General features: G+C 43.8%; 1 protein-coding gene across 1 annotated transcript; it reads left to right on the top strand.

Annotated features, from left to right (window-relative positions):
• The first annotated feature begins 17,218 nt into the window (after window positions 1-17,218).
• LOC142213431 (uncharacterized) lies at window positions 17,219-39,268 on the top strand. The gene is made up of 7 exons (XM_075281748.1): window positions 17,219-17,264; window positions 17,738-18,049; window positions 33,289-33,561; window positions 33,917-34,031; window positions 34,837-34,927; window positions 36,394-36,477; window positions 38,818-39,268. The coding sequence occupies exons 1-7, from the start codon at window positions 17,219-17,221 to the stop codon at window positions 38,875-38,877; spliced, it is 981 nt and encodes a 326-aa protein (XP_075137849.1). The 3' UTR covers window positions 38,878-39,268.
• Window positions 39,269-72,089: the final 32,821 nt, after the last annotated feature.

Genomic DNA, 72,089 nt, shown 5'->3' with positions numbered 1-72,089 from the left:
AAGGATGGATGGAAGGAAGGCAGGGATAAAGGAAGGAAGGAAGGAAGGAAGGAAGGAAGGATGGAAGGAAGGAAGGCAGGGATAAAGGAAGGAAGGAAGGAAGGGATGAAGGAAGGAAGGCAAGGATGAAGGAAAGAAGGCAGGGATGAAGGAAGGTAGGGATGAAGGAAGGAAGGGATGAAGGAAGGAAGGAAGGGATGAAGGAAGGAAGGAAAGAAGGGATGAAGGAAGGAAAGCAGGGATGAAGGAAGGAAGGATGGAAGGAAGGAAGGAAGGAAGGGATGAAGGAAGGAAGGAAAGCAGGGATAAAGGAAGGAAGGAAGGAAGGAAGGGATGAAGGAAGGAAGGCAGGGATGAAGGAAGGAAGGAAGGCAAGGATGAAGGAAAGAAGGCAGGGATGAAGGAAGGTAGGGATGAAGGAAGGAAGGGATGAAAGAAGGAAGGAAAGAAGGGATGAAGGAAGGAAAGAAGGGATGAAGGAAGGAAGGATGGAAGGAAGGAAGGATGGAAGGAAGGAAGGAAGGAAGGAAGGAAGGATGGAAGGAAGGGATGAAGGAAGGAAGGAAGGCAGGGATGAAGGAAGGAAGGATGGAAGGAAGGCAGGGATGAAGGAAGGAAGGACGGCAGGGATAAAGGAAGGAAGGATGGAAGGAAGGCAGGGATGAAGGAAGGAAGGCAGGGATGAAGGAAGGAAGTAATGAAGGCAGGGATGAAGGAAGGAAGGGATGAAGGAAGGAAGGAAAGAAAGGATGAAAGAAGGAAAGAAAGGATGAATGAAGGAAGGAAGGGATGAAGGAAGGAAGGCAGGGATGAAGGAAGGAAGGAAGGGATGAAGGAAGGAAGGAAAGAAAGGATGAAGGAAGAAAGGAAGGAAGGAAGGGATGAAGGAAGGAAGGAATGGATGAAGGGTTGAATTCAAGGAAGAAAGGTTGAGTGGAAGCTTAAATGTGAGGAAAGATTGAATCAAAGGAGGGGCGAAATATAGAAGTGAAGAAGGGTCGATGGCAAAAAGAGGGTGAAAGGAATTAAAAAATGAGGAAGCAATGAAAGCAAGGAAGGAAACATGAGAAGAAGCCAAAAAATTGAGCAAAGAGAGGGTGAGAGGAAGCCGAAATGTGAGACAGAATACAAAGATGGGAGGATGAGAGAAAATAAAGTGAGGAGAGATTGATAGTAAGGAAGGAATGGTGAGGAGAACGAAAGTTAAAAATGATTTTAAGTCAAGGAAGGAAGCATGAGAGGAGGCAAAACATCAAGAAAGGAAGGAAGGAAGGAATGGAGAGAGGAAGCAGAAAAGTAAGGAATAATTGGAAACAAGGAGGGAAGGGTGAAAGGAAAGCAAAAAGGTAAAAAAAGATTTAGGGCAAGGAGAAATGGGTGAGAGAAATAAGAACAGTGAGGAAGGAACAAATGGGGGGGGCAACAAAGTGGGATTGAAGGCAAGGAAAGAATGTTGAGGCAATACAAAATAATACGAAGGAGTGAATGGAAGGAAGGGTAGTAGGAAGAAAGAAGTGAAGAAGGAATAAAGACAAAGAAGCAATGGCAAGAGTAAGCAAAAAAGTGATAAGGAAGGAAGGGAAGAGAGAGCAAGCAAAAGAGCAAGGAAGGAATGAAGAGTGAGTGGGAAAAAAAAAACAAGGAAGGAGGAAAGAAAAAAATAAAGGGAGCCGTCAGAAAGACAAGAATCAAGGCAGAAGTCAGGGAGAAATAAATCTAAGGAGAGGAAAATATTGCTAGATAAGAAAGAAGAAAGGAGAAATAAGGGAAAGCAGGAAGAATGGAAAAAGATGGAACAAAGGGAAGTAACGAGAGAGACGATAGATCATAGACAGACATGGAAGGACGTTCCTACCTTTCTGGTGATGTGTAGCCTCAACTTCTATGTTTCACAGCAAAGTTATTGAAGAAGGACATAACAATTACAGTGAATGTGAGTGGAGACAACAGCTGCCGTCTGACCTGTAATGTGAACAAGCCAGATGTGACAACTTTCTGGAGTGACCAGAGGAGTGAGAATAACACAGTGGTCAGAAATCACACACTGGAACTGCACAATACTCATCTAAACAGCAGCTACAAGTGCATCGCCGAGAGCCCTGTAACCAGAATCTCCACATCCATCAAGCCTTGGACTGTTTGTCACAAAGGTAATGCCAAGATGTCATTTTCAGTACGTTGCTATGTGATACTTGGATACTTGAGATATATATACACTAACATTTTTAAAAGAAATTCCATGTCACAATCTTTATTTTTTAAAAGTACTATACCCTGCAAGTTTTACTCTAGCCACTAAGCCTAATAATAGGTTGACAATTGCAAATTTTTGATAGTTTTTCATTATTATTATTATTAATAATAATAATAATAAATGAAAACTATTATTATTATTAATAATAATAATAATAATAATAATAATAATAATAATAATATTTTATTTATTTAGTACCAACATACTCTGCGGCACTTTAGAAATCATAGGGTTTATATTTTTTTTCCATATCATTTGCAGCAATCACCTCATTTATAGACAGGATAGACAGGATTATGATAAAAGATGACACCAACAGTGACGCATCATTTTATCCACTACTAACAATAGATGATGTCACAACTTATCTGCTTCTCCTTCCTGCACAGAACATATCTAGAAAACTGTCCCATAGACCTCAGTGAGTTAGCTTCAGGCTATTGCTGTCTATGCTGTAAAACATATCACGAAATGCTGTTCACAGACCAGAGGAGAAGCTCAGGCAAGATGGCTGCCCCCATAATCTGGGTGGATGGCTGATTTAGGCCATTTGGTTCAGGTTACTGACAGTCATTGTAAGTAGTTCACTGATAGAGAGTACGGTGGTAAACTCTGTGAAGCGGAGGGAAGAGATGCAGATAGAGCCTCAGTGAGTAGGTTGGAATGTCAGCAAGGTCTCTACTAGAGATGTGCAAACCTCTGAAGATCGGTTTTGTTAAGCATGAACCACACCTTAAAATGGCTTAAAACATAGTGTAGAACACAGTCATGGCTCCTAGGAACCTATCTATAAAACATAGTGTAGAACACTCTTAGGGCTCCTAGGAACCTATCTATAAAACATAGTGTAGAACACTGTCAGGGCTCCTAGGAACCTATCTATAAAACATAGTGTAGAACACTGTCAGGACTCCTAGGAACCTATCTATAAAACATAGTGTAGAACACTGTCAGGACTACTAGGAACCTATCTATAAAACATAGTGTAGAACACTGTCAGGGTTCCTAGGAACCTATCTATAAAACATAGTGTAGAATACTGTCAGGACTCCTAGGAACCTATCTATAAAACATAGTATAGAATAGTCTCAGGGCTCCTAGGAACCTATCTATAAAACATAGTGTAGAACACTGCCAGGGCTCCTAGGAACCTATCTATAAAACATAGTGTAGAACACTCTTAGGGCTCCTAGGAACCTATCTAGAAAACATAGTGTAGAATACTATTAGGACTCCTAGGAACCTATCTATAAAACATAGTGTAGAACACTGTCAGGACTCCTAGGAACCTATCTGTCACGGAGCAAAGGTATACGTCTTCCTCCGGAGGATATCTTGAATCAACACGGACGCAAGAGGTCGGGAGACAACAGCAATTTATTGTAATCCACAAAGTTAGTAGCCGGCGGCGGTCACATCAACCGTAATAACAATAAGTCCACAGAAGTCACAATCCAATGATAGCTTTGGCTCCTTGGTCCTGTAACTAAATCCTGGCTCTCTACAGAGCTGTGCACAGGCCGGCTAACACATACTAACTGCTAGCTACAACTATATACTAAGACTGTTACTTCCTCTATCTGTGGGTGGGAAGGGCTGAGTTACAGATCCTTCCCCCCTCACCTATACCAAGGAGAGCAGACTCCCTGTCTCCTGTGGACAATGCACCGTCCAACATCTTCTTGGAGACAAGGATCAGATTATCTCCACCCATTGTCCTCACTAGTTAGAGGTATTTGCATACAATGTGCTAACACACTAGACCCTAATCAGCCAACTACACATTGATGTATACAACAGGTTAGAGAATACATTCCACATGAAATATATATTACACATTGCCTATAGTATAGACTCTAACCATCCCGTGACAACCCCTCCCCCTCTCAAAACATGTGCATGACACAATTGGCCTACACAGGTAAATTGGGGAATGCACATCAGTCTCTATAGCTCATATGTCCTCCTGCCGGGATAACCCATCCACGTTCTGGTGTTGGTTCCCTCGGCGGTACTGAATGGTAAAGTTGTAGAGTTGAAGGGCTGGCATCTGGCAGAAAATCCGGTGGATCCATGTTGGCTTCTCCCTGAGCTTGGCTTCGGGTCACTGCTCCCACAAAGTGGCACTGTAGATTTCCAACATCGTTGCCTAACAGAACATCGGCCGGCAGCCCGCTCATCACACCAATTGTGCATCGTTTTGGTCCATAACCATAGTCGAGTTCCACGGTAGCTTTAGGAATACGTTTCCGAGTACCTCCTGCCAACTCGATAGAAATGCCAGGGCCCTCCTCTAGGGCCTCGGGTCGAACCACTCGGGGGTCCGCTACCATTAGGAAAGCTCCCGAGTCCCGGAATCCAACAACTGTTCGGCCATCCAGGAGGACCTCCTGCAAGTGCTTCCGCTGAAGGTTTGCGGGATGTGTGGCGGAAGGCTGAATCCCATAGACCCCTGGAGGTGGAACAGATGGGTCATTCATGGAGTCATCTGGAAATGGGGCCAAACTTTCTGTCCTAGGGGTGGTTCCCAGGTAGTGAATAGGCCGGGATGCCACGGTGGCCCGTGCCCCCATGTTAACAGGGCAAATAGCTTGCAAATGTCCAGGCCGCCCGCACCCAAAACATCTGCGCTCTAGCATTCTTCCAGTAGGTCGTTGTCTAGGGACAGGGTTGTTCATAGCTGGAGGCCGATGGGCTGGGGCAGGGGTAGAGGGGGAATTGTAATCCTGAGGCCGGGCACGAAAGGTGGGTGGCTGGATGAAGGGTGTCTGGCGGACTGTGGTAGTTTTCCGCTCCTCTGCAAACAACCTCTTCCACTGCGGCTTGATGGTCAGGCCCTCATCTGCAAGGGAAGCAGCTTGCTCCACTGTGGCTGGGTTCCGTTCCAGCACCCACTCACGGATCTCAGCGGGGCACTGGGAAAAGAACTGTTCCTTAAGTATGACTTGGAGGATCTTATCGACTGTGACAGCCTCCTCTCCTTCTAGCCAGCGCTTGCATGCTTGCTTCAACTTGTGGGCGAACATGTGGAAGGAGCTTCCCCCATTGTAAGACAAAGAGCGGAACTGAACTCGGTAGGTCTCTGGAGTGACTGCATAATACTTCTGCATCGCTCTTTTAATGGCCTCATAGTCCCGCTGATCACTAGGGTCCATGGCTCTGAGAGCTTCCGCAGCCCCATCTCGTAGGTGCCCCACCAGATACCGGACCCAATCCTTCTCTGGGACTTCCATCAGGTGGCACTGGTGTTCGAAGTCCTGAAAATATCCATCAACATCCCCAGCCGCTTCATCAAAGGTCTTGAAGTGTTTATGGGAGACATATGGTGGTTCTCTCATTGTTGGGCTGGGGGTCGACGTTTGATTATAATTCCGCGTAGTTATCTCAGCCATTCGCATTTCATGCGCCATTCTTTCCTTTTCATGCGCCATTCTCTGTTCCTCCTTCTCCGTTTCCTGAGCCCTCTGTAATGCTCTACTCCTTTGCTCTGCAGTTGCTTCTAGCCCCAGCACTGCCAATTCCTCCTCATACAAAACAACCCATCTGCTCTTTTGGGTCTGTACCTGCCACTCCCGTATCTCTCCAGTCTCCTGGGGGCAGCCCTCCTCATGGTCGCTTTGCAGGGTCATCTCCTCCAGTGCCTCGATCAGTTGATCTTTCGTTCTTCCCTGGTAACTCAGGTTTAGTTCCCGGGCCCTTACTTGTAGACTTGCCATAGTCCAGTTCCTGTATTCTGAGGTTGTGGCTCCATTAATCGCTGAGCTGCTGTAGTCCATCTCGCTGTCCGCTGTTGATCCCACCGCTGCCAACCAGTTGTCATGGAGCAAAGGTATACGTCTTCCTCCGGAGGATATCTTGAATCAACACGGACGCAAGAGGTCGGGAGACAACAGCAATTTATTGTAATCCACAAAGTTAGTAGCCGGCGGCGGTCACATCAACCGTAATAACAATAAGTCCACAGAAGTCACAATCCAATGATAGCTTTGGCTCCTTGGTCCTGTAACTAAATCCTGGCTCTCTACAGAGCTGTGCACAGGCCGGCTAACACATACTAACTGCTAGCTACAACTATATACTAAGACTGTTACTTCCTCTATCTGTGGGTGGGAAGGGCTGAGTCACAGATCCTTCCCCCCTCACCTATACCAAGGAGAGCAGACTCCCTGTCTCCTGTGGACAATGCACCGTCCAACATCTTCTTGGAGACACTGATCAGATTATCTCCACCCATTGTCCTCACTAGTTAGAGGTATTTGCATACAATGTGCTAACACACTAGACCCGAATCAGCCAACTACACACTGATGTATACAACAGGTTAGAGAATACATTCCACATGAAATATATATTACACATTGCCTATAGTATAGACTCTAACCATCCCGTGACACTATCTATAAAACATAGTGTAGAATACTCTTAGGGCTCCTAGGAACCTATCTATAATACATAGTGTATAACACTGTCAGGGCTCCTAGGAACCTATCTATAAAACATAGTGTAGAACACTGTCAGGGCTCCTAGGAACCTATCTATAAAACATAGTGTAGAATACTGTCAGGGCTCCTAGGAACCTATCTATAAAACATAGTGTAGAACACTGTCAGGGCTCCTAGGAACCTATCTATAAAACATAGTGTAGGACACTGTCAGGGCTCCTAGGAACCTATCTATAAAACATAGTGTAGAATACTGTCAGGACTCCTAGGAACCTATCTATAAAACATAGTGTAGAATACTGTTAGAGCTCCTAGGAACCTATCTATAAAACATAGTGTAGAACACTGTCAGGGCTCCTAGGAACCTATCTATAAAACATAGTGTAGAATACTGTCAGGGCTCCTAGGAACCTATCTATAAAACATAGGGTAGAATACTGTCAGGGCTCCTAGGAACCGATCTATAAAACATAGTGTAGAACACTGTCAGGGCTCCTAGGAACCTATCTATAAAACATAGTGTAGAATACTCTTAGGGCTCCTAGGAACCTATATACAAAACATAGTGTAGAACACTGTCAGGGCTCCTACGAACCAATCTATAAAATAAAGTGTAGAATACTCTTAGGGCTCCTAGGAACCTATCTATAAAACATAGTGCAGAATACTATTAGAACTCCTAGTAACCTATCTATAAAACATAGTGTAGAATACTCTAAGGGATCCTAGGAACCTATCTATAATACATAGTCTCAGGGCTCCTAGGAACCTATCAATATAGCATAGTCTCAGGGCTCCTAGGAACCTATCAATATAGCATACTGTCAGGGCTTCTAGGAACCTATCCATTCAATTTCTAGTCAAAAACAACCGTAATGATGTCAAAGTAAATGTGATATGTATGTCTATGGAAAAATGAAGGGTAAGCAGAGGATAAAAATTCCCAGTTTAACCATACCCTGACATTCCAAAAGTTACCCTTTTTTTTTGGGAAAAGCTGCTTTCCTGTGTTTTTTCTCCTATTCTTTAATATTGCTTGCTAATGTATAAGCTTTTCAGAACTGAATGCTCTGTATGATGCAGTGCGATGAATCACAGACCCTTCACTATATTCACCATTACTGCAATATCTCATGGTCAAGCCTATAGCATCATATATAGAGTATATGACATCAGCACTCTAGGTTGTCTACCTGCCACTGTCTATTGTCTTCTGTATTTTCTGATCAATACATGCAACAATGACCATTTTACATTGTCCAAGATGAATTGCATTTGATCAATTTGGAATATTTGGGTTGAACTCAATTCATGAAAAAAAGGTTTGCTCATCTAGTCCATACTGCAGAATTTGACCCAAGTCCTAATCAGTAAGTGGGACATGCAATGCTAAAAGAAACTTAAAAAAACTCAACAGCTACATCTAAGACCCAACAGGCCTCAGCTACATGCAAAGTTGCATCTGAGCAAACCATAAGATCTTCGGAAAAATTTCCTTTAGACAGATGATACCAAAGAGAACATGTTTGACCAAAACACAGAGCGCCATGTTTGATGAAAATGTAATCCAGAATATCAGTGTTAATACCCTATACCCACTGCCAAGCAAGATGGCGGAGGGGTGATTATTTGGGCTTTCTTTGCAGTCTCAGTTCCTGGACACTGTGCAGTTATTAAGTCAACCATGAACTTCTCTGTATACCAAAGTATTGTAGAGTCAAATGTGAGGCCATCTATCCATCTTACATTTGGCCAAAAGTGGGTCATGTAACTGGCCATTGAACAAAGCACACCGGCAAATCCAGAACAAAATAGGTGGGAAAGAAAAGAATCAAGGTGTTGTAATGTCCCAGTCACAGACTAGACCTCAACTCGTTGATTTGAGGTGGCTGGACCTTACGAAAGCAGTGCGGAAGTACCAAAAACTGAAGCAACGTAAGAGAGAGTGGGCCAAAATTCCTCCAGAACATGGGAGACTGATAAGGTTATACAAAAAACATTATTTCAAGATACTACAATCTACTGATGCACGGGGATCACTTGGTTTATTGTCTATCTGAGACTTCTAATGACCACATGGTTTTTCATGATGTCCAGTGGATGCTCTTTCAGGTCATCTTGCCATGTTTCCCTGTCTTTTTAGCATTGAGACCTTTGCTATCAAGTCTTTACATCTGGTATTAAACATACTAAGACTACAAATTATATCAACAACTTAAAATAAAATTCTTGATGATTTATCGTAGAAACCGCCTTCAACCAAGCTCATCGGGAGGGATCACCTTCGATCTGGTCTTCAATACTTGTTATAGTGATGGTCATGCTGGGGCTGGTGCCGTGTTTATGACAGCAAAGAGTCAAAACTCAGGTAATAAGTCATAATATTTAGTTTTTAGGTCTGGGGGGGTCATAACTTACAATTTCACAGAGGATTAATCACCAATAGGGTTGAGCCAATCTTGACTTTTCAGGATCGATTTTGAAATCTAATTTCTGATCATTTTTCATTCGAACCCGATCTCGATCCCAATTCTGAGCACAATGCAAGTCAATGAGATTTTTTTTATTAATCGGAGATCGGATTTTAAAAACAATCCTATTCACTATACAGCATGGAATCTAACAATTGAATGCTTTAATTGTTAGAATCCAGGCTGTGTAGTGATTTTTCTTATCACTAAGTAGCCAGAAGATTTTTATTTTTATTTTTTTAATCCTCTGGCTACTTAGTCTCCCCTGGTGTCCACTTACCTGCACAGATCGCTGGTCCGGTCCCCACTGTTCTCGGTCCTCTTCGCCTCGCTGCCCCCTCCTCCCAGGTTAGTGTTACAGACCTAGGAAGAAGGCGGGGCTTGTGGCTTAGGAGAGTGTGGGTGGGTACAGGGCGGGGAGATGTGACATATCCCCTCCAAGTACCCGCCCACACTCTCCTAATCCACAAGCCCCACCTTCTTCCTAGGTCTGTACCACTAACCTGGGAGACGGGGGCAGCGAGGCGAAGAGGACCAAGAACAGCAGGGACTGGACCAGCGATCTGTGCAGGTAAGTAGCTACTAGAGATGTTATCTAGTCTCCCATTAGAATGAATGGACGCAGCCGGCGTGAAGGGGGTTAAGGCTGTGTGCCGGCTGCATCCATTCATTCCTATGGGACCTAGATAACATTGTTAGCTTTTCCCACAATACTTGGCCAGAAGCAAAGCATTGTGGGAAATAATCACCAATCTCGATCCCACCTAAAAAGATCGTGTTCGGAATTCCAATTGCGATCGTGAAATTTACTCGATCGCCGATCGGAATCCGATCTTTTCTGAACACGATCGCTCAACCTTAATCACCAACTAAATTACTGGCAGGTAGCCCTGTACTATACAGTGCATTCAGCTAGAAGTCACTGGCTCAATGCTCCATATGGTGCCCGGGTGCCCATTCTACAGCTCTGTTTCCATTGAAGTTAATGGGAGCTGGGGTACAGTAACCCTCTGCTTCTGGCTCTGTGCACTATATAGTACAGGGACTGGATGTAGCCCTGAACTACTTGTCTATACAGGGGATGACTGCTGACCTCTCATCAATCCCATACTTAGGTAGGCCATAAATATAAAATACCTGGACAACCCCTTTTAACCAAGATGGTTTTTAAGAAGGAGATTCACTTGCATGTCCAGCTTTAGAGCTGATAATCAAAGATTAGGGCAGGTTTTATTTCTAGATGTGTATTGGTTGTGCTGCTGGTTTATTGCTGTAGATATAAATGCATGACACCACCCATAGACCTCTCAGCCCTGATATTATGTTATGTTGGGATATTACGGCGCTGTAGTTTTGACTATTATTGGCTTTTATATTCTTCTTCAGGTTTTTCAAGAAAGACAATGAAGGACACGTCGGCCACTTCCAGCTCTGCTATGTATACAGTATCCACTTAAAGATATATATATATATATATATATATATATATATATATATATATATATATATATATATACACAGTATACATATAGTATGCTAAGAGCCTAAAACTATACAAACTATGATAAATAAAAGTCTATATTTCCAAAATTCTTGTGTTGTCACCTTTGCCTTCACCTCTCATGGTTAACACCCGCAGCCTGTTTCCTCCTCCTTGACACTTACTGGTGCAGGATATTACATATTAGTCATATACACAAAGGTGCAAGAAACAAAGCAGCCAAACCAGTATAATCTTCCCAATGGCTGTGCAGTAAAAGTCAATTAATGACATGAATTATTGAATAGAGATGAGCGAATTTTTGAGCAAAAATTCGATTCAGCCAATTTGCTGAATTTTCAGAAACGATTCGATTTGAATTAATTAGAGGTGAATCACATTAAAAAAAAAAAAAAAAAAAAAAAAAAACTGCTATGTCCTGGCTGCAGAGAGCCTGTATAGTGGTGTATATAGTATAGTATATATAGTGGTGTATAGAGTGTATGTATAGTGGTGTATATAGTGTATATATATAATGGTGTAGAACACTGTGCCCTGCAGTAACACACATGGGGGGTCTGCTGTGGTAGTGAAACAATACAGTGAGTCAGTATGACACGCACATGACAAGGGTCACTCTTAGAACCGCTGCACAACTCACTAATAAGACCCCAATCATTTTTAATGACATAGGTATAATGGCAGTCAGTGCAGCAAGGTGTAGTAGGATTGTTTTCATGATCCAGGCTGCAAACACCCCAAATAAGCCCTGTTCTGCTTCAATACTGTGTATAAATTCCCCCCTATCCTTTTCCTACACCTCTAATGCTCTTTTCTTAAGCTTCGATGGAGCAAAATCTCAGTTTTCAAGTCTTTTCTCCCACTTTCCCTAGCACCTGCTGATGTCTCTCCCTTCACTATGGAAAATGCTTGAATCCAAAATGGCGGAAGGTATTTATAGGGCTGATTGGTTTCACACGTGGCATTGTTGGTGGGTTCCAAGAGTTCTTTGCCCCATGTCCAGTGGCCAATTTGGGAAAATATGTGATTCATTACCAGAAGCGTGAGGAAATCCAGATTAGATGCAATTCGAGCGTTTCCTAAAATTCGGATCAAATTCCACTTCTTCAGCTTCGATTTGCTCATCTCTATTAATGAACATTTTTCTGAATGCGTGGGTGTTACACATACAAAGTGACACCGGAAAAGGTCACACCATAACCCCCAATAACAATCTGAGGATATCTGAAGTGGAGGAGAACACTGAGGATTCTCATCAGATTCTGATACTATGTAAGCAGGGGTGAGCCCTTCACCTGTTTCAGCTTGACCAACACAACCTTCAAAAGGGGGGCAAGTAATCACCTTACTCATAATTGGTGGGTCCAAGGGATCAGATCCTCCGACTGATCAGGCACTGAGAGTATTACGTGTCCAGTGGATAGGTGATAAGCTGCTTAGGGGGAAGTTTTATGGTTAAAGCCAACCATTCCCGACTCATGATTCAAGAGACCAGTGGCCAGCCAACCAATAAGCCCTTCTGTCAGTTAAGGTTGGATACAGAAGGTATCTGGAGTGAGCAGTGACCTTGATTCACGGTACATACTACTCCAAGAACTCCCCATCCCTACTGTTTATCAACGTACATCAACTGTACATCATTACATAGGTATCAGTACCAGACAACCCCCACATGTGCACACACACACGCACAGGCGCATGCACCTCAACCTCCCCATCAACACTGCCACTGAAATGGCTACCCTGGAAAACAATCCTCTTAAATACAAGAGTTTGGTGCCAGACCATATAAGATGTCTGAGGAGTTTTCTTAGATTGTGTGAGCCATAGCAAGCCTGAGTACAACCATGGTAGAGACAAAGTGTCCAGGAAACTGTAGGGAGTGGAACAAACCAGTTCAGTGGTGGCAATAAGAGATTATCAATGGGTCAAAGAGAACAACCAAAGTCCCCGTGGAATCATTTACCAGTAGACTTGTGTCTTATGCTGAGAAAAGAAACTGGTCAGTGGTGTGAGAGACTGCTCAAGCTTAGCATTCAGAAATATCATCAGAGACCCTTGAATAACGATAAATTTGGAGACTTGCTGCCATGAGGACTAGTGGAGGTCTGTTCATCCCAGTCCAGTGATGTGAGTAGATATGTGACACTTAGAGGGACAATATCGAACCCACTGGGTTTCTAGAACGTATAGAGCAGGGGTGCTCACACTTTGTCAGCATGTGAGCTACTTTATAACATTACCAAGTCGAAAGATCTACTACCCACTTCTTGTGGCCAGGAATGGGCGGGCCTGTGGGCGGGATGGGGCGCATCTGTGGGCAGGCGGGCCATGTGGGCGGGGTCGGGCAGATCGTGAGAGCAGGAGACATTCTGTCTGTTCTGTGGCCGCCCAGGGATCCCCGGTGTCTGCTTGTTCACAGCGCAGGCTGAGCATTATCTCTGGTCACTGTGGCAGCCCCACCTGCCAGTGTCCGTAGATAACTCTCAGTCTGTGCTGTGAACAAGCACCACCCCTGCCCCCTCCATCCCTAAGAGCGGCCTGCAAGTGTCCGGAGTGCTTGTTCACAGCGAAGGCTGAGAGTCGACTCTCAGCCTGCACTGTGAACAAGCAGACACCGGGGATCCCTGGCTGCATCCCGCGACCCATAGGTCCATTGCGATCGACCGGTAGATCGCGATCGACGTATTGGGCACCCCTGGTATAGAGTAATCTCTTCTCTTCTGTGAAGAATTGAGTGCTGGTATAAGTCAGGTGGAGTGAACCTGTAACAACTTGAAATGACACTGTGTTGGCCACACTTTGATTTGGGGCTCTTCTCCTGCATGATATTCAGTTCCACATTCATGGCTAGTAGGGATATTCATTCATGGTGGTGTCAGGGGCCAAGAAGAAGTGCAGGACTAATTGATACTGACTGGTGTACGAGGGGGGATCCAAAAGTTTCCAGAATGAGGCTGCTGCACACGCATTTTTTGTAGTACGCGATTCTGCAGCTAGTTATTTGTTCAACCACGCCTTCTCAGTCAGTGTGCCAAGCGGCGTTGATGCGGAAGGTTTTGTCTACCCGCAGTGAATTTTCTTGTAAGAGCTGTTTTGTCCAGCCGTTGTATTTCTTCATGGAGAAGTTTTATGAGCAGCGCGCGGCTGTGAAGTTTTGCTTTCTGCTCGGGAAAAAAGCATCGGAAACCGTTCAAATGTTGAAGACCGCTTACAAGGATGACGCTATGTGTCAAGCTCAAGTTTACTCGTGGTTCACCCGCTTTAAAAATGGTGAAATGTCAATTGATGATCAAACACGTTCTGGACGTCCATCAACTTCCCGAACGGACAAAAGTGTCCAAAAAATCAACAAGCTCATGTGTGAAGATCGTGAAGAACCATTGAGAACTCGAAGAGTTGTCTGGAGAGTTGGAGCTCGATTCAATGCATTTGATCGGAGGATTTGAGCATGTCATGGATCGCTGCAAAGATTGTGCTGCAGGTCTTGATTGATCAACAGGAATGCCCCAGCTCACACCGCCATCTCGGTGACCACTTTCATGGCAAGAAACAGCATGGCTGTCTTGCCCCACCCACCCTATTCACCCGATATGGCTCCCAATGACTTTTTTTTATTCCCAGGAATGAAGAGGAACCTCAAGGGGAAGCGTTTCGCCAACGTGGAGGAGGTGAAGAGGAAAACGACGGAGGCGCTTGCACATATCAAAGTAGATGATTTTAAATAATGTTTCGAACAATGGCAGATGAGATTTGACAAGTGCATTGCCGCTAAAGGAGAGGACTTTGAAGGAGATTGAAGAAATTTTGTACAAAAAAGTAAATACACGCTTCAAAAACAGCTTTTCTGGAAACTTTTCGGTACCCTCTCGTATGTGAAACACCTAGGTCGAGAAGGTTGTGACAAAAAGTGCCCTCCCAGAGAAGGGAGAAGGCCGACAGCCATTATTGGGAGCACCTCAACTCTGGTGAGGCTCTTGAAGCATCTCCTGGAGACCCTGGACGTGGTCAAGGATGACTCCGAAAATTGGAGTAAAAATAAAGTTCAAAGCATTTATCATTATCCTCCAAAATTTGATATCATGGAGTCTACTCATTTTTGGCTTCCGAGTAATGAATATTCCGAGTCCAACAAATTCTGTGGAAGTTCAAGTGAATTAAAGAAAACATTTGTTACATAAAACCCGTCTTCATCATACCAAAGACTCACGTTAGATGGAGCTTGTACTGAATAGAGATGAGCGAACACTAAAATGTTCGAGGTTCGAAATTCGATTCGAACAGCCGCTCACTGTTCGAGTGTTCGAATGGGTTTCGAACCCCATTATAGTCTATGGGGAACATAAACTCGTTAAGGGGGAAACCCAAATTCGTGTCTGGAGGGTCACCAAGTCCACTATGACACCCCAGGAAATGATACCAACACCCTGGAATGACACTGGGACAGCAGGGGAAGCATGTCTGGGGGCATAAAAGTCACTTTATTTCATGGAAATCCCTGTCAGTTTGCGATTTTCGCAAGCTAACTTTTCCCTATAGAAATGCATTGGCCAGTGCTGATTGGCCAGAGTACGGAATTCGGCCAATCAGCGCTGGCTCTGCTGGAGGAGGCGGAGTCTAAGATCGCTCCACACCAGTCTCCATTCAGGTCCGACCTTAGACTCCGCCTCCTCCGGCAGAGCCAGCGCTGATTGGCCGAAGGCTGGCCAATGCATTCCTATGCGAATGCAGACTTAGCAGTGCTGAGTCAGTTTTGCTCAACTACACATCTGATGCACACTCGGCACTGCTACATCAGATGTAGCAATCTGATGTAGCAGAGCCGAGGGTGCACTAGAACCCCTGTGCAAACTCAGTTCACGCTAATAGAATGCATTGGCCACCGCTGATTGGCCAATGCATTCTATTAGCCCGATGAAGTAGAGCTGAATGTGTGTGCTAAGCACACACATTCAGCACTGCTTCATCACGCCAATACAATGCATTAGCCAGTGCTGATTGGCCAGAGTACGGAACTCGACCAATCAGCGCTGGCTCTGCTGGAGGAGGCGGAGTCTAAGATCGCTCCACACCAGTCTCCATTCAGGTCCGACCTTAGACTCCGCCTCCTCCAGCAGAGCCAGCGCTGATTGGCCGAATTCCGTACTCTGGCCAATCAGCACTGGCTAATGCATTGTATTGGCGTGATGAAGCAGTGCTGAATGTGTGTTCTTAGCACACACATTCAGCTCTACTTCATCGGGCTAATAGAATGCATTGGCCAATCAGCGCTGGCCAATGCATTCTATTAGCGTGAACTGAGTTTGCACAGGGGTTCTAGTGCACCCTCGGCTCTGCTACATCAGATTGCTACATCTGATGTAGCAGTGCCGAGTGTGCATCAGATGTGTAGTTGAGCAAAACTGACTCAGCACTGCTAAGTCTCTGCATTCGCATAGGAATGCATTGGCCAGCCTTCGGCCAATCAGCGCTGGCTCTGCCGGAGGAGGCGGAGTCTAAGGTCGGACCTGAATGGAGACTGGTGTGGAGCGATCTTAGACTCCGCCTCCTCCAGCAGAGCCAGCGCTGATTGGTCGAGTTCCGTACTCTGGCCAATCAGCGCTGGCCAATGCATTCTATTAGCCCGATGAAGTAGAGCTGAATGTGTGTGCTTAGCACACACATTCAGCTCTACTTCATCAGGCTAATAGAATACATTGGCCAATCAGCGCTGGCCAATGCATTCTATTAGCTTGATGAAGCAGAGTGTGCACAAGGGTTCAAGCGCACCCTCGGCTCTGATGTAGCAGAGCTGAGGGTGCACAAGGGTTCAAGTGCACCCTCGGCTCTCCTACATCAGAGCCGAGGGTGCGCTTGAACCCTTGTGCAGCCTCGGCTCTGCTACATCAGAGCCGAGGGTGCGCTTGAACCCTTGTGCACACTCTGCTTCATCAAGCTAATAGAATGCATTGGCCAGCACTGATTGGCCAGAGTACGGAATTCGGCCAATCAGCGCTGGCCAATGCATCCCTATGGGAAAAAGTTTATCTCACAAAAATCATAATTACACACCCGATAGAGCCCCAAAAAGTTATTTTTAATAACATTCCCCCCTAAATAAAGGTTATCCCTAGCTATCCCTGCCTGTACAGCTATCCCTGTCTCATAGTCACAAAGTTCACATTCTCATATGACCCGGATTTGAAATCCACTATTCGTCTAAAATGGAGGTCACCTGTTTTCGGCAGCCAATGACTTTTTCCAATTTTTTTCAATGCCCCCGGTGTCGTAGTTCCTGTCCCACCTCCCCTGCGCTGTTATTGGTGCAAAAAAGGCGCCAGGGAAGGTGGGAGGGGAATCGAATTTTGGCGCACTTTACCACATGGTGTTCGATTCGATTCGAACATGGCGAACACCCTGATATCCGATCGAACATGTGTTCGATAGAACACTGTTCGCTCATCTCTAGTACTGAACTTATTTTTTCTGAGAAAATAGGAAGTGTGTCTTGTTATCAGAAGCAACAGTCAACTATTTCCAGCTCAGTCCGGAACCTCTACCATAGAAAACGATGTCTCACGACTACGGTGTGATCCTGCTCTTTACTCTTCTAAAATGTAAGGTTTTTTAAAAAGAAAATTTGTTTTTGAAATTGCTTAAAGGATAGAACTGTGTTACAGTAAGGTGGTGGGCTGTGCAGGCTAGACTAGAGAATGTGTAGGTCCTAAGTGCCATGGACTACTGGCCTTGACCTGCTGTCCTGGTGGAGTACCATGTATCCAATAATGGGAATATTTCTTCAACCGGTTAGATGTTATAAAAAAAAATTCACCAAGGCAAGAGTGTGACTTCTTGGGGGCTATGTTATTGGGGCATTGTGATATCTAGTAATACCATGATGCTTACGGAAACCTGGATTCTTGCAATTCTTACTGTTTTCCCAAAAAGTTGAGATGAACAGCCTACAGGAAATCTTGATAGAAATGCTTACCCATGATGAAACCCAATAGATTATCTAGATTTTTGATTCTGGGCTACAAACCTGAGAAGGTCCCGCACACCACCATTCATATCATTATTCTATTGACAGGTGTCTTCTGCTACGACTCATGCGGAGACAGCAAGAATATTTCGGCCCTCGAGGGAGACAATGTGATTCTACAAGTGGATGAAAAAGGTTTTACAGAAATTTCCTGGGTTTTCCAAAATGCCCATATCGCAACGACTAAACCAAACAGCAGTATTGATATCAAAGGCCGGGACTATAAATCAAAGCTCTACAATAAGGGAGACGGATCATTAGGAATCACAAAAATAACCCTGAAGGACAGTGGAACATTTGTAGCCAGTATTTTTAAGGAAGAAGAAACCTGTAGTCAAACCTATCAACTCACCGTGTACAGTAAGTAATAAAAAACTTGTGTAATAAAAAACATGTTGCTATAACCTGGGTATCGTTCAGTATACAATTATATATAGACCGTGCTGGTATAAGTTATACATCTTGTACATAGTGATATGGACCATGCCGGTATAACCTGGGTATCTCCTGTACATAATTATATATGTACAGCCGGTATAACCTGGGTATATACTGTATATAATTCTATATGTACAGCTTGTATAACCTGGGTATATACTGTATATAATTATATATGTACAGCTGGTATAACCTGGGTATCTCCTGTATATAATTATATATGTACAGATGGTATAACCTGGGTATATACTGTATATAATTATATATGTACAGATGGTATAACCTGGGTATCTCCTGTATATAATTATATATGTATAGGTGGTATAACCTGGGTATCTCCTGTATATAATTATATATGTACAGCTGGTATAACCTGGGTATATACTGTATATAATTATATATTTACAGCTGGTATAACCTGGGTATATACTGTATATAATTCTATATGTACAGCTTGTATAACCTGGGTATATACTGTATATAATTATATATTTACAGCTGGTATAACCTGGGTATCTCCTGTATATAATTATATATGGACAGCTGGTATAACCTGGGTATATACTGTATATAATTATATATGTACAGCCGGTATAACCTGAGTATCTCCTGCATATAATTATATATGTACAGCCGGTATAACCTGGGTATATACTGTATATAATTATATATGTACAGCTGGTATAACCTGGGTATATACTGTATATAATTATATATATACAGCTGGTATAACCTGGGTATATACTGTATATAATTATATATGTACAGTTGGTATAACCTGGGTATCCCCTGTATATAATTATATATGTACAGCTGGTATAACCTGGGTATATACTGCATATAATTATATATGTACAGCTGGTATAACCTGGGTATCCCCTGTATATAATTATATATGTACAGCTGGTATAACCTGGGTATATACTGTATATAATTATATATGTACAGCTGGTATAACCTGGGTATCTCCTGTATATAATTATATATGTACAGCTGGTATAACCTGGGTATATACTGCATATAATTATATATGTACAGCTGGTATAACCTGGGTATCCCCTGTATATAATTATATATGTACAGCTGGTATAACCTGGGTATATACTGTATATAATTATATATGTACAGCTGGTATAACCTGGGTATCTCCTGTATATAATTATATATGTACAGCTGGTATAACCTGGGTATATACTGTATATAATTATATATATACAGCTGGTATAACCTGGGTATATACTGTATATAATTATATATGTACAGCTGGTATAACCTGGGTATCTCCTGTATATAATTATATATGTACAGCCGGTATAACCTGGGTATATACTGTATATAATTATATATGTACAGCCGGTATAACCTGGGTATATACTGTATATAATTATATATGTACAGCCGGTATAACCTGGGTATATACTGTATATAAATATATATGTACAGCTGGTATAACTTGGGTATATACTGTATATAATTATATATGTACAGCTGGTATAACCTGGGTATATACTGTCTATAATTGTATATATGTATACAGCTGGTATAAGTTATATAAATTAAAGAGTGTAAAGTATCAGAGTTATTTTGGGTTATTGGAGACAGAATAGATGAGAGAGGTGATGTTAGTCTGTTTGATGATCTGTAGCGTATAGCTATAAGTTTTTTGTGCATTAGCTGGAAGAAAAGGAAGCCGGGGGACATATATGGTTTCCTCCATGTACCCTATGTTCTTCACACCTAGAGCTCTGCTGAAAACAGCAAGTGTGTGATGTGTACCTGTCAGAATTTCCACATCCGTATTGAAACATTCAGATGGAGGGGGAGGGGAGGTGCTGTCTTATACAGCACACTTATAAGAGTTTCTAAGGCTAGGACCTCACGGGACGGTCTGCAGCACTAAAGCACTGTCGGAAAACCGCAGCGGGAACGCATCATGGTTCTTCCAGCATCGCTTTGAACAGAAAGTTGACAGAGTTTTCCTCCACGAACTTTCTGTTACCGTTATATCTACAGGAAAGCCGCCAGCATTTCCATAGATATAATTAACATGCTGGGATTTCCAGAACCGCGCCAATTTTGGTAATTGCAGCGTGTTCGCGCTGAGGATTTTATCGCAAAGTGGGCAGGGGATTCACATGAATCCCATCCACTTTGCTGTTACTGTATAACACCACGATTTTTCCCTTGGCGTTTCTACTGCGGGCAAATTGCGGCGTTTCTGACCCATGGGGCCGTGGCCTTAAGGATAGATAAGAGAATGGAGAGATGGGGAACAAGGATGACGTCTGGGTGTCTGAGAGCTGCGGAAGTAAGGTAGAGAAGATATGCTCAGATAAGATAAGATCGATTGTATTGCCATCTTTGTGTGTGGGAGATGAGTAAAGTTACAAAAGACCAAAAGAAGTGGTAAGAAGGGGAAAGTGAGAGGAAGATGGTGAGCTGGGTGTTAGTGGGGTGCTTAGTCACCCATGATAAGGTCTCGGTTTTCACACAATAGAAAATGAATGAGCCAAGAAGCCAAGTGGTTCGTGTACTGGTAAGGTAACCCCTTCCTCCTGGCAGTGGTGGAAGCTGCGGCTACATGAGTGGTGGTTCAGTATGGAATAATGTGTTCTACTTGGGTTTTTTTTTCCTGTGATAACCGCACATCATACGCATTGGCCAAAGAAAAACACTATTGTCAAAAAGCCTCTTAACCACTTCAGTACGGGGCCAATTTGTGCTCCAGGACCAGACACATTTTAGGTTTATTTTGTATGTGCGGTTTTGAGGTCTGTAACATTTTTCTCGTATGTCTCAGTCAACTAATTTTTGCGTCTTTTTTCGGGGACACATACGGGTTTTTTTTTTTTAATGTTATTTTTATTTTCGAATGTGTTTTAATTTTTTTTTATATCCGGGAAAATATAAATAAAATAGGAGGGCAATTGTGTCTGGTTTTCAATTTATTTTTTTTATTTAATAACACAAAGTATCACTGAAAAACTTTATAATATAGTTTTTCCTCTCCGTTACGGTAATTTTTATTTTGTATGGTGTTGTCGGGGGTGGGGCTATAACCTTTATTAACGACGTTTTATTAGCGTATTATTTGTTTTTTATTATTATTTTATTTACATTTTTAAAAAACTTTTTTATTATATTTTTATTTTATTTATTTTTTTCCAGATTGTGTCCCCATAAGGTGATAAGAGACCTTTGGGGACATCTGATCACTTTTTTTTTTTTTTTTTTTGGTACTGGAGGCTGATTCCTCCTATAACTGGGGCTGGTACATTTAGCCCCAGTTGCTGGAGGAATACAGTCTCCTGCACGCTATATACACAGTATACAGAGCTGATCTGGGTCCTGTAGGACCCAGTAGCTCTTGCAAGACGTTGCTCCCGGCAGATCACGTGACCGCCTGGTCAGAGGGCAGCTGAATTATGGCAGCGTCCATAGCCGTGTATACAGCACTCATTGAGCACTGTATACACAGCGATCGAGATGGCAGGGAAGGGAATAAACCTTCCCTGTCATCTCTCTGGGAGTTCCGGCTGAAGTTACAGCCGGCTCCCAGCTTCAGTAGCTGCACGATCTCCGTGCAGCTGCAGTGTTCTGACTGGACGTACCGGTACGTCCTGTCAGAACAAGGCAACCACTTCCCGGACGTATATAGTCTATGGGTGGTCCAGAAGTGGTTAACAAAACAAGATCAGTAAAAACAGTGAGATTACAATCAGATTACAGTGCGGCAAGCAACACTAAAAGTAATAATGGAAAATCAGAAACAGTATTACAAAAAAATTCTCTATTGCAAAAGAGACACAGACACATTTTCCTGTGGCCTAACGGGAGAGGCCTCACAAAAATGGCCGACGGACATGAGCAGTCGGCACTTCTGGATGAAGATGCGTTGGGATCACAAGAGAAGAGATGGAGGTGGAGAAGAAGACCCTGCATCCATACTAGTACGGTGGATGTTGGTAAGGGGTTAATGACCCCTCTAACTGACTCACAATATAAATTTCTCCTCCAGTTGCCCCCTACAATTTTGTGCCCCTTGACTACCAAACTAACATAAAAAAACCACTAATGCTCTCCTCTCCTTGCTCCCCTGCTGTCTCTGGTCCAGAGTCTTCGGGGAACTGCGATATAAGTGATGTCATCACATGGCGTCTGCAGCTCCTGGAGCAGAGATGGGATGCATGGTGAACCAGGGAGTGGATGGCACCCTGCTTCACCATTGTCTGCAACTCAGGGCACCAATGAGTTGAAGATGGGGCAGCTCGAACCCACGTCCCAGAACAGATGGACAGGATGGATTCACTTCCAATGGTCCAATGGTGGTTAAAGTGACCCTGAATGCCCATACCGGCCCTAAATAAAATATGACGATTGAGCAGCACAACTCCTGGTATGAAAACAATGGCGGTAACTGCACTCTCCAGGAAATATCCTCCCTCACAGTCATAACCCCACCAATCTAAAACCGATGGCCTATCTTAATGCAAAGGTGGATAATCCCTTTAAGTAAATGAATTGCTTCATCATCTGTTCCCATGGATTTTAATGCACCAGTGTTGAAATTTCTTTCTACAGAGTATAACATCTGTACCATCTTCCTTCCTGCTCTTCAGAATTCATATGTAATTACGGAAGGAAATGGGTATTACCACCAATGTGAACTATCACTGTATAATATCATTGTTGTTCCAGTTGTTGCTGTGATGACAAAAGAAGCTGAGATACATCATGTCATCTTCTCATACAATAAATCAATGGGACATTATTGTATATCAAGTGCAACAAGCTCTTTTTGGTATTGGGTTAATCCTCCTATAAGGATATCGGTTGAGATGGATGCAGCGAGAAGAATGTTGTTGAGTGAGAAACCCTGAAACTGAGCACGAGAATTGAATACCACTATATGTCCTGGCTTGTGGTGGATGATATACTCCAGAGAATGGAAGGAACTAGAATTGCTCTCCTTGTATCAGAGGTGGTTCTGACTAATCTTCAAGATTTCTTTCCAGATTGTGGCTAAGTGCTCTCATCTTTGGTAGTCTTCTAGTTAGTGATGCATCTTGGGTTACAGAATGGTAGGAGAGAAACCCAATGGAACGTATAGGCAAACCAGTTCATAATGAGCGGGGTTTCTACCAAGTTTTCCAAATGTTTCAGGATTTGGCAAACTTTAGTCACTAATATACTTTGGAATCACTTCAGACTTTAGTACAAATTGATCGCATTTTGGTTGGAGGACGAAATTGTATTTTGTACTTATGCCCTATTCATAGTGTAAGTTGTCAGTATCTAATTGGCAGGGGTCTGACACTCAGCTCCCACACCGACCAGGTGATCCGACAGCACTGATGCAGATAGGGCTGGAAGCAGCTCTTATCCTATTCAATTAATAGGCATAGAGCTGCAGTCCCGACTAGAGATGAGCGAGTAGGTGTTCGATCGAATACTACGGTATTCGAAATACTCATACTCGATCGAGTACCACTCGCTATTCGAATGTGAAAGTTCAATGCAGAACCAGCATTGATTGGCCGAATGCTATACAGTCGGCCAATCAACGCTGGTTCTTCTCCTTCCTTTAGAAGTCTTCTCCGTGCAGCTTCCCCGCGGCGTCTTCTGGCTCTGAATTCACTCTGCCAGGCATCAGGCCTGGGCAGAGCCGACTGCGCATGTCTGCTTGTAGTGCACGGAGAAGAATTCTCGGAGGATCCAGCCTGACAACTCTCACGTGACTTGGTAAGTATAATTTGATCGAATGTTGCCTACCCCTGAAACAAGCATTTTCCCCCCCATAGACTATAATAGGGTTCAATATTCGATTCGAGTAGTCGAATATTGAGGGGCTACTCGAAACGAATATCGAACCTCGAACATTTTACTGTTCGCTCATCTCTAGTCCCGACCACATACAGTGGGGGTGCCAGAATAATGCAACTCTTATTACTTGAATAGGAACAAAGCTGCTTCCTCCCCTATCCAGTGCAGTAGCTTCCACTACTGGGATTTAGCCAGATCAGCTGATCAGTGTTGGGTCCAGGTTTGGGACCCCTAATAATAGGATAATGATGACCTATCCTGTAGATAGGTCATCAGTATAAAATCCATCTCTGGCCCGAAAACTCCTTTAAATAACAATTTTACAGTCTCTGGCAACATCTCTGTTGAGGCCCAACACATAGCAAATTCCATAATTTTTAAAAATTTCTTTGTTTTCTTGGAGGGTTTTTCCCCCTAAATGTATGACACTTTTTAAGAGGATGCGATGTTGAGATTTCGGAGGCTTTCGACAAATATACAGTAATGTTCTTATACGAGTAGCATTCTCATTCCTCGAATGGTTGACCCAGGTGGGTTCATCTCATGAAACTTGGGTTAGTTTTAATCTTAGCAATGTCCTTTATAAATTTTGAAAGAGAAGAGAAAGGTGGAAAGGAAACTTGGTGATCTTGTTTATATTTGACCCTACGATGTCCACTTCTCCTGAATATTATATGGTACTTAGGCCACCATTAGTATAACACGATTGAGTAAAAGATCAAGCCCTATTGGTGTAAAACTAGGGTTGAGCCGATCTTGAGATTTCAGGATCGATTTTAAAATCCGATTTCCGATCATTTTCCAGCCGATCACGATCGTGAAATTTGCTCGATTGCTGATCGGAATCCGATCTTGATCACTCAACCCTAGTCAATGCTTCTCTATGGGAAAAGTCACTTTTAGGGTTGAGACGATCTTGAGATAAACTCCGACCTCGATCCCGCTGGAAAAGATTGGGATCGGAATTCCGATCGTGATTATGAAATTTACTCGATCGCCGATTGGAATCCGATCTTTTCCCATCCCGATCGCTCAACCCTAGGTAAAACTGAAGTTGCTCTCCAACTTTTGAAGTTCTCTTGAAGGTCATTTCAGTTTGTAAGTCCCATAGCTCACAAAGGGTTATATACCTCACAAAGTCTACCACTTCTGGTTTGATGTCAACAGATAAAGCTTTATTCCTTATACTGATAATCACAGGTGAGTGCTGTCCATGATCTAGGAAAAAGTAGAGCATGCTTTACTTTTGGAAGGATTGGAAACATGGCTTCAATTGGAAGGACTAGATCTCCCATTGCAAGTCAGTTGGTCCATGAAAAAAGCCAAGAATCAACATGGTCTTGTGAAGATAGTTAATGGTTGAGCATTGTTCTCCATGCTGCACTGTGATTTGCCAATATTGATAATTGGAGTAATGGATAGAGTTGTAAAAGGGTTTTGGTCAGGAACAGGTGTCCTGTGAGTTAAGAATGCAACGGAGCTTACCCATTACTAATCCTCCATGGTCTGGGGTTGCCTTGTAAATCCGTGCCAATAACATACTGCTGTGTCACTGTATACTTGGGTGCACTGGAACATACAGACTTTTCAGGATAATTGCTAGAGATGAGTGAGTAGATATTCGATCAAATACTATGGAATTCGAAATACTCGTACTCGATCGAGTACTACTCGCAATTCGAATGGAAAAGTTCGATGCAGAACCAGCATTGATTGGCCGAATGCTATACAGTTGGCCAATCAACGCTGGTTCTTCTCCTACCTTTAGAAGTCTTCTCCGTGCAGCTTCCCCGCAGCATCTTCTGGCTCTGAATTCATTCTGCCGGGCATCGAGCCTGGGCAGAGCTGACTGTGCATGCTCGCGCTACAAGAAAATGGCCGCTTTGACTGTAAGCGGCCATTTTCTTGTAGTGCGGGCATGCGCAGTCGGCTCTGCCCAGGCCTGATGCCTGGCAGAGTGAATTCAGAGCCGGAAGATGCCGCGGGGACGCTGCACGGAGAAGACTTCTTGGAGGATCCAGCCCGACCCTCACTCGTGGACTTGGTAAGTCTAATTTGATCGAATGTTGCCTACCCTGAAACGAGCATTTCCCCCCATAGACTATAATAGGATTCGATATTCAATTCGGGTAGTTGAATATTGAGCGTCTACTCAAAACGAATATCGAACCTCGAACATTTTACTGTTCGCTCATCTCTAATAATTAGCATTGTCACTAGACAATAAATTTGACCGACGTGTATTGGAGACTAGAGATGAGCGAACACTAAAATGTTCGAGGTTCGAAATTCGATTCGAACAGCCGCTCACTGTTCGAGTGTTCGAATGGGTTTCGAACCCCATTATAGTCTATGGGGAACATAAACTCGTTAAGGGGGAAACCCAAATTCGTGTCTGGAGGGTCACCAAGTCCACTATGACACCCCAGGAAATGATACCAACACCCTGGAATGACACTGGGACAGCAGGGGAAGCATGTCTGGGGGCATAAAAGTCACTTTATTTCATGGAAATCCCTGTCAGTTTGCGATTTTCGCAAGCTAACTTTTCCCCATAGAAATGCATTGGCCAGTGCTGATTGGCCAGAGTACGGAACTCGACCAATCAGCGCTGGCTCTGCTGGAGGAGGCGGAGTCTAAGATAGCTCCACACCAGTCTCCATTCAGGTCCGACCTTAGACTCCGCCTCCTCCGGCAGAGCCAGCGCTGATTGGCCGAAGGCTGGCCAATGCATTCCTATGCGAATGCAGAGACTTAGCAGTGCTGAGTCAGTTTTGCTCAACTACACATCTGATGCACACTCGACACTGCTACATCAGATGTAGCAATCTGATGTAGCAGAGCCGAGGGTGCACTAGAACCCCTGTGCAAACTCAGTTCACGCTAATAGAATGCATTGGCCAGCGCTGATTGGCCAATGCATTCTATTAGCCCGATGAAGTAGAGCTGAATGTGTGTGCTAAGCACACTCATTCAGCACTGCTTCATCACGCCAATACAATGCATTAGCCAGTGCTGATTGGCCAGAGTACGGAATTCGGCCAATCAGCGCTGGCCAATGCATTCTATTAGCCCGATGAAGTAGAGCTGAATGTGTGTGCTAAGCACACACATTCAGCACTGCTTCATCACGCCAATACAATGCATTAGCCAGTGCTGATTGGCCAGAGTACGGAATTCGGCCAATCAGCGCTGGCTCTGCTGGAGGAGGCGGAGTCTAAGATCGCTCCACACCAGTCTCCATTCAGGTCCGACCTTAGACTCCGCCTCCTCCGGCAGAGCCAGCGCTGATTGGCCGAAGGCTGGCCAATGCATTCCTATGCGAATGCAGACTTAGCAGTGCTGAGTCAGTTTTGCTCAACTACACATCTGATGCACACTCGGCACTGCTACATCAGATGTAGCAATCTGATGTAGCAGAGCCGAGGGTGCACTAGAACCCCTGTGCAAACTCAGTTCACGCTAATAGAATGCATTGGCCAGCGCTGATTGGCCAATGCATTCTATTAGCCCGATGAAGTAGAGCTGAATGTGTGTGCTAAGCACACACATTCAGCACTGCTTCATCACGCCAATACAATGCATTAGCCAGTGCTGATTGGCCAGAGTACGGAATTCGGCCAATCAGCGCTGGCTCTGCTGGAGGAGGCGGAGTCTAAGGTCGGACCTGAATGGAGACTGGTGTGGAGCGATCTTAGACTCCGCCTCCTCCAGCAGAGCCAGCGCTGATTGGCCGAATTCCGTACTCTGGCCAATCAGCGCTGGCCAATGCATTCTATTAGCTTGATGAAGCAGAGTGTGCACAAGGGTTCAAGCGCACCCTCGGCTCTGATGTAGCAGAGCTGAGGCTGCACAAGGGTTCAAGCGCACCCTCGGCTCTGATGTAGGAGAGCCGAGGGTGCACTTGAACCCTTGTGCACCCTCAGCTCTGCTACATCAGAGCCGAGGGTGCGCTTGAACCCTTGTGCACACTCTGCTTCATCAAGCTAATAGAATGCATTGGCCAGCGCTGATTGGCCAATGTATTCTATTAGCCTGATGAAGTAGAGCTGAATGTGTGTGCTAAGCACACACATTCAGCTCTACTTCATCGGGCTAATAGAATGCATTGGCCAGCGCTGATTGGCCAGAGTACGGAACTCGACCAATCAGCGCTGGCTCTGCTGGAGGAGGCGGAGTCTAAGATCGCTCCACACCAGTCTCCATTCAGGTCCGACCTTAGACTCCGCCTCCTCCAGCAGAGCCAGCGCTGATTGGCCGAATTCCGTACTCTGGCCAATCAGCACTGGCTAATGCATTGTATTGGCGTGATGAAGCAGTGCTGAATGTGTGTGCTTAACACACACATTCAGCTCTACTTCATCGGGCTAATAGAATGCATTGGCCAATCAGCGCTGGCCAATGCATTCTATTAGCGTGAACTGAGTTTGCACAGGGGTTCTAGTGCACCCTCGGCTCTGCTACATCAGATTGCTACATCTGATGTAGCAGTGCCGAGTGTGCATCAGATGTGTAGTTGAGCAAAACTGACTCAGCACTGCTAAGTCTGCATTCGCATAGGAATGCATTGGCCAGCCTTCGGCCAATCAGCGCTGGCTCTGCCGGAGGAGGCGGAGTCTAAGGTCGGACCTGAATGGAGACTGGTGTGGAGCGATCTTAGACTCCGCCTCCTCCAGCAGAGCCAGCGCTGATTGGTCGAGTTCCGTACTCTGGCCAATCAGCGCTGGCCAATGCATTCTATTAGCCCGATGAAGTAGAGCTGAATGTGTGTGCTTAGCACACACGTTCAGCTCTACTTCATCGGGCTAATAGAATACATTGGCCAATCAGCGCTGGCCAATGCATTCTATTAGCTTGATGAAGCAGAGTGTGCACAAGGGTTCAAGCGCACCCTCGGCTCTGATGTAGCAGAGCTGAGGGTGCACAAGGGTTCAAGTGCACCCTCGGCTCTCCTACATCAGAGCCGAGGGTGCGCTTGAACCCTTGTGCAGCCTCGGCTCTGCTACATCAGAGCCGAGGGTGCGCTTGAACCCTTGTGCACACTCTGCTTCATCAAGCTAATAGAATGCATTGGCCAGCACTGATTGGCCAGAGTACGGAATTCGGCCAATCAGCGCTGGCCAATGCATCCCTATGGGAAAAAGTTTATCTCACAAAAATCACAATTACACACCCGATAGAGCCCCAAAAAGTTATTTTTAATAACATTCCCCCCTAAATAAAGGTTATCCCTAGCTATCCCTGCCTGTACAGCTATCCCTGTCTCATAGTCACAAAGTTCACATTCTCATATGACCCGGATTTGAAATCCACTATTCGTCTAAAATGGAGGTCACCTGATTTCGGCAGCCAATGACTTTTTCCAATTTTTTTCAATGCCCCCGGTGTCGTAGTTCCTGTCCCACCTCCCCTGCGCTGTTATTGGTGCAAAAAAGGCGCCAGGGAAGGTGGGAGGGGAATCGAATTTTGGCGCACTTTACCACGTGGTGTTCGATTCGATTCGAACATGGCGAACACCCTGATATCCGATCGAACATGTGTTCGATAGAACACTGTTCGCTCATCTCTATTGGAGACCAGAATGACGTCTTCCTGTAGATGATATCTCCGAGTCATTAACGTTATTTTTGCTTTCTGTTTTAGTCGAATACTTGAGGCTCGTGTCTTAGGGTCTGAGACTGATATGTCAAAGGCATGAACTTGTTCCTTATTTAGAGAGGTTTTGCTGAGATTGCTAACCTTGCTATAGTTGGTGCCTGTTCCCTTTTCTTTCCATCTGTGGAACGTCTTAATTGAACCCTTAACATTGCTTACATGTGTACAATCTCTACCCGGGCTTTGCATAATAAGATGAATAAGATGACAGGATAAAGTGTAAAGGACATTTCATTTTTTGTTACTATTATATAAAGAGGAGTTTGATGAATATTTTTGTATTATACTTCCTTTTAGTAGAACATAGGCTCTAAAGTTATCCCTAGCAGTGCTCTAATCACTGGTAGTAACTTCAAATAGCTGTATCTCCTGTTTTATACCACCTAAAAAGTTGTGAATATGGTGATATAGAACTAGAGATATAGCAGTTACAATGACATTGCTCCACCTTTTGCTTCATCTGTACATACTGGCAACACATAGGAAAAATGGGAGAGATTCTTCAGGTCAAAACTTACTAGGCTAGGGATAACTTTAGAGCTTGTGTTCTGGTAAAAAGAAGCAAAATAGGTTAAGTATAAAACTAAAATGTTTACCAAACATCCCCTAAATATATATATATATATATATATATATATATATATATATATATATATATATATATATTTTTTTTTAAAGTGAAACAACATATGAGGGGGTGGGAACTTGTTTGGGCTACAACAGCAAGATCTAGTATTACTTCTGCTTGTACACTATTCTCCAGAATCAGCATATGATTTTGCTTGTTTAGCAGGCTGCTCCTATTTATCCCCTTAAGAATACAAGAGAGTTAAGGCTCGGCCATTTTTTTTTTTTCAATATTTTTTTTTCACCTCCGCCATCCATTTTATTTAACTTAGTAGAACTTATTTTTTGCAGGATGAGTTTTATTTGTAGTTGGCGCCATAGTGGATTACATATAACGTCTTGATTATCTTTTATTATATTTTTTATGTTTTGCTTCTATGGCATTCACTCTACATTAAACATGATATGAGATGGCAACTTTTTCTGGCAGGGCGTTACGATATGGTGTTGGATTTATGTTTTACTACTTTTGCTAAATAAAATGCACTAAACAAATTGATAAGGGAACCATATTTTGTCAGCCATAACTATGTCAGGACTATTTTATTTCATGGCAAGTTGTCGTGTTTATTGATACTATTTTATGGTATATACATATTTTTAATAATTTTTTTTAAGGGAGGTTACCAAAACACATTATCGGTGGAGGAAATAGTCCTGCATAGAGGACTTTTCTCTTTACTGGTGTCAGTATAAAAATGGCAGTAACCTAACCGACACCCAGTGGACCTCATTATAGTCTTGGTTTTAGTGTTCCGGCTCTAAGCCGGTTGGATCCCCTCGTAGACCCAAATGACAGTATTCTGTATTTAGATATCATTGCCTAAGTTTAATAGGGCAAATCCTAGTACACATCTATTCATGGCATCTAGGAGGCTCTTAATTGGCTTCCTGGTTGCTGGGGTATCCCTTTGAACCCCATTATTTCACTGGTGGGGGAAGGAGGGGCAAGGGGCTTTACCCGCTCCAATCACCCGGATGCTGTAATCTATCACAGCTAAGGTTGAGCTGATCTTGAGATTTCAGGATCATTTTTAAAATCCGATTTTCGATCAATTTCCATTTCAACCCGATCCCAATTCCGATCCTAATGCAAGTCAATGGGATTTTTTTTAATGATCAAAGATCGGATTTTAAAAACAATCCTATTCACTACACAGCATGGAGTCCAAAAATTGAACGAAAAAATCCCCCAGCTACTTAGTCCCCCATGGTGTCCCCTTACCTGCACAGATCCGCTGTCGCTCCCCATTCTTCTCGGTCCGGTTCTCTCTCATTTACACGCCTGCAGAGCGCCATGCATGCCCCTGCCTCCCAGGCTAGTGTTACTGATACTGGGAGTAGGTGGGACTTGTTGTGACTTAGGAGAGTGTGGGCGGGTACTGGGAGGGGAGACTTGAGTGATGCATCACTCACATCTCCCCTCCCAGTACCCGTTCACAGTCTCCTAAGCCACAAGCCCTGCCTTCTTCCTAGGTCTGTAACACTAGCCTGGGAGGTGGGGGCACGCACGATGCTCTGAAAGCCTGTAAATGAGAGAGAACCGGATCTAGAAGAATGGGGAGAGATAGTGGCAGTGGATCTGTGCAGGTAAGTAGAGCGATCAGGATCGGAATTCCCTTCCCGATCTATTTTAGGCAGGATCGGAAACCCGATCACGATCGTGAAATTTACTCGATCGCTGATTGGGATCCGATCTTATCCGATCCTGATCGCTCAACCCTAATCACAGCACATCTGCAATTTGTTGGCTTATATTACCCACAATTACGGGTTCATAACTGTGGGTAGCATACAGAGCCATTCATTTCTATGTGGTAGATGAATGGGTATATTTTATGAATGTATTTCTGGTCGGAGAAAAGAACCACAAAATATGAAGCAGGTCCTATTCCTCTCTGTTTTTGTGGGATGGTTCATTCATTCAAATGGATGGGTCAGTGAAAAACATGGAGGGCATGTAGATACTAATCTGCGTGCTATCCTATAAGTACCTGGGCGTGCTCCTCAATAATAAACTAGACTGGGCTGATCACCTGGAGGCGCTGCACAGAAAGGGCCACAGCAGACTCTACCTGCTCAGGAGGCTGAGGGCCTTCAGAGTCCAGGGGACACTTCTTAGGGCCTTCTTCAACTCTGTGGTTGCCTCAGCCATCTTTTTCGGTGTGGCCTGCTGGGGAAGCAGTATATCAACCAGGGACAGAAATAGACTTGACAGGCTGATCAGGAGGGCCAGCTCTGTCCTGGGGAGCCCCTTGGACCCAGTACAGGTGGTGGGTGACAGAAGGATACTGTCTGTGGTGACCTCCATGCGGGGGAACAAATCCCACCCCATGTATGGGACCCTGATGGGACTTGGCAGCACTGTAAGTGACCGTCTGCTTCACCCCAAGTGTGAGAAGGAGCGCTATCGCAGGTCCTTCCTTCCAACCGCGACCAGGCTGTATAATCTACATCAGACCAAACGAAGAGCTCTCCGCACAGAGAACTAATGATTATGAGGATGACCATGAGGTCTTCCTCTTTCTCTTCTGTTTTTCCTTAGCTGCCATGGACTCCTAGTATATCTTCTCTTCTCAGCTTATCTGTGTCTACGTCTGTAACATATTACTCTGTATTATCCTGTATCTGTATTACTATGCTGCTGTAACACGCTGAAATTTCCCCAAGGTGGGACTATTAAAGGATTATCTTATCTTATCTTATCTGTTCCATTTTTACAGACCCCTACACTGCACATGATTGTCTGCATGACGTCGTAATCTGCTGGAGTCAAACTATTTTCCAATTTCAGCCCATAGTCCCTACAGATGGAACCAGTAAGAGATGTAACAGGCGTGAATCCTGTGACGGCGCTATACTATTGTAGCGCTGAGTGTTAACTATATGCTCAGATGAGGTCTTAGCACAGTGCAGAGAGGGCAAGGGTTAAAGATGGTTCAATCCTCTTTGTATATAGTGATATGGACTATGCTGGTATAAGCTATGATTGCAGATGATTGCTGTCGGGATAAAAAATTGTGTTTTTTTTTCCTTCTCATTTTTGTTTATTTTAGGTAATTTTTCACGTCATGACTTGCAGATCCACCATAACATCTCCAGGGATGAGATCTGCTTCATAACCTGTGTAGTCAACAAACCAGGCGTGAAAACCACGTGGAGCAGAGAGAATTCCAAACACACCACCCTCCACAACTCCACCCTCCGCGTTGATCCTACAGAAAGAAACCTGACCTGGGTCTGCACCGCTGCAAACAAAGTCCTCAACGTCTCCAAAACCTTTGAGCCTGCGACATTATGTCACGACGGTAGTTTTATGGATCATACAAGTATATAATGCTTTTACTTCATAATTCTCTCAATACTTCCCTCTTGATATTGGATGTTGTTGGGTCTAATGTACGGTGATATTCCTGGACCCCGGGGTACGGCGACCTTTACACCACATATAGCTCTGTCCATTGTCTGACCATGCTGCCTTCCTATATATGACACACTATCGAATACTATCTGCTCTACAATGTGTTTGTAAAAGGAGAAGTCTGGTTGGGTACGATGAGTGACATTGCTTCTTATACCATAGTCACATCCAGAGATGCATCAATTTTAAACGTGCACAAAATATATGACTATAATTGTAAAAATGAATAGAATAGAATGAATAGAACTGTCCTATAATTTCAGGGGCAAAACAGGCCAATGTAGTGACTGTTGTGGTTCTCATGCTGGTCTTACTTATAATATCGGTCGCCTGTGCTTACTACTTTCGGAAAAAGATAAAGTTCCGCGATCCCTCGAGGTGAGTATTGTAATATTTACATATTTTATATTATTTTTGACATTTGTATACTATTAATATAGAAAAACACATACACTGTCTACCAATAAGTATTTGGACACCTGTGGTCCGAACGGAACGAGTGGCAATTACAGCCACAACCCTCCGGGGCTTTCCAAAAGTCCTTGTATTCCATTTGGCTTGGAGAAGACAGATAAGTTCTTTTACCAATTTTGTTCGGCTGCTGCACCCCTTTGGCGATCCAACGCGTCCCAGAGGTGCTCAATAGGGTTTAAGTCTGGGCTCTGGGCAGGCCAGTCCAGTTGGTTAACCTGATTGTCACCGTACCAAGCCATGGTAGACCTCGCTACATGACAGCTGGCATTGTCATCCTGGAAGTAACATTGGTCCGACCCATAGAACCACCATCATGTAGGAAGCACACTCTTATCTAAAATAGTGCAACAGGCGTCGGTGTTGAGTTTACCATGCACTGGGACCAAGGCGTGACGTACATCACGAGGCAGATATCTTCTTTTGCATGGGTGTCCACATACTTATTGGTAGACTGTGTAGAGTGAGAATAAAGCGTGACACATGTTATACTGTAGTAGGTGGTACACAATACATAGAACGATCCATCACAGATAGAGATGGACGAACCTCACCGGATTCATGTAGACAAATATTGTTCGGCACGGAGCGGTTGCGCTGGTGTTATACTCTGGGTTCTCATCAAGGGGAGGTGATAGAAAATAGTCGGACTAATCTTGTGTGAACACATCCCGGCTTCAATGCTTAAAATGAATGACTTCCCTTTTTCTAGTGTCACTTATATAAAACCAGAAACTGTTCCAGTTCCAGAAGTAAATCCTTATTGTGAAATTGAATTTACGAGAGATCTTCCTGATCTAACGGTGCGTAATAACATTGTGACATAACATGTTTGTGTATGCTGAATGAATAGCCCCTGCACATGACTGGTAAATAGTCACTAGAGCCCCTAGTATACGTTGAGGCATCTCATGCAGGAAGACAGGGGTGTAATTTGAGAAAATGCAGAGAATGGGGTTGCATCTAGGCCCAAGAGTCTTAGGGGGGCCTGCTACAGATTTTGCATCAGGGTCCAGGAGCTTCATGTCTGCAGGAGGGGTATGGAGTCAATGGAAGATACGAAAACGAGTGTGGTGGCTTATCTGTTTCTGCATCCTTAAAGCGGTTGTCCAGAGTAAGATAAGCATGGCTGGAATTGGCCCCGCCCCAGCTTTGTTCAGGCACACCCCCGCTTAGAGAGCACAATTACAAAATTGCACATGTTATGTATGAGACTGTGAACTAGTTATTGATACGTATCTGCAGGTTGTCAGGACATGTTGAGCTCTGTAGTTTTGAACACGTTAGAGAGTCCAAGGTTGAAGATCACTGGTCTAAATACCAGAAACAGTGCCCCATGAGACTACCTTCACACCTACCTCTATTCGGAGTCTCCATCACAATGGCCGTAATAAATTACTGAACAACAAAGTCCTAAGTGGAAACCCATTTTTTCTTCCAGCTATTTCAGTAAAAATGACTGACTCGCGATGAGCACCATTATATTCAATGGGGTCCCTTGGGGTCCCTCATGTGCATCATTTCTGGGATCCGTTCTTCTAGTCCTGAATTGGCCCAGCAATATGGATAGGATAGTTCAGATGTGAATGTGGTGTAATGTAAACCCTCATAAATCCTACAGTACATAATATAATATACCATATAGTTCCCATATAATGGACCCACTCAGGGGTGAACCTGCCTTTTTCACCGCCTGAGGCGGACGACAGAAAGCCGCCCCCCCCCCGGGGGAGGGGGTGGAGCGGAGGGGCGTGGCAGAGCAAAGGGGGCATGGCTTAGCGGAGTGAGCAGGCAGGGAGAGGACCTGCTCTCTACCTGAGCGTGAGGGGAGGCCGCTGGAGCACCGCTGTCCAGCGGCCTCCCCAATCCACCGCTTGGTGCTAAGCCAGTCCAGGACAGCTTGTCCTGGACTGGCTTAGGTAAGCAAAAATGCTGCCCTCCCTGGAGCCCTGGCTTCAGGTCGCCTCATGGGAGGTGCGGCGCTGGACCCACTATAAATATTACTATAGTCTGCACCCTAACATAAATCCTAAGATGACACCTGACACAGGTTTAGAATACTGTAGTTGTTGAGGTAGGGATCAATGAGGACCAGGTCCCTATTCTCACATCCTTATCCTGCCCTTGGCGTGAAGTCTACGATATATTATATACTTGGCTTTAGTTGCAGAAGACTTTATATGGGGTGAATGTATGGAGGGTATTTACCTGCAAACATGTCCGATTTACTAGGATGCTATTCTAACGGGTTATCATTCAATCCCTATAGGTTGGCCATACGAAGAAGCAAGCTTCAGAACCAGGAGAGTCTGCGGTACACACCATATATGCCACAATACCCAGCCCAACTATGGTATTACACACAGTCCATTCTTCTTCATAGACTTGTCACCCCCCATTGGTGAACCTCAGTTTTATTACCCAGTTACAGTATGAGGGTGTCCTTTCAAATCAATGAGCCCCTGTATTTACCACAGACGGGTTCTCCTTTCGACTTAAAGGGGTTTTTCTGGAAATTTTTAGTTGATGACCTATGCTTAGGATACGTCATCGTTTCCTAATTCATGGGGTGACCCATTGGATCAACTGGTTGAAGTCCATTAAACAGTCACATGACCTGATCGCAACTCAGTCCTATTCAAGTGAATGGGATGCACTGCAATACCAAGCATAGCCACTATATAACGTATGGCGCTGTGCTTGGTAAGTACTGGACGGCTCACCTTAACACTGTTCTATGTGTCATAAAACCAGAGCCATTTTGGTAACTGCTACATCTGCACATACTGGCAATACAAAGTCGGGGAGACTTATATGGGGCCAACACTTTTGTGTTGGAAAAAAGTCGTGATTTTTTTTTTAAACTGGTGTTTTCAAGCCAAAAAGTAGCATAGTGAGGCCATGATGGGGATGGGACCACCAGATTTATCATTAGTTAGCCCATAAATCAGACACGTTCTCCAATTGTGTCGAAGATATCAAAACTGGCGTTGACACCGTCGGTCTTCAGAAATCTCCCCTTGTATGTATGGCTTGGACACAAACTGACAACAACGTGTAGTAACTAGAGATGGGTGAATCAGTTCACAACGAATTTGGCTAAAAGGGTCCAAATTGTCTAGTTTTCAATGAGACCAAACAATTTGGGATTCGTCTTGGATGAACTAATATGGCCACCACCGGTAAATTATTATATTCTGGGGTCTCTCTAGTCACCCAGGGGTGGCAACAACCAAAAAAATTATTATTTATAGTCCCCTTCCCTTACCTCTTTTGGGCCGCCTCGTGACGTATGTTACTCTCCAGTGAAGACATGCGCCTGAGGTCACCACTGAGGTCTATGATTGGGTTACATCGGTGACATGGGCTTGCCGAGCATCATAAGAGTGGATCGCTTAATCAGAACATGGGTCGAAACAGATTTCGAGAGGTTTACCCATCTTTACTGAGCCCCCTAGGGTACCTTTGTGTATGAGGGCAAATTTTCCAGGCAGGCAGCACATCCACCATGTGACTAGGACCATTTTGTTCATCGACACAAACCTGCGATGTTATGAACTAGGCCTAACTTATTATACGTTCAACACCCGTCATCCGTTATTTGCATGGTACTGTAGTGTTGTATCCTTAGTGCATGGACCATGCGCCTAAATGTAGAAGACTTCCGTGAATAGTGGAGTGTCCATGTATTACGCTATCTCTGGTAGGTGGCTTTGGGTGACTTTCAGGGGTTGGCATTGAGTTGGAGACAGGCTGGAAACATAGGTACATTGGTTGCCATATTGGTACCGTCCAATTGCCAGCACCCGCCTGCTAGTACATGTAAGAGCGGGAATAGTGACCCTATGGCCCCTCTTTGCAGGTGGAACTGTCTATTCCATCACTGAAGTTTCACAATCCTTTAGGAAATCTCCCAGGGACTTTTACAAGATCTTATACTTGAGAACCTTTGTTTCCACACAGGATGTTCCTACTAGCCCACCGACCCACCACCCAAGCCTATGAGAATTTTTTTTATATATAGTCCTTATGACCAAGGGAATTTCCAAAGTATATAAAGTGATCTTAGTGCAAAAAACTTATTTTCATATAAAAGTGGGAACTTGAGTTCCTACAGACATTTATAAACAAAGAATAATAGCTGGAGTTCCAGGGGAAGTGCCAAAAATAAGAAACAATTATACTCACTTTCTGTTAACTCTTTTTGGCCTCCTTGCACCGTCCAGTACTCTATGTCCTCACAGGCCTTAGTAGTGACCAAAGGGCCACATGACATCACAGAAGGTTCGCCCATCTTTGGTAGTCACCATTCTACAGTATAACAATGAACACAACATGGAGATAAGGAGTAGTTGAAGTTGGTGGAATGTTCCTTAAATTTTTTTGTTTTTATGCTTCAACTGGACGAATGCTAGCTTCTCCAATGGGGACCCAAAAGATGGAGATCCTGTCCACTAAAAAAGTGGTTACCCCCAGACCCAATGGACTATAATAATGGGTTGCAGGACTTTTCTCTCCACCGATTTTTAGATTTTAGATGTAATCTATGATAGAGCTCCAACGCAGATGTGAACCTAGCCTAAGTACAACTGTGCCTTCAGTTGGACTAAGTATGAACATCCAGGTGGACCTTGTTTTGTAATTACCTTCCTGGCCAGTGGATTTTTGACTGTGATTTTTTATTGTATTGCAGGGTCAAGACCGTAAACAAGTTCTTTTGGATCCAGTCTATAGTACCATAAAGAATTATTAAATCTTGACCTCAGACTGCTGAAGTCCTGTTTGCACTGAATGACTTTACCGGACCTATCGTGGAAGTAGATGAAACGCGTGGGAGCTCTTGAGATGAGAAGGCTAATCATTATTTCCAGGTTGATTGGGCAAAAGAGATCACATGGCATGGCACTTTTTTAGGGACATTGTATTTTCAGCAAACCTTGTATACACTGATAGTAGAAGCAAATGTAAGAAACTTTGTATTATATCTGATCCCAGAAAAATGCTTCTTTCACCACTAATCTGACCCTCTCTGCTCCTATCCCCACCCAAACCAGTTCTCTCAATCTGAATTCACTGCTAAATCTGTCTTGAGAGATGAGACGGACTATTATCTCATGGAGGTATTAGCTTAAATGTTATCCTTAGGAGTGTATGGAGAGGGGAAGGAGGAGGAAGAGGCTGGGGAATAAGAGAGAGACAAAGACACACAGCAAGATGCTGCTGAAGATTCTAGTAAGTATTCTGGATTACCCTTGTGCCGGATTCACATCTACACTGCTCACTTCTGCAGTATTATGTCCTCCATGCTGTTGCTGCTTCTGATGGTTTTCTACAGAGAAATAGGAGAGCAAAGTCTTCTCTTCACCGTGCAGTGTATAGGAGACATTATAGCGACTAGTCTCCACCCACTACTGGGGTCTAGAGACGGGGTCTTCAAAGATGAGATCAGTTTAATAATGTCACATGCAAGTCAAATAACAGCTGGAAACAATGTTCTGCCCTATACCACGTCTATTCTATGCTCTATATACCCACTTGTGACAACCTATTCTAAAAAAGTCACCTGAAGGACACATACACTATAAAGAAGATGGACCACTAAAACCTTCTCAGCTGGTCAGTAGAAGGGACACCTAAGGGCTAAACTGCTTCCTGTAAGACTGTCGCACCTGCAGCTACTACAAGGAGTCAATGTGTCCAGGTCGATCCACTGTAATCCAAATACATTCAGCGCCCCCTAGAGATGACAACAGATAGCCAAATTTTCACCTATGCAAAACTTTCTCAGTGTGTAGAAGGTGCACCCAAAGGGGTATGAGACAGAACCAGGGGGTGCGTCAGAATGCCAGGCTATATTGTGATCTGCAATTCTGTAAAAGTTACTCCATATAATGATGTAATAGTGTATAGTGTCTTCAGCTTGTAAGGTACAGCATAAAATCTGATTTTAATAAAGTATTTTTTAAACTATGACATCATGACATAAAGGAGTTTTCCTCTATGCCATACATGTGTGATGAGTGGATGGGCCACCTTGAAGACCCTCATCAAGTTACAGGGGATCTCTGTATTGAAGTCTATAGGGATTACTGAACCACCCTCTATAATTTCAATAATCTCAATGGAGTGAAGTGTGGAGGTTTAAAAACAAACAAAAAAACATTTATGCTCACCTTCTCTCGCCTCTTTCGGCCCTTCCCATGGCGTCAGGAGATCTTTGTCTTCCTCCTCTGGGTGAGTGACGTTACAGAAGAGTGCCAGTGACATCACCGGACTCTATGACGAGACCTGAATTCACCTTAGACAAATTGTTCAGTTTGGTTGAAAACTTTATATAAGTCAAATCTGGTTTGTTGCAAACTGATTCGCCCAACACTATTCCAGAATATGGGAGAATTTTTTTTTTTAGACATGGGAACCAAAAAAAGAGCAAGAAAGGAGGTTTTGCGAAGACTGGAAGACTGGAGATTACCTTTGGGGAGGTGATGGGTGGTTAGGACAGTGCTGTATGGAGGGGACAACCTTATATGTCATAGTTAATATAGGAGATGAGCGAGTAGTATTCGTTCGAATAGGTATTCAATCAAATACTACGGTATTCGAAATACTCGTACTTGATCGAATACTACTTGCTATTCGAATGGAAAAATTCAATGCAGAACCAGCGTTGATTGGCCAAATGCTATACAGTCGGCCAATCAACGCTGGTTCTTCTCCTACCGTTAGAAGTCTTCTCCTTGCAGCGTCCCCGTGGCGTCTTCCGGCTCCGAATTCACTCTGCCAGGCAACGGGCCTGGGCAGAGCCGACTGCGCATGCCTGTGCTTCAAGAAAATGGCCGATTTAACTGTAAGTGGCCATTTTCTTGTAGTGCGGGCATGCGCAGTCGGCTCTGCCCAGGCCCGATGCCTGGCAGAGTGAATTCAGAGCCGGAAGACGCCATGGGGACGCTGCACGGAGAAGACTTCTCGGAGAATCCAGCCCGACCCTCACTCGTGGACTTGGTAAGTTCAATTTGATCGAATGTTGCCTACCCCTGAAACGAACATTTTTCCCCCATAGAGTATAATAGGATTTGATATTCGATTCGAGTAGTCGAATATTGAGGGGCTACTCGAAACGAATATCGAACATTTAACTACTCACTCATCTCTAATTTTATTGTATTTACTAGATAATAGGTAGCCAATGGAGGGAAAAAATAGAAGGGGAGAGGCCAAGGAGTAGTTTGGGAGGGGTGGATTAATTGGGCAGTTGATAGGGGATTGGCCCGGGCATGTTACAGTAGTTTATGTAGGATATAATGAGGACCTTTTTTGCAAACTCAAACTTAGAGCTACACATAGCTAAGAGTTACTCAATCTTACTGTCAGCCGGTCTGAAGTGGACCTCCCCTTTAAGTATAATGTACTTTGTATGAGCTAAAAAGCTTACTGAAACTTGAGAATAGTGTTACTGTATATTATCACCGATAAAGGGAAGCCGTGAATATAGTACACAAGCACATTGTTTCCGTGGAAAACAAGGAAACAGATGGTACGTAAAAGTTAGACAAAAACCCTCATGATCTGGAGTCATCACCAACCAGCCATGTGCCTATGGTGATGTACTTCCCCATTCCAATGTTCAACTAAAACTTGAAGTAAATACAACAGGTCAAAGAGAGCTCTGTGTTACGAGGGATGTATCTTGATGGGGCTACAACTTTTTGTGCACCAGTGGCATAGTTCTTCAGCACTGAAAATGTGGTAGAGGACCTCCCGTACCATGATCCAATGACACAACTAGATCATTCCATAGTCTGCTTCACATGGACAATTCCCAGATCTGAATTCTCAGACCAACCTATAATGAAAGGTTAGATTTAGGCTAGTTTGGTGATTGGATGCAGAGCCAGACTACTAATTAATTCGAAGGCAAGTAGAGATAGTAGATGTGCCAGGATGAGGATTGGCCAAAACACAATGACAAGGTGGCATCTAGAACTCTAGATGTATTTGTGGCTACCAACAGGCATCTGTGCACATGGTTGGAACAAAGATGTAACGGTGTCGCAGTGAAGAGATCCGTTTCTTGTCAGAATAGTGAAGCTTCTTTATCACCATTGGTTGGAATAATTGGTTTTAAAATTTTGCTCCAAAATTTGGGCACAACTTTACTGCATGTTGATGCATTGAAGACGCACCTCATTCCCCCTAAGCTACACCCTTTTTGTGATAAGCCAAACAACCAGGTAGGGCACAACAAACTATCATAATTAGAATTTAGCGAACTAGTTTATAATGAAGCGGGTTCATTATGAATTTTCAAAAAAAATTCAAAAATTTTCAGGTTCATCAAAACTCAGAATTTTTGGGGTGAAATAGTCAGAGGCCCAAGAAAGATGCATAAAAATGAAAAATACTCACTCACTCATGGTCACTATCCTCACCTTTCCTGTGCTTTGCAGCGGCATCCTTGGCATCTTCCTTATCCCAGGTCTCAGAAGTGACCGAGGCCACTGATGCCACACGAGAGGCCAGAAGATGCTGGGAAAGCTTGGATAAGGAGACCAGCCACCATGGCAGAGCCTAGAAAATGATTTTTTTTTTTCTGCACCTTCTCTGGGCTTCTGAATCTTATACTCTGTGGCCTAAAATTATTTTACTCTATAGTCTATAGAAACCCCAGAGTATAATAACACTTCGGGGACGGGCCGAGAAACAAAACTTGAGGGCAAACCTTGTGAATATTGTTACAGTTCTGTGTGTATATATCTAAAAATAATAATGAACACAACCAGAACCGCTAAGCTGCAGAGCACTGCAGCGAGGTCCACAAGCCCAGATGGGCAGCCGGATGTCTGAATATGAACCCCCAGTTAACCTACACTGGCAGTGATGTTGTGCGGCACAAATGTGAACAGGCTGCAACAGACTCTCTCCAGTTAACTTCACTGGGAGAGCGTGCCTATGTATAGCAGTTGAGTGAAGTCAAATGAAGCTTTGCCAGAAGCACCTGCTAATTACAGCAGGATAACCAGGCCCAAGCATGTGCTTCACTCTGCTGCAAAAACAAGACTGCCAGGGGTTAACTTCACTCCTGGTCAGTCACACAACAAACTCCCAAAACTGAAGGGAGGTACACAGTGGTTAGACTAGGAATAGGTTGACTGATTCCAAATGGCAGAGCCAAGGAACTCTAACTGGATCCCTACTCAGCTCCTGCAATTGACTGGAACCTGGCCCTAACCTCCTATCTCAACGTGTTACTAGGCAAAGTGTGAGCCCTGGGGGGGTGTCGGCTCACACTATTTAAAGGGTAGTCCCTGCCAAACAGGGGCGGTGGCATGACATCACCGATCATGCTCAGTATGGCCAAAATGGGACTTAACCTCTGAACAGACCCAAAATGTCTGAGCATGCTCAGCCTCTGAGAGGCTCCAAAATGTCTGAGCATGCTCAGTGGGCCAAAAGCTGGACTTAGACTCCAGACACCTCACTGCACAACACTGAGGGTGAGGTTTGGATTGGCCCGCAGGTGGCGCTATGCGCTGGACGGGAAGCCTGCGGGAATTCTAACAAATATTCACAACAAAAATTCTACCAGGTTTGCCCATTACTAATCATAATAAATGTGCTACGAGGCATAAATGTCAATTTTTTGTCTCATAATGAGCCAGAATTCAGGCACATTTACCCTACTAATGACTTTCCAAAGGAACCCGTTACTTTCTGGTATCCCTTACTGTTACATTGCTTGCATCCATCGCCTTTTGGCACTGCAGTCACGTGACATCAACTAACGTAAGGTCACTATGGAAGACACATCTCTATTCTCTAACATCCTATTACACATATTTTTCTGAGCTTCTTCAATGGGCTCCTGGACCAAAAATTGTAACATAGCTATATCCCTATGTTATTTTTGCTAACACATTGTTGTTATGGGTTTATCATAAGTGCCTTGATTTTTGGAAAAACCCTTGAATAGATACTGGAACAATAAAGGGTTTCACATCACTTATTTATTAGGATTTGAGATTTACCATAAAATAACCTGATTCCTCTTCTGAACCCACCATTTTGGTAGACATGTTCTACGCTATAAATAACGAGAGCTAAAACTATGGTGGGATCTTGAGCGATGACGATCAGAGAATGTAGTCAACATTTTTATGGAAGGACCACTTTAAAGAGACCCTATGAGTCAACAAAATCTAGACAGAGGTCTCTGTGTACCTAGAGGAATCCATGGATCTAACTCTACTCCGGGTGATAGATTGAACTGGAGTATTATAGGGTATCGAACTACAGAAGGTATGGAAACCAGATAGCTTTTGTCCAAACACTGATTTCAGTACCAGAGGTCCTGGCCTTTAACCCAACCAAGGAAACATCTAAATATAGTTAGTTCTGATCATGGTTGGTTCTTCAGGGTGGTCAGGTTCCTTAGACCAAAACTTATTGAGACTCATTAGTTTTCTAAGCAATTTTTAATGGCTAAGATGCAGGTAACACCAGAGGAGGCCTCTAGTGCTTTAACACAGCTAGGCCTTGTGGAAAGGCTCAGTTTACTGCCCTAGTATATCTTACTATTTTGGATATTGCAAAGGGACTTGTCACACTTCCTACCATTCCCATCCCCGGGCACACATCTGGTAGAACCCGTCTTGCCTCTTCCTTCTTTCCTAATCTTTTCATAGTGATCTTAAAGAAGAGCAGGTAGGTCTATTTCCATGAAGGTCCATGAAAACCAGCAGATGACAAGTACGCCTAAAATCAACAATGCTGCATAGACTTTGCTAATGGACTTTTCCATGTTCTATAGTCATCTTAGAGATGTGGTGAAGCTGAGTTCTATGTCTAGTCAAGTCAAAGGACATGGGCTCATTCTGTGGTTTACTTAGGCGCAGTGGCGTAACTAGGAATGGCGGGGCCCCGCGGCGAACTTTTGACATGGCCCCCCACTGACACCGAAGACCTCGACCGACCCCCTCCTACACATTCTTGCGTGTTCTATTATGCCTCATAGTGGCCCCTGCACACAGTATTATCCCCCATAGTGGCCCATTCACACAGTATTATCCCCCATAGTGGCCCCTGCACACAGCATTATCCCCCATAGCGGCCCCTGCACACAGTATTATCCCCCATAGTGGCCCCTGCACACAGTATTATCCCCAATAGTGGCCCCTGCACACAGTATTATCCCCAATATTGGCCCCTGCACACAGTATTATGCCTCATAGTGGCCCCTGCACACAGTATTATCCCCAATAGTGGCCCCTGCACACAGTATTATTTCCCATAGTGACTCCTGCACACAGTATTATGTCCCATAGTGGCCCCTGCACACAGTATTATCCCCCATAGTGGCCCCTGCACACAGTATTATGCCCCATAGTGGCCCCTGCACACAGTATTATGCCCCACAGTGTCCCCTGCACACAGTATTATGTCCCTTAGTGGCCCCTGCACACCGTATTATCCCCCATAGTGGCCCCTGCACACAGTATTATCCCCCATATTGGCCCCTGCACACAGTATTATCCCCCATAGTGGCTCCTGCACACAGTATTATGCCCCACAGTGTCCCCTGCACACAGTATTATGTCCCATAGTGGCCCCTGCACACAGTATTATGCCCCATAGTGGACACCCATAAACAATTATTATACTCTGGGGTCTGAAAAGACTTTTCAGACCCCAGAGTATAATAATCGGAGACCCGGGGAATAAAAACATTAAAAAAAACTACTGTTTCTTACCTGTCCCCGGCTTCTATGGTGTCTTCTCCGCTGCTGTCCCTCATCAATGACGTCGGACGTCACATGACCCGGAACGGAGGCCGGGTTCATGTGATGTCAGAGATGTCAGTCAACTGTTAAGGAGGCCTGGCTTCTGCCAGGCATCAGGCCTGGGCAGAGCCGACTGTGCATGCCCGTTTGTAGTGCGGGCATGCACAGTCGGCTCTGCCCAGGCCCGATGCCTGGCAGAGCGAATTCAGAGCCGGAAGACGCTGCGGGGACGCTGCACGGAGAAGACTTCTAAAGGTAGGAGAAGAACCAGCCCGACCCTCACTCGTGGACTTGGTAAGTGTAATTTCATCGAACGTTGCCTACCCCTGAAACGAGCATTTTCCCCCCATAGAGTATAATGGGGTTCGATATTCGATTTGAGTAGTCGAATATTGAGGGGCTACTCGAAACGAATATTGAATCTCGAACATTTTACTGTTCACTCATCTCTATTGCTTATGTAAAATGTTCATGCAGTTGAATATGCAAAATATTAATAAAATATGTGTTCTATATATGTAAAAGGTAATAAAGAATAAGCAATCTTTATTCAAAGCTGATTGTGAGTAACTTACTTTTACACACCAGTATGCAACCCATAAGGAAAGAAAGCCAAACAATAAAAGCAGCAAGTACTTGGGCTAATACTGTAGTAACCACATGTAACTGCAAATCTGTAAAAACTCAAAATACCAAAAAGTAACATAAAACTGATTCTGCGTTATTGTATATAGTAAATCAATAAAGGTAGATCTGATAATGATGAAGGGTCAAGCCATGTGGCGATTGGGTGATCAGAAGGTGTAGGTTGACTTTCATAGGATCCATGTTTCATAGGGTTGAGCCGATCTTGAGATTTCAGGTTCGATTTTAAAATCTGATAGAGAAATTTGCTCAATCGCTGATCGGGATCCGGTCTTTTCCGATCCCGATCACTCAACCCTAGTCAATGCCTCTCTATTGGAAAAGTCACTTTTAGGGTCGGGCCGATCTTGAGACTTCAAAATCCGATTTCCGATCGTTTTCCAGCCTATCGCGAAATTTGCTCGATCGCCAATCGGGATCCGATCTTGTCTAGTCTTCGGCTTGTTGAAGGCCTAATCAGAATGTTGTTCTGAAATGTAGAGGAAGTCAGATCATATTTGTGCACAATAGAAGAAGATTTAGGATTTCTCAAAGTATTAGTGAATCATATAGGCTATGAGTTGATGAAATAGTGTTTTTGTACAGTTTTTTTGTTTAGAAGATGACAACCACCATTCGGGAGCTACAGTATATGAAGGAATGGGCATCAGAAGAGGTGGATATCACTGTAGCCTTGTAGGGCTAGAATCCTAGGTTCCAAGTCAACCAAAGGCAACATCTACAAGGACTTTGTAGGTTCACCCCATGTTTGCATGGGATTCCTTTGGGTACTCTTGTTACTTCAAAGACATACAGCTAGGGAATCTAGATTGTGAGCCCAACAGGGAACAGTGACCCCTTTTTTTTCCCTTTGTATGGTATAAAATGAAGGTTTTTACCACCCCATATGTATCTCTAATTGTTGGCTTGTGGAGTAGACATCAGAAGAACATGGCTTATGATGTGCTCCACAATGTACACCTCCAGTATGATTGGCGTGTTGTCATCATCTGATAAGAAAAGTATTTCAGCTCACCATTAACAATGATGGATAACATCTGACTCCTCTTCAGTACTCTACCGTCCAGCATTTTCACCCCACATGTATATTTCCCAGAATCCTCCAGCTGTGCAGATGGAACCTCATACATATCCGATGGACCGAAGTCTTGAATATTCCTCCCATCTCTATAGAAAGTAAACTGCAGTCCTGTAGATTTTTTCGGTGAGGCCGTATCACATTTCAGGCTCATACGATCTCCCTCTCTCACCGGATTTGGGGTCACTATTATTACTGGGTAAAGAAACAGCTCTAGAAGACAATCACATGTCATTGGGATATACTGAAGTTGCTGTATTCAAAGTTTTTGAGTTTAGGGCTATTCACCAATATTATTGCTGTCTGGCATGTCTCATGGTCACATTGGTTGTTGTGTGGTATCGGGTAGAAGTGAGAGAATACAAGGAAAAAGTCCCTGTCTACTACGCAACACCACTTGGTCTTGGAACTTGAAGGGGTTGTCCTATCAGAATGAAATCCCCCTCCATCATCCATAGCTATGACTAATTGTACCTTAGGTCTCAGTAGGAATGGGACCCTTAGTTGTTGGGTCCAAAAGCATTCGCTTTGTCTGCCACCCTATTAGTTTTGCCTATGATGGCCTCTATGGAACAACCCATTAAAATCAATGTGATATACAGACGCAAACCACTCATTGAGGACTCAGACCTCCATCATATTGGAAATACGATGATACCAAATACAATGCTCCGAGTATTGTGTCTGAAGTGGAACATAAAAATCAAAATTACTTACTACTCCTAGCTCTGGAAGGCTTCAGGTCTACTTGGTGATGTCTCAGACGTCACATGAACTGAAGCTTGCGTCCTTATGCATCGCAACGCAAGCCCCTGCTCATGTGACGTCCCATACCTCATTGAAGATGGCCGAAATCTGCGGGGAGTGAGCCGGAGCCAAGGGGAGGTAAGTAACAGTGCTTTTTATGTTTGTATCCTCCCCTGGGTCTCCGATTATTATTTATTATTACGCCCCATGCGTGTCCACAGTGGGGCATAATACTTTGTGCATGGGCCACTATGGGGCATAATACCATGCGCATAGGCTACTATAGGGTATAAATTATGCCTCATAGTGGCTCCTGCACAAAGTATTATGTCCTATAATAGTGTGTGAAAGAATTCGGGAAGGGGGTGGTTGTCGGAGAGCATTCCCCCAAAAAAAATTTCCCAATTTTTTCCCACTGGAGATGGGTGAACCACTTCTGTGCTAGCGGGGTTCGTGACAAATATCCCAATTGTTTCATATTTAAATGAAACTGAATAATTGGAGAATCATCTTGAGTGAACTAAAGTTACCATCCTGACATAGATTGTAAATTTTTATTCTCTACGTTTTATTTTTTACACCTTCCCTGGACCTCCAAGTATTGTACTCTGGGACCTGAAGACTTCACCTCTAATGGTTAGATTCCATTCACGCAGTAAATGTAGGAGCCTCAGTTAGGTACAACCATGTAACAAGAGCCATGTTACTCAAAGTGGAGGTCTCCTGAGTTTAAAGTATTTGGAGAATATTACTTAATGTTAAAGAACAAGCCCCTATGAGAGACGCTATATTTACATCAGCCCATTGTGGGGAAGTCAGGTATAAGTGTTTCCCTGGCGTAAGCAATAATAGTTGTAAGCCTCCCTGAGCCTGATGTGGTTGGAACGCTCATAATGGTCATGCCTGGAATAAGACTCAGGAAACACGGATCTTTCCACCCCTCCTGAAGAACCCGACCGATCCCTCCTCACATTCCTGTACACAATAATATTATCCCCCATAGTGGCCCCTGCACACAGTATTATGCCCCATAGTGGCCCCTAATCACAGTATTATGCCCCATAGTGGCCCCTGCACATAGTATTATGTCCCATAGTGGCCCCTGCACATAGTATTATGCCCCATAGTGGCCCCTAATCACAGAATTATCCCCCATAGTGGCCCCTGCACACAGTATTATGCCCCATAGTGGCCCCTGCACATAGTATTATGCCCCATAGTGGCCCCTAATCACAGAATTATCCCCCATAGTGGCCCCTGCACACAGTATTATGTCCCATAGTGGTCCCTGCACACAGTATTATCCCCCATAGTGGCCTCTGCACACAGTATTATTTCCCATAGTGGCCCCTGTACACAGTATTATGTCCCATAGTGGCCCCTGCACACAGTATTATGCCCCATAGTGGCCCCTGCACACAGTATTATCCCCCATAGTGGCCTCTGCACACAGTATTATGTCCCATAGTGGTCCCTGCACACAGTATTATCCCCTATAGTGGCCTCTGCACACAGTATTATTTCCCATAGTGGCCCCTGTACACAGTATTATGTCCCATAGTGGCCCCTGCACACAGTATTATGCCCCATAGTGGCCCCTGCACACAGTATTATCCCCCATAGTGGCCCCTGTACACAGTATTATGTCCCATAGTGGCCCCTGCACACTGTATTATGCCCCATAGTGGCCCCTGTACACAGTATTATGTCCCATAGTGGCCCCTGCACATAGTATTATGCTCCATAGTGGTCCCTGCACACAGTATTATGCCCTATATTGGCCCATGCACACAGTATTATGCCTCATAGTGGCCCCTGCACACAGTATTATGTCCCCATACTGGCCCTTCACACAGTATTATACCCCATAGTGTCCCCTGCACACAGTATTATCCCCCATAGTGGCCCCTGCACACAGTATTATCCCCCATAGTGGCCCCAGTACACAGTATTATGTCCCATAGTGGCCCCTGCACACAGCATTATGCCCCATATTGGCCCCTGCACACAGTATTATGCCTCATAGCGGCCCCTGCACACAGTATTATGTCCCCATACTGGCCCTTCACACAGTATTATCCCCCATAGTGTCCCCTGCACACAGTATTATCCCCCATAGTGGCCCCAGTACACAGTATTATGCCCCATAGTGGCCCCTGCACACAGTATTATCCCCCATAGTGGCCCCTGCACACAGTATTATCCCCCATAGTGGCCCCTGTACACAGTATTATACCCCATAGTGGCCCCTGCACGCAGTATTATGCCCCATAGTGGCCCCTGCACACAGTATCATGTCCCATAGTGGCCCCTGCACACAATATTATGTCCCATAGTGGCCCCTGCACACAGTATTATCCCCATAGTGGCCCCTGCACACAGTATTATCCCCCATAGTGGCCCCTGGACACAGTATTATGCCTCATAGTGGCCCCTGCACACAGTATTATGCCCCATAGTGGCCCCTGCACACAGTATTATGTCCCATAGTGGCCCCTGTACACAGTATTATACCCCATAGTGGCCCCTGCACGCAGTATTATGCCCCATAGTGGCCCCTGCACACAGTATCATGTCCCATAGTGGCCCCTGCACACAATATTATGTCCCATAGTGGCCCCTGCACACAGTATTATCCCCATAGTGGCCCCTGCACACAGTATTATCCCCCATAGTGGCCCCTGGACACAGTATTATGCCTCATAGTGGCCCCTGCACACAGTAATATGCCCCATAGTGGCCCCTGCACACAGTATTATGCCCCATCGTAGACACCCATGAACAATTATTATATTCTTGGGTATTCTTCTTTTCAGACTCCAGAGTATAATAATCGGAGACCCAGGGGGATAAAAACATAACAAACACTGTTACTTACCTCTCCCCGGCTCCGGCGCACACCTTGCTGATGCTAGCCATCTTCAAGAATGTGCTTAGTTTTCTTTCCATACCATAGAGATGAAGGGAGATAGAAACATGAGAATGACAGGAAGGGAGCCGGTGCAGGATGTGACAACTCCAATAGCAAGAAGGCTATACCTTGATCATAAAGTAGTGGTATCTAAACTCACCTTGAATCTGGACGTATTCTTCTAGACTGAATTTCCGCACTCCATTTCTTGTAGCAACCTCACATTTATAGCTTCCAGAGTCACCTAGACGAGCCACATTGAGTTGATATTTTTCCGAGGAACTGGGACCCTGAATGACTTTTCCATTTTTGTAGAAGGTAAACTGTAGCAGTGTATTCTTTCTGTATGGGTTTAGATTTGTGTCACATGTCAGGCTCATGATATCCCCTTCAACTACTGGATATGGATCCACCTTGAGTTTTGGAGTAGAGAACAGCTCTAGAGGAAACCAGAAATTTTGCAACAAAATTGATCTTTGCACATTCACAGTTTTAGACATATTTATGAATCTTCATACGGTTCTTTATTAATAGGGAGGGTTTCTAGAAGCTCCAAAATTCTGACTCCCCATGAGACAAATATTTGGCACATGGAGACAAAATCTGTAAACGAAACTGGATATCTGTGTGATAGGTGAGTAAGGCATGGTTGAAATCTACGTTCAGTATTCCATTCGGGGAGTCCACTTGGGGACCCCCGAACAAAATACCGAAAACATTAAAAAGTGGTTAGCTAAGAAACCATACTGACCCCATAGAGTACAATGGGGTCCATGTGTTTTCTGCAAGGTGTCCACATGAATCATGCGGGGAGAAAAGTGGTGCTTCAGTACGTTTCTCTCCACATGATTCATGCAGACACATAGCGAAAACCACATGGACACCATTGTGGGGATTTATAGTTAATAGAGATGAGCGAACACTAAAATGTTCGGGGTTCGAAATCCGATTCGAACAGTTGCACACTGTTCGACTGTTCGAACGGGTTTCGAACCCCATTATAGTCTATGGGGGGAAATGCTCATTTCAGGGGTAGGCAACATTCGATCAAATTCTACTTACCAAGTCCATGAGTGAGGGTCGGGCTGGATTCTTCTCCCTGCACAGCGTCCCCGCGTCCTCTTCCAGCCTTGAATTCACTCTGCTAGGCATCGGGCCTGGGCAGAGCCGACTGCGCATGCGCGCGCTACAAGCGGACATGCGCAGTCGGCTCTGCCCAGGCCCGATGCCTGGCAGAATGAATTCAGAGCCCGAAGACGTCGCGGGGAAGCTGCACGGAGGAGACTTCTAAAGGTAGGAGACGAATCAGCGTTGATTGGCTGACTGTATAGCATTCGGCCAATTAATGCTGGTTCTGCATCGAACTTTTCCATTCGAATAGTGAGTGGTACTCGATCGAGTACGAGTATTTCGAATGCCGTAGTATTCAATCGAATACCTACTCGATCGAGTACTACTCCCTCATCTCTAATGCTAACCACTCAATGAGGACTCAGACCTCCATCATATTGGAAATAAGATGATACCAAATACAAAGCATTAATATTTTTCGAATGTTGAGTAAGCAGAAGAGTTACTGAGTGACACTGGGGCCATGTATTCGATCTTGGCCATGATACCCGGTAAAATACAGCATTCAAGTTTTTTCATTAACTATAGCAAAACCTATTTTCTTTTGTATTCACCTTGAACTTCAATAAATTTCTTACGACTGTCTTTCTTCACAGTATCGGCTGCTGAAACTTCACAAGAATAATCTCCAGAATGGTTAGACTGAGCACAATAAATTTCATATCTGTTCATTGAATCAAATTCTTGGACCATCTTCCCATTGTTGTAGAAAGCAAACTTCAGCTTTGTAGCTGCTCTCTGTGGATTGAGACTTGTTTCACATGTCAAGGCCATACGTCCTCCCTCTACCACAGAGTTTTGGTTAGCGGTGATTACTGGAGGAGTGAAGAGTTCTGGAGAAGACAGAAGGGCCATTGCAATTTGGTAAATATTTTAGAAGTATGGAAAAACAACTAAGTCAATATGGAGCCAACAGAAGAGAAGACAAAAAAATCAAATCGATAGGAAATAAATCTAAACAACTGGATTTAGGAGACAGACTACCTTTAATGTCCATCTACGAATGTGCTTAGTCTTTTTCCATACCATAGAGATGAACTGCGACAGAGACATGAGAATGGCAGGAAGGGAGCCGGTGCAGGATGTGACAACTCCAATAGCAAGAAGGCTATACCTTGATCATTCTTATTCTTATGGTAGAGTTGGAAGGGACCTCAAGGGCCATCGGGTCCAACCCCCTGCGAGTGCAGGTTTTCCTAAATCATCCCAGCTATATGTTTATCCAGATTCCGCTTGAAGATTTCCATTGATGGAGCGCCCACCACCTCCCGTGGCAGCCTATTCCACTCTCTCACTCCCCTCACTGTCAGAAAGTTTTTCCTAATGTCTAATCTGTATCTCTTTCCCTTTCGTTTCATCCCATTGCTTCTTGTACTTCCTTGTGCTAATGAGAATAGGGGAGATCCCTCTGCACTGTGACTACCTTTCAGATATTTGTAGACTGCTATTAAATCTCCCCTCAGCCTTCTCTTCTGCAAACTAAACAATCCCAGTTCTTTTAGCCGCTCCTCATAGGACATGGTTTGCAGACCTTAATAAAGTAGTGGTGTCGAAACTCACCTTGAATCTGGACGTATTCTTTTTGACTGAATTTCCGCACTCCATTTCTTGTAGAAACCTCACATTTATAGCTTCCAGAGTCACCTAGACGAGCCACATTGAGTTGATATTTTTCCGATAAACTGGGAGCCTGAATGACTTTTCCGTTTTTGTAGAAGGCAAACTGTAGCAGTGTATTCACTCTGTAAGGGTTTAGACTTGTGTCACATGTCAGGGTCAGGATATCCCCTTCAACTACTGGATATGGATCCACCTTGATTTTCGGAGTAGAGAACAGCTCTAGAGGAAACCAGAAATTTTGTGATAAAATTGGGACACATTTGTCAATGCTGTCGATCTTTGCACTACGAATCACGTTCAAAGTTTTTTCATTGTGCCGACCTTTATTAATATGGAGTGTTTCTAGAAGCACCAAACTTCTGACTCACAATGAGACAAATATTTGGCACAAAAATGGAGACATTATAGTCTATGGGGTCCATGTGGTTTCTCAGCTAACCGCTTTTTGGAAAATGTTAGCAGGATCAATGAGAAAAAGAAACAAAAAACATTGATAAAAAAAAAGGAGATACAATAAAATCAAGTTTCATCTGGTACTCTAACCCACCTTGAATCTGAACATTCACTTCCTGGCTTTCTCGTTCACGTTTTTCTCGGGAAACTTCACATTTATACTTTCCAGAATCTGCCAGACGCGTCACCTGGATTTCATATAGTCTTGATGAACTGGGTCCCTTGATCTTCTTTCCATCTTTATAGAAGCTAGTAGCCTTGTACGCATGGCTACGTGTGCCACATGACAGGGTCAGGATGTCCCCTTCTATAACTCCATGGGAGATCACCTCTAGCTCTGGAGTAAGAAGCGACCCTAGAGAAGAGCAGAAAGTCATAAATAAAAAATATTTGATGCTTTTTGGCCTCATTTGGCACAGTAGAGCCTATAAAGTCATGGTTCTCTGACCCTGGTGGACACTACATTTCTGGATATGGTTGGACTCTTCTATCAGCATTATGAGTATGAGACCCACTAATATAAGGGAAGTCTCGTATTGACACACAAGCTAACGGCCAACAACTTTGGCACAAAACTTCAGTTTCCTTTACGTTATACACTAGTTCACTCAAAAGAATGTCAAGCAATGTCTCCCAACACCTCTGCATCCACTTTTACATCTACTTTTTTTTTTTAGAGATTGTTGATTGTGGGAAATTTACTAATCTAGACATGCTATTTTTATGGTGCAAAAGTGGCAAATTTTTGGCACACAGTCAGTTGCACCAAAACATTCTACTTTCTTCATTTTCCTACCCACTTGCTTCAGATGAGGCCATCAAAAATCTGGCTATGCACAATATATACAGTATTTCCCTTTCTATTTGCAGCCATTCTTGGCTTTGGCTCTAAGAACCGCAACAAAATCTGCAACAAAAAAATCTGCGTTTCTGCAACGTGGGGCCTTAGCCTAAAGGTAAGTTTCCGATCTTGACTTTTCAGTATCGATTTTAAAATCCGATTTCCGATCATTTTTCATTCAAACCCGATCTCGATCCCAATTCCGATCCCAATGCAAGTCAATGGGATTTTTTTTATTAATCTGATATCGGATTTTAAAAGCAATCCTATTCACTATACAGCATGGAATCTAACAATTGAACGCTTTAATTGTTAGAATTCACGCCGTGTAGTGAATCACTAAGTAGCCTGAGGATTTTGTTTTAATCCTTTGGCTACTTAGTCCCCCTGGTGTCCACTTACCTGCAGAGATGGCTGCTCCGGTGCCCGGTGTTCTTCTTCGCCTCGCTGCTGCTCCACGCTGTTCTTCTCGCCTCGCTGCCCCCTGCCTCCCAGATTAGGAGAGTGTGGGCGGGTACTGGGAGGGGAGACGTCACATCTCCCTGCCCTGTACCCGCCCACACTCTTCGAAGCCACAAGCCCCGCCTTCCTAGCTCTTTGAACACTAACCTGGGAGGCGGCGGCAGCGAGGTGAGAAGAACAGTGTGGAGCGGCAGCGAGGCGAAGAAGAAGGAGAACACCGGGCACCGGAGCAGCCATCTCTGGAGGTAAGTAGCTACTGGAGATGTTAGTTTAGTCTCCCATTAGAATGAATGGAGGCAGCCGGCGTGCAGGGGGTTAAGGCTGTGTGCCGGCTGCTTCCATTCATTCCTATAGAACCGCAGCAGAGCCTTCACACTGAGTATACACTCCACTCAGAATAAGCGGAGCGTATACTCAGTGTGAAGGCTAAGCAAAGCATTGTGGGAAATAGTACCGATCTCGATCCCACCTAAAAAGATCGTGTTCAGAATTCCGATCGCGATCGTGAAATTTTCTCGATCGCCGATCGGAATCCGATCTTTTCCGAACACGATCGCTCAACCCTAGTAGTGAACTTAACCTAAGGGCCATAAGTGCAGAGCATAAGGTGACCACAAGGGTTGAGCCAATCTTGAGATTTCAGGACCGATCTTAAAATCCGATTTACGATCATTTTCCAGCCGATGCCGATCGCGATCCTGAAATTTGCTCGATCGTTGATCGGAATCTGATCTTTTGCAATCCCAATTGCTCAACCCTAGTGACCACTACAACCAATCAGTGGCATCAGTGGTCACATTCTGGGTGCCATATAGTGAGTGCAACGATCTCTGCTTATAAAAGCTCTAAGAAAATCAATAAAAACAGGAGCATTGTCAAGTATGGCCAAAATTCAGGTGCAACAAGAAGATCATTTATATTTTCTAAGCAGCATAAGAAATGACAGATGTGAACACAGGTATGTCCGGTATGCCAACCACCAACACTAGCCTATAAGTGGTTTAGAAGTGGTTTGGGGGGGGGGGGGGGGGTCCAAACTCTCTTGAAAATAAATTAGACTTGGCCATTATAACAGACCCCATAGAACTGTTCATTTTAGAAATATTGAAACTTTATATAAAATATATAAAATACTTACCAGAGCTGCGGGCAATCGTTACTGCAAGAGAGGAAATAATATTATATAATAACAGAACTGGTGAACTGAATAATAGAGATTATAGACTGGTTGTCTTTGTATAGGATTTCTCTTCTATGTTTGATATTAATGATTAAAGTGACCGATTGTCCAAGCATTTTTGTGAAACCAAAAAACGATATATGTTACATACACTGTCTACCAATAAGTATTTGGAAAACCCATGCAAATTATGATATCTGCGGTCATGATATACGTCACACCGTCTGCCGTTACATAGGAAACAGCATTGGCATTAGTCGCATACAAGATGCCATGAAGTGCACAGTTGTCTGATTTCGAGAAAGGGGTCATTGTCGGGTAATATAGAAATGGTCGGTCCCTAAGAGACATAGCAAGCAAACTGAATTACCCAAAATCGACAGTGGTCTATGTGATTACGAAGTGGGAGGTGAACGGTGATTGTCGGAACGTGCCCCGAGTCGGCAGACCCCGAAACTGGGAGATAGAGACCGACGAGTGCTGGGCAGAGAAACCGCACCCAACCGATGGCTCCCATACACCAGGAGTGTCACCGGGCATCCGGGAGTATTGTGTCCATCAATCCCATCCGTAAGGAAGCATCTGCTGGGGTCTACTACTATTGTGTATGAATGAATGTTGTTTTTCTATTCTACCACCAGTGTCCCAATACTTATTGGTAGACGGTGTATTTGGCCGCGTTTGTTTCTTATCTCTATGTAAGGAATATGTTCTGAATTATTACAATTTTATTTACATTTAATGGATAAAAAACTATTTTTCAGATTCTGTACTGCAGAAAAGAGTCTTGCTTTACAGCCTACAGTAAAGTTGAATGGTATCTTCTCACTATCCCTCATGAGTAGAAGGGGCATCTGCTATTCAACCCTTCCCCAAAACCATTAACCTTTTCCACCATTGCAATCTGTGAAGACCCCCTGGGACTCTTTCCAATCATTCTTGGGGAAATGCAGGACACCTTGCGGCCATGGACACCCGAGTGTCCTCACAGGAGTGGATATGTTCAGCATAAAGCAGGTTTACTCAGCCAGCAGAGGGCGCAATGATATTTTGGTAGTGCAGAAGGAAGTGACCTGTGACCTCCGGTGCTGACACAGCCGTATAGGATAAGACTACTGGTGACTAATATTTCTGTCCCTGACAGATAAGCTTCAAATTTCCAAAGAAATTGTGTAAATATATGTTATGGTTGTAACTGAGAACCTATGAGTCACAGACCAAAATATAGGATCCCTTGTTATAGTCTCTGTTGCATATATTCATTTTGGGTCAATTTTATATGTGATTTAGGGAAAGGGGATTGATTAGAATTTTGATCATCTATACAATATACTGCAACTATTGTATCGCAGTATATTATAAGTACATTACATTTTGCTATAGGCATGCACTGATGACAAACCATTAATAGGCTCCTGGCTATCATAGCAGTGGGCCTCTGCCTGCCCGTGATGTTGTGGGGGAAGGGGAGGCAACCCAGTCAAATACAGTGTATAGCATTCGGCCAATCAATGCTGGTTCTGCAGGAGGCTCATCTTTGACAAGATCGGACCACAATGGAGACTGCACATTTAGCATTCGAGCAGTCTCCATTGTGGTCCGATCTTAGACTCCGCCTCGTCATAGACGAGCCTCCTGCAGAACCAGCGTTGATTGGCTGAATGCTATACACTGTATAGCATTCAGCCAATCAACGCTACATTGTGGTCCAATCTTAAATCAATGCTGGTTCTGCAGGAGGCTCATCTTTGACGAGGCGGAGTCCAAGATCGGACCACAATGGAGACTGCTCTAATGTTAAATATGCAGTCTACATTGTGGTCCGATCTTAAAGGGGCTCTATCAGCAAAATCATGCTGCTAGAGCCCCACATATGTCTGAATAGCCTTTAAAAAGGCTATTCAGGCACCATAAATGTTATATTAAACTACCCTCCCCCCATTTTAAAATAAAACCCTAGAAAAGAATGTGCTCTACTTACGGATCGTGCACCCTGGGCGGGCATTCAGGGTGTGTCTTCATCTTCATCCACGCCTCTTCTTCCTCCGACGTCCTCAGGTCCCGTCCACCTCCGGCGCTTGCAAGTGGACACTGATATAAAAAAATGGCCTGGACGCCTGCGCAGTAGCCATAGTAGAAGCCGCATGCTACTGCGCATGCGCCCAGACCATTTTTTTATATCAGTGTCCGCTCGCGAGCGCCGGAGGAGGATGGGACCGGAGGACGGGACCGGAGGTCATCGGAGGAAGAAGAGGTGTGGATGAAGATGAAGACACACCCTGAATGCCCGCCCAGTGTGCACGTTCAGTAAGTAGAGCACATTCTTTTTTAGGTCATTAGTTTAAAACGGGGGGGGTAGTTTAATATAACGTTCATGGTGCCTGAATAGCCTTTTTAAAGGCTATGCACGCATATGTGGGGCTCTAGCAGCATGATTTTGCTGATAGAGCAGCTTTAAGTACCGCACTCTCCTTTGCTCCTCCTCAACACTCTCCTTCTGCTACTCGTGGACTTGTTGACTCCCATTTGTTGAATATTGGTTTCCCCTGAAACGAGCATTTGATTCCCTTAAACTGTAATGGGATTCGATATTCGATCGAGTAGTCGAATATTGAGGTAGACTCGAAACAAATATCGAATCTCGAGTATTTAACTACTCGCTCCTCTCTACTAGTTAGCATCATTTTATACATCATCTTACATAATTCTTTTAAGATTGAGCCATAGTGAATCTGGTTTCTATTCCGTAAATTATTGTGACTTTCTCAACAGAGCTCAAGCCATGAACATAGATCTAGATCTGCCACCGAATATGTCCTACCTATGACCAATTTTAGCTAGCAGCCAGGACCTGAGGACCCAGTAGCGGGATGAGGCACTTATATGGTTGCCATAAGGACTAGCATTAGACACGCCATAGGCATCTGGTAATAGAACTCAATAGATCTTACTGTATACTGCAATCCATTAGTATTGCAGTATATTGTACGAGTGATCAGACCATATATACAGTAAACTACTAAAATGTGCAATACAATGCCTACACAATAGTGACATATAGCTAATATATAATATAATCATATAGTAGAGTCAACAGTGTTCAAGTAACAGTAATATATAGTGCCCAAATAATACCACAATCAATAGCCACAGGCTATGGGGCTCGACATCCAGACACCACACAGATCAGCTGTTCTGGCAGCCTCATGGTGCTCAAATACTCTGTAGTGGAGGAGGAGTGCTTGCAAGAGGCCCCTATTCAAGTAATAAGAGTAGAGCCGCAATAACTGGCCACCACCGCTATACAGCGGATGGGGCTGCAGCTTCATAGCTATTAGTTGAATCGAAACAGACTGATTCTACTCTAGCAGATTCTGAACAGCTGATCTGTGTGAGGTTCAGGTATCACACCCCATAGATCAGATACTGTGGATAGGTCATCAGTTTGGAGCATGCATTCGTGAGCATAAAACCCCTTTAAGTTTCATATGACCCTCCAGGGTAATACTAAGGAGGTGGAGTGGTCACTTGTTGTGGCCATGCTATAATCTACACCAGAGTACATCGATATTGATAGTATTGCATGAACCCCCAGGACAAAGATAGAAAACGAAATTTTTTTTAGTACCCGAGCTGTACTTACCAATAACGATCAGCAGAGACACGCTGGACATCTTGGCTTCGGCAGGAGTCGGTAAGAAATGGTTCTCTTCTGAAAGCAGAAGCTACAGTAACAAAGCTTCTATCTACACGACGTGTTGTATGTGACGTAAGATGAGGATCGTTTACTTGACCTCAAGGAACACCTCAAAAAACTTCAGTGATTCATGTACAGCCAACCAATCCCGTTGCATTGACTCCTACTGACCTTCTTATCACCTCTTTTGAGGGAGTGCACAGTATATATGAGCGTACCCTTAAGTTTTTGAGTTTATTACAATAACTATATGCGGTAAAATAATAACAGTCACATCCGGGGTTTTTAGATACATAATGGAGGGAGAGCTGCAGGAAAGTTGAAGACTTAGCGGGCAGGGGTGAACCTACCTTTTTTGCCGCCCAAGGCGGACGGAGGGGCGCGGGGCGGAGCGAAGAGGGCATGGCGGAGCGGCGTTAGCAGGCAGAGAGCAGGCAGGGAGAGGACCTGCTCTCTGCCTGAGCGTGAGGGGAGGCCGCTGGAGCAGCGCCGCGTCCACAGGGCCTCCCCAATCCACCGCTCGCTTCCCGTGCCAGGCTGCCGAGATGGTGACGCTTAAGTAAGCAAAAATGCCGCCCCCCCCCCTCCCGAGGCCCTGGCATAGCGCCGCCTGAAGCGGTCTCTTCAGGTCGCCTCATGGCAGGTCTCCTTATAAGACACCCAATAACACAGTCAACCTTTGTGAATATTGAAAAGTCAAATAAAGTACTCACTAGGGTTGAGCGATCGGGATCGGAAAAGATCGGATTCCGATCGGTGATCAAGTGAATTTCACGATTGCGATCGGAATTCCGATCCCGACAGGATTGAGGTTGGAGGTTAATTCCCACAATGCTTGGCTACTGGCCAATCACTGTGGGAAAAGCTAACATTAGGGTTGAACAATTGGGATCGGGAAAGATCAGATTCCGATCGGCGATCGAGCAAATTTCACGATTGCGATCGGCTGGAAAATGATTGGAAATCGGATTTTAAAATCGATCCTGAAAGCTCAAGACTGGCTGAACCCTAGTACAAACTAGAGGCTAACCTATGACACGTGTCACGGTGACACGCCAAGACATTTTGGGTGACGCACATTGGCAGCTACTTATTGTGTTATTGCCATAAGCAGCTGTCAATATTTGCACTCACCTGTCCACGCTCCTGACCTGGCTTCCCTTCACTGTCTCCTCTAGGTGGCGCTACACTGACGTCACAACACTGAAGAACACTGGGGCGCTATGTACAGCATCCCAGCGTCCTCAACAGTGCCCACTGGAGGTGGCAGCGGAGGGTGTCCAGGTCTGGAGTGTGGACAGGTGAGTAAAAAGTATCAGCCACTACTCTGTGTGGGGATGGGGAGATAATAGGGGGATCATATACTGTGGGTGGGCTTTAAAAAAGGCATCATATACGGTGTGGGGGGTATAAAACGTTTCATAAACTGTGTGAGGGTCATAAATTAGGGGAATCATGGGGCAGCACAGTGGCTCAATGCTTAGTACTGCAGCATTGCAGTGCTGGGGTCCTGGGTTTGAATCCCACCAGGAACATTATCTGCAAGAAGTTTGTATGTTCTCCCCATGTTTGTGTGGATCCCATTCTAAAAAGACATACTGATAGGAAAAATATATTTTCGGTAAGTTTTATAGATAGGTGCAATCACATATGCCTTACTTTACCCCTCTTCTATTGTTTTTGTTAAACCCCTGTAATATGATTTCCTATACTATGACTGCCTTAGGCCTTATTCACACACCTGCATTTCATGTTCGTGTGCCATCTACATTTTTCCATTCATTTCAATGTCTTCATTCAGATGGCCATTTTTTGGTGCAACATAGGTCTCAAAAAAACTAGGATACCCATGTGACGTTCATTTTTCATGGGCCCACAAACATACCAAATATAGAAACTAGACAGATGGAAAAGTAGATCAGGGCTCGTTCACATCTGCGTTCTCCTGTCCGCAGTGCAGGTTTCCGTTTCCTGCATAAAACAGAGCAGGATAACGAAACCTGCAGGAGTCTCTCTCACCCATTCATTTGAATGGGTGAGAAAGCTGTCCGGCCGTGAGCGGCGGTGAGCGTTTTAGGCTCTCCGCCGCGAAACCGGGTTTTAGAATCCGGACACAGAGTCGGACATGCAGTACTCTGTGTCCGGATAAAAAAATCCGGTTTCGCGGCGGAGAGCCTAAAACGCTCACCGCCGCTCACGGCCGGACCCGGTCTATGGTTTCCGTCTTCTGGCATGCAGAAGACGGAAACCATAGAACGGAGACCCTGAACGCAGGTGTGAACCTAGCGTCAATCAGCACACCACCAGCATATTAGCAGGGTAGGGTGATGACGGCGATCACGTCTGCAAAATGTGGAGGTGTGAATAAGCCGTTGGACAGGCTTTGTACATTTTATCTTTATTATTGGCTTTTTTTTTGTTAATACTTCTTCTTGGTATTTTGATGACTTCAGTACTGTTGGGTGTGTCTCTTGTGTTGTGTGCCTCTTGTGATGTCCCGACATTCTTTATATTTGGTTACAGCGCACCCTGGTGGTGATTACAGAGGGCACCCAGGACTAGAGCAAGAACAGGTAGGTAAAAATTATCGGCTGCTACATAGTGGGGTGCTGGGGAAAAAAAGGGGGTCATCTACAATGGGTGGGATTTAAAAAAGGGGTCATAGACTGTGGGGGCATAAATAACGTAATTATATGCCGTGTGGAGGGGTAAAAACCAAGTTAAACTTGGTTTTTTTAATGAATTTTGACACACCAAGCTCTGGAGGTGAAGCACTCGAACAGTTAGGTCATGTGCTGCCAGTAGGCCATGAATTAAAGGCACGGACGGCACAAGGGGGACATGCGTGTGCCACCCATTCATGGGATGTCCTTCTGCGACTTCTTTCCTTAAATGAATAGGAGTCATGAAAGCAAGGGCTGCAAAATAGGACAGGAATAGGACCTGCTCTATAATTCACGACCTGGATTGTCAGCCAATAGACAACATGTAAGTGAATATCCGCAGAGTCTCAAAGTGCAAAAAAACCCCCCAAAAAACGCAAAACACAAAATGTAATCTGGTTTATTGTATATAATGAATGAATAACAACATATCTGATCCCTATGAAGGTTCAAGTCATGTGGTGCTCGGGGAATCCAGCAGGTTGACTTGTTTAGTAGGATCCATGTCTAGTCTTCGGTTTGTCGAAGGCCTATCCAGATTGTTGTTCTGAAATGTAGAAGACGTCACATCAGGATTTAGTAATTTTCGAATTATAAATCAGTCGTACAGCCTACGAGGTGATAACACAGTGTTTTTTTTGTACTGGTTTTTGGTCCGAAGGTGACAACCACCATCTAAAATCCCAACATCATTGCGAACAAAGGCCTCTGAGATGGTCGGCATGATGTTAAAGGGAGCGCCCTCTATAGGTTTTGCTTGACTGAGACTGTCTTCCTAATTACATCATGGAAGATAGACTTGCACATTCTCAGTCAGCGCCCTCTATTGGTGTGCATACTTGAGGCACTGACATCCTAATTACATCATGGAAGTCAGATTTGCATATTCTTCCCAATCACCATCTACATCATAGAAGAGACAAAATGCTGCCCTACCTTGTCCAGTAATATGTCAGGCGTCCTAGGCTTCCCCCTCCATATCTCATATAGGATTGCTCCATACCATATACTGTCCCCCATACAGTATACTGTCCCATTTATGTTCTCCGCGGCGTATTGCCCTCTTTATTTTACCTCACATGACATAAGTCCCTTTTTTTCGCCCCTTTACTGTAAATTGGGCCCTTTGTTGGCCAACACACTATATATTGTCCATCTTTTAGGCCCCCATACACTATACTGCCCCCCACACAATAACACACTAGGCCGTTACTTTTTGGATTATAACAACAGGTAACGGTTAATATTAAGCACTCGTCAATCACCACTTCTGTCCAGGTCCACCCCCACATGGGACTCCAGGGTGACGTCCTAATGTTCAGTGTCTGGACATAGTGTGTGGACTGGAACTAGGATCGGAGCGTAGTGAATATCAGCCATTACCTGTTGGAATGATCTCATATATAAAGGCCAAATAAATAATAAGCCATAAGGCAACCACCACTGCGGAGTCCAGGGCCATTAATCTTCAGGGCCCCATGTGAGTTTCGTTATGGCCACATCGGCCAAATGGCCCTTCAGTCTGGTACAGTAGGAACATATCATCATATGACCTTTATCTCCAATGGTTTGGTGGTAGAGTAGAAGACAGAAGAACGTGGTTAATTGATGTTCACCATGACATACAACCACACTATGACCGGCACTTCCATGTTATCATTGGATCATCAGATTAAACAAGTATTTCAGCTCACCTTTAATACTGACGGATAACATCTGACTCGTCTTCAGTACACTACCGTCCAACGCTTTCACCCCACACGTATAATTCCCAGAATCCTCCAGGAGTGCGGATTGAACTTCATACGTATCCGATGGACCGAAGTCCTGAATGTTCCTCCCATCTCTATAGAACGTAAAATGCAGCCCTGCAAGGTTTTTCGGTGAGACGGTGTCACATTGGAGGCTCATACGATCACCCTCTGTCACCGGATATGGGGTAACCTTTATTGCTGGATGAGGAAACAACTCTAGAAAACAAAAACACATGTCACCGATATACACTGTATTTACATTGCTCAGAGTTTTGGATTTTAGGGTTACTCTACAATTTTATTGCAGTCTGGTGCGTTTCTTGGTCACATTTGGTTGTGGTGGGAACAGGAGCCCATTGTAAACCCAAGGCTCTGCCATTATACAGGGATAAGCTCTGACATCCTATAGGCCACTGTATAGTATAACCATACAATGCTCTATGTCTCCCATACAACTCCACTGCAAGCAAAATATCAAATGTTTTTGAATGGAATTGTACAACCTACTATACTATTCCAGTTATTAAAAACATAGAAGTTTTTGAACAAATCTGTCTCCTTATGTAAAGTCAAATTAGTCAACATCATTCATGATAAGAACATACCCTAAATGGGTGGGCACTGAAATCTATTGTCATTGACTACTCTTCCATTTGACAAAGTTTGACAGAGACAACCCCTTTAAAAATGAGACCCAGGAACGAACAGCTTGCTTTCTTCATTGAATCTCCTGGCACCCTGCCAAATAGTAGATTTTTCCAGAGGATACCATAGCTAGCCAAGAAAATTTAGTTCTAAGTTGGGCACCCTTCTTTGTAATGAGTAGTGATGGGCAAACCTTCCAAAATTTGGGCAAACGGGCAAACCTTCCAAACCTTCCACCTTCTTTGTAAGCACTAGTAATGGGCAAACCTTCCAAAATTTGGGCAAATGGGCAAATCTTCAAAAATTTGTTTTGTTTTAGGTTTGGGTGACTCAGGTTCCTGATTTGTTTTGGGTCAAACAAGTTCAGTACGAACTATAAATTAAATGATTGTACTCTGGTGGAAGCCCAGGAGAGGTGTAAAAACAAAAACATGTATACTCACCTTCTCTCACCTTCTTTGGGCCTCCCCGGGGCATTCAGCACACTCTTTTGGCCCTCTCGATGATGTAATGGATCCAGGGTCACTGCTGAAGTCTATGAGTGGTGACATGTGCATGACATCATGACGCTCCGCATGTCCATGTGACTGCTTTGGCCCAATCACAGGTCTCAGAGGTGACCCTGGGCACATGATGTCACCAGAAGAGCTCCAGAAGTTATAAGGAGGCCCAAAGAGGTGAGGGAAGGTGAGTAAAAATATTTTTTTTATTACTCCTCTATCTAATATACTCTGGGATCCAATAATTTACCACAACGCATATCACAGAGGTCATTTTAGTTTTGTCCGAGACAATTACCCAATTGTTCAGCTTTTTTAAAACACAAACAATTTGGGGTATTATGCTGAAAACCCCATTAAATCAATGGCTCAACCATTCAACTAGGACTTGGACTTCCATTATGATGTTAATACGATGGTAAAATAATCAATGAAAGAACCAGAATAATCAGAGTTTTGGGTGGCAATGGAGTCATACTGTAAGCAGGAATTTAACCATGAGCTTCCTTTGACCTCATTTGGTAGTTGCACCCACCTTCAACAACAACAAATTTCTTACGACTGTCTTTCTTCACGGTATTGGCCGCTGAAACTTCACAAGAATAACCTCCAGAATTGTTAGATTGAACAGATTGAATTTCATATTTGTTCAGTGATTCAAATTCCTGGACCATCTTTCCATCTGTGTAGAAGGCAAACTTCAGCTTTGTAGATGCTCTCTGTGGACTTAGTCTTGTGTCACATGTCAAGGCCATACTTCCACCCTCTACCACGTGGTTTGGAGTTGTGATAATTTCTGGAGGAGTGAAGAGATCTGGAGAATGCAAAAATGTCAGCCCAACTTGGTAAAATTTAGGTTAAACTGAATTTTTTGGAGAAAAAAATATTGATAGGATAAGAAGTCAAGAGCAGACAAAGCAAAAAGATAACAGAAGTAACAGAAAAATGTGGAAGGAACTGAAACAGAACCTGTGAAGGTAAACCATGTCCATTCTTATTTTTATACATTCTTTATACTGCTTGAGAAATTATATTTTTTTATGAAGTTGTTAATGCCTTATATAATCTAAGATGGCGCCTGTATTCGGGACTGTGAGAACAAAAGAGATATTATGAAGTTATCATGAGGGGGATGTATTATGACTACGAAGAGACTTCACGAGGTGAACATGAGCCCATCATGCACTCTAGGGACCAATCTGAGACTGACAACGCACCCGGATACAAGACACATATGCTTCCAGCCTGCCTACTATCTTATCTTTCTTGCATTCCTGTATAAGATTTGTGACTTTCTCAATAAACCTCAGTACTGTGTGAGCAGGCTCCGCACCCTGTGCATGGACTGGGATTAACACTGACTTATGTGTTAGAATTCATTCTGGTCAGCGCGCACATGCATGATTGATTTGGAGCAGGTGACTGACCACTGGAAGTGACCCGTATTCTGGCGGAGGTCATTACCTCAACAAACCTAAATAACAAGACATTGGTGAGTATAGAAGAAGATTACATCCCCACCAAAACCGTACATTATTTTCACACAATCAAAATCCACACCACAGTGGAAGTGTGGCATAAAGAGCGTGCTATCTAGCAACTTATTTATTTATAGGTTACGGGGAGTAGGATCTTGCTTTCCTCCAAGCCAGTGTTGGATTGAGGTTCCTTGGATCCACCATATAAGATTATTCTAGAGGCCCACCTTCCAACAGGTCCTGGGATATAGACCTTAGTGCCTTTCAAATTTGGGTTTCTTCTACTGGACAACGGACAATAAGTTTTCCAATAGTCATGACTTTTTTTAATTTTTCCATTCGCCGTGGACTTATTTTTTGTGAAACAAGTTTTAAAAAGCTGAAACAAAACCCAGAATCGGGTTGAATTTGAGAAAATTGTGATTGTGTTCCATACTTCCTATGGGTTTTGTTTCTTTCTCACCATGGGGCAAATATGACACATTCTCAATATTGTACTGGTCAGTACGATTACAGTAATACCAATTTTTATTTGTTTTTTTTTCAGGATCATGTGACCGCTAAGGCCCCATCACAGGCCTCTGTGGGGACCCCAGGCGCATGACATCACCCAGAAGTTTGGAAGATGACCCGGAGAGTGCTGTGGACACTGTAAGGAGGCCTGGATGAGGTAAGGGAGGGTGAGGAAAAGTGTTTTTTTTTCACACCTCCGCTGGTCCTCCACCTATTATACTCTGGGGTCTGAAGAGACCCCAGTGTGTAATAATTTCATTTCTGGTCCTAGTCGAATTTGTCCAACCTAAAACAAATCTTTGGACTGAACCACCCAAACCCAAAATGAAACAAATCTACAGAGGTGTCTATACAGCCCGCTATGTCTAGGGGCAGCAGGGTCTTCTAGATAGACCCTCTCCTGGCTTATTGCTTGGCCGGTAAATCAGGTCAACACATGGACCGAGGTTCATGGCTGAAACATGGTCGTCTGAATGCGGGGTTACTATGCTAGCCTTAGTAGGTTTCAATGTGTGGAATGAATGGAAAAAAATGTAGTATAAGAAATAAAGATTGTTGGTATTTCAACTTACATTTGACTGCGATAGTTTTTTCTTTACTTGGTTTCTTCACCCCATTTGTTGTAGTAATCTCACATCTATATTCTCCAGAATCTTCCATCTTAACTGCCTTGACCTTATATAGTTTAGATGACCGGGGTCCCTGAATCTTTCCCCCATTTTTGTAGAAAGCAAACTTCAGATCTGTAACATTTCTGTATGGGCTTAGTTTGGTGTTACACGTCAGGGTCATGTTATCGCCTTCTACCACTTCTTCTGCTTTCACATTTATTTTTGGAGTGGAGAAAAGCTCTAAAAGAATTAAAAAAAAAACAAAAAACTTAGACATGTTTATCAATATAGACAAACAGTCTACAACTGCTAATTCCATTCACAGTTTTCGACATATTTATAAATCTGTGTCTTCATAATTCCGTTTCACTTTCCTATGAGCCAAAACTAGAGATGAGCGAGTAGTCCTCGATCGAGTAGGTATTCGATCGAATACTAAGGTATTCAAAATACTCGTACTCGATTGAATACCACTCGCTATTCAAATGTAAAAGTTCGATGCAGAACCAGCATTGATTGGCCGAATGCTATACAGTCGGCCAATCAACGCTGGTTCTTCTCCTACCTTTAGAAGTCTTCTCCGTGCAGCGTCCCTGCGGCATCTTCCGGCTCTGAATTCACTCTGACCAGGCATCGGACCTGGGCAGAGCCGACTGCGCATGTCCGCTTGTAGTGTGGGCATGCGCAGTCGGCTCTGCCCAGGCCCGATGCCTGGCAGAGTGAATTCAGAGCCGGAAGACGCCGCGGGGACGCTGCCCAGAGAAGACTTCTCGGAGGATCCAGCCCGACCCTCACTCGTGGACTTGGTAAGTATGATTTGATCGAATGTTGCCTACCCCTGAAACGAGCATTTTTCCCCCATAGACTATAATAGGGTTCAATATTCGATTCGAGTAGTCGAATATTAAGGGGCTACTCGAAACGAATATCGAACCTCGAACATTTTACTGTTCCCTCATCTCTAGCAAAAACCATTAAACTTGGTCTACATTATGCAAAAAATTCTGTCCACTATATAACTTAGCTTGATATTGCTTAAGGGCTCCCGATATTACGACATGCTAACAAAACTATTGAAAAAATACAGTGTGTGACATAATCAATAAATGTTTGCAAACAGTCACCTAGGATATCACTTTGTAATATTGTCTTGAAAAGCTAGTTATCTAATGATACACACATCTGTCCATCCAAGAGGAAAGGTAAGGAAGAGCACATCTGTAAGGGTCATGTTCCAATCATGCAGTGAAAGCACCAGCCTCAGTTGGGCCCCTACATTACATATGACAAGAGTCATGTTAACACACTAGGTCTGAAAGGAATCCAATGGGTGAAGCTCACAAATTTTTATAAAACAAATCTTGTTAGGTTCACCCATCCCTAATTCCATTGTACAGCTAGGTCTCTGCTGTATAATACAGTAGAGACCCGGCGGCTATGGCAGCCATTGAGTTTGTAATGGTATACTCAATTCAGTGCATTTCAGATTTTCCAAGTTGCATCATCATCCTCTACCATTGTAAATAATAATATTGTGGTGAAAGTATGTTATACGAAACCATGAGGAATGATGGGAGAAGGGTGACTGAAGCTTTCAGGAAATGATCTGGGACAAATACATGAGATTACTATTTGGGAAGCTGGTGCAGACTATAAGGACATCAGGGGGCCACACGGTGGCTCAGTGGTTAGCCTTGCAGCGCTGGAGTCCTGGTGTTCAAATCCCGCCAAGGGCAAAAAACCATCTGCAAGGAGTTTGTATATTCTCCCTGTGTTTGCATGGATTTCCATCCCATATTCCAAAAAGACATACTGATAGGGAAAAAATGTAACTTGTGAGCTCTATGTGGGGCTCACAATCTACATAAAAAAAGGCTGGTTATAGAATTATCCCTTTAACCCCTTCCTGCCACAGGCATTTTTTCAATTTTCATTCTTGCCTCTCCTCCTTCTAAATCTCACAACTTCTTTTTTTTAGTAACATTTAATATTACATACAATGTACTGAGAAACTGGATAAAAATTCACAGTGGGGTGGAATTGGAAAAAAACTGCATTTGTACAACTTTCTTATGGGCTTCATTTTTACATCATTTACTGTGCAGCCAAAATGACAAGTCACCTGTCTTCTATGGCTCAGGACGATTCCAAGAATATAAATGTATATAGTTTTATTTACCTTTTAATCCCTTAAAAAAGTCCAAAACTTTAACTTATTTCCATGTATGGGGGAATCTTTTTTTGTGGGGCCGGTTATTCTACCTTGGGGAATGTCTATTGCTTTGATCAATTTTTATTCAAAATTTTTAAAAGAAGTGAAACTGCAGAAAAACAAGCGTTCGGCTCTTTTGATTTTTTTTCCGCCCCAACATTCATTGTGTGGGGATTTATTTTATTTATTTGAAGACTGGGTATTTTTGAATTCAGGGATATTCAATTTTTTTAAAACTTTTATTTGTGTTGTAAGGGTTAAATCATATTTTAATTATTATTATTATTATTATTATTATTATTATTATTATTATTATTATTATTATTACTACTATATTATTATTATTATTATTATTATTATTATTATTATTATTATTATTATTATTATTATTATTATTTGACTTTTTTTTTTTACTGTAATTATTAGACCCCTAGGTTCTTGAACCCTAGTGGGTCTGATCCCTACCATTACCATTTACAGGATGCATAGAGTGGGAGCCTTCAGGCTCTTGGCAATGTACTGCTGGCCTTGCAATCCTCTCCAAAATGGTGCCACCAGAAAACTTGTGCCTTGGTCAGCTCTGAACAAGGCGCTGGGGACATTAATGCCTGTGAATAGTGTGGACATTAGGTCTAGGTCTCTGCTGTATAATACAGTAGAGACCCAGCATCTATGGCAACCATTCAGTTTCTGAGTAGCCGCCATACTTAAATACCTGACATTCGTGGTACTATTATGGCAGATGTAGACAAGGGGTATGAGAGCACCATACTATTAGGGAGCTGAATGCTAACTATAAGCACTGTGTGGTGTAATAATATTGTGAAGAGCAGGAAGGGATTAAAAAAGGGGAGATAAAAAAATAAGGTCAAGTTTAATTTATTATGTGAACTTACCTTGAATCTGGATATATTCTTCTTGACTCCATTTCTTGACACTGTTTCTTGTGGAAACCTCACACTTATAATTCCCAGAATTGTCCAGATGAGCCATCTGTATCTTGTATTGTTTGGTAGTATTGTGTCCCTGAATCTTTTTCCCATCTCT

Source organism: Leptodactylus fuscus, chromosome 7, assembly GCF_031893055.1.
Source record: "Leptodactylus fuscus isolate aLepFus1 chromosome 7, aLepFus1.hap2, whole genome shotgun sequence".
Lineage (NCBI taxonomy): Eukaryota > Metazoa > Chordata > Amphibia > Anura > Leptodactylidae > Leptodactylus > Leptodactylus fuscus.
Note: the sequence above shows the minus strand (reverse complement) of the source record. Positions and strands in the feature narration are given on the sequence as shown.

Coding starts and splice junctions, on each gene's coding strand:
- LOC142213431 (XM_075281748.1), top strand. CDS start 17,219: ATGTCTCACGACTACGGTGTGATCCTGCTCTTTACTCTTCTAAAAT. Junction 18,050..33,288: donor CTATCAACTCACCGTGTACA/GTAAGTAATAAA, acceptor TGTTTATTTTAG/GTAATTTTTCACGTCATGAC. Junction 33,562..33,916: donor TAGTTTTATGGATCATACAA/GTATATAATGCT, acceptor CTATAATTTCAG/GGGCAAAACAGGCCAATGTA.